The following is a 72,089-nucleotide window of genomic DNA, read 5'->3' as shown; positions in this document are numbered from 1 at the left end:
GGGGGAGGTGAGGGGGAGGGTTTAGACCCCCCCCCCCCCCCCCCCCAGGAACAAGCGTTGGCACGCCACTGTCGTCGAAGGCGCCATACTAAATCTTTTTCTTTTTTTAGATGCGGAGCATCTCTTGCTCGGGTCAATGTCCCGCGGCGTCGTAGCCCGCACTCACACTACACATGCGCAACTCTCCTCCTTCACTCTGTCCAACAGCTGCGCGTTACTCTCTCCGCTCTCTTTCTCTACCAGCTGCGTGCACTTCGCGTGCGTTCGCTTCTACTCACACCGCGCGCGCATGCAGAACTCTCCTCCTCTAGCCTCCTCTCCTTCAAGTGTGAATATAAGCAGCGGTAGCGTGCTGCGCGCGTTCAAGGGGAGGAAGTGGCCGAGTGGGCTAACGAGTCTCAGCTCGGAGCGTGGAGCGAAAGCTTGCGCTGGGAACCTCCTGGGTTTGATCCCCGCCGCCCCCGCCCGTTTCGATCTGGATGAGTTTCGTACCGGCACGCGTTCGTGTGATCACTACTGCATGATGCACGTTAAAAACCGCAGGTTAGCGGTTGTACCGCACTGGCCAAATTTCTCATCTACAGCTAAGAGACCGATTACCCGTTGAGGCGCATCTCCATCAAGCCTGTATAAACATAAAGAGCAAACCAATTTCTGCGCGCCTTCAGTTCACCGCTGTTGACTCCACTTCACTCCGTTCTTCCGATGAAGTGTGATGGAAGCAACAGTAACGATCCGCGATGCTCCGCATCACCCCATGGTTCCCCCTCGGGAAGATGCATGTAATTTTCATCCACTCATCCCTGCGTGCCACTTCTGGAGAAAAATACAATGACCGCATCTCCACGTGGTGAATGATGTTGATTGGGGAGAAGCTCTGGTGGTGCTGATGATACTGATTTTATAGTTCATAGGTAGGGATGCGGTCACTATGGTGCTGATTTTTTTCTATTTCTCATAGGTAGTGCTGAGTTCCGGGTCGCGTTGCGAGTTCATTATTACTGCTTTATGGTCGGTGAAATGAAGAGACAGTGGTTCTTCTAGCAGATCAGCTTGGATCCGCTAGAAGCCGTGGGAACGCATCTCCACTGCTTAAGTCAACGGTCCATGTCAGAAAGGGAATGTGTGGAATGAAACGTGGTCATATACGCATTTGAGCATTTGACCGCAGCTCCCTCTTGTCTTAAAACATTGAGCCAACGCATGCAAAGTTTAACGCGATTATATACGCATTTGACCGCAACGCCCTCTCCTGTATAGACGTTGAGCGGCTACATGCAACGTTTCATTCATGACAAAAACCCCAGCTCTTGAGTTACTACCACATCTCAGAGCCTCCTACTCGTCCCGCAGTCGTGGCCGAGTGGTTAAGGCGATGGACTAAAACTCCATTAGGGTCTCCCCGCACAGGTTCGAATCCTCTCGACTGCGGAAACAAGTCTTCTTTTTATGTGAGCACGGACTCCGGCCGGACGGACGGACGGACAAGGCTAGACCCTAAGGAGGTTCGGCCCTAAAAGCTTGAGGCAATAGAAAACTATCTGTTCATTGTATGTTACGCCAGTGAGTGGCAGCGCGTCCCTCCTTATTAGAGGCATCGCAAAGACAACTGACGGCGGCGGAGGAGTGGCCGCCATCTGACGATCTGCTGCGCTTGTTGCACTGGTTGCAGGAGTGTGTACGCCCGACGAAGAGCGGTCGTTTCATGCTCCGGAGACAACGCCTGCAGATCAACAAAAGGCCACAAACAGCTGTGCTCTGGAACGCTCTTTTTCGGGGCAAGTGCTCGGGCCAAAAGGAGATTCGAAAGCAATGCATTTTACGAGATGGTAAACATTGTTTCACAAGCGTTCCGTGTACGATGATGACGAGTTTAGAGTTTGCTGTAATTCCTGTCCACCCGCACTATACTCGTTTTCCCCTAAAGAAAAAATGAAGTCTTGAGCATTATTGATATGCCGCGCGAAGAAGTTCTTAGAAGATTTGGTTCTCGGTGCAAGAAGCGATGCTCTTTGCGATCGAAACGTGTACGACTCGATAAGGTAACAAATATCGAATCTGAAATGCTCCTGCATATAACTTTATTCTCTACATAAAGGTGGAAATCGGTAACGCTCCTCGAAGAGACGGACCTCTTTTTAAAGCGATAGTTTTATGGGCGACACTCTGCAGAAATTTCGTTCTCGTACCCCGTCGTCGCGGCGCGCTTCAAGAATGGAAAAACCAGAAAAAACCTTCCTTCTCTTCCCTCTTGCCGCGAGAAGAGGGGAGTTCAGGACTTCTCGTCCACCGTGCCGGGCGAGCGAGCTAAGAGGGCAGCCCTGACGTCCCGCGAAGAATTACGCAACGAAGAGAGAATCATCGTGTCGTCTGCTTGAAACACTTGTTTTCAAACATTACTCACGTTATGCGAAATACCGCTTTGTCAGTATCCAGTTGCTACGCGTAATGCTGGATGGTTTTAGAAACTTTCACCGCGCTTGCCCACTTATTTCACGGGACTGATGGCAGTCCAGTCACCACTCCCGTGAAGCTGATAGAGCCTGTTTGCTCTACTGACGTCTAACCTCTGGTGAGCTCAGTTGGTAGAGTGTTCCACTGAAAATGGAGAGGTCCCCGCTTCGACACCCGGACCAGGCGGATTTTTTTCGGTCGCGCACCAGTCACCTAGCTGTGTTTGAAGATTTGTGTTTGTCCTTTGCCCCTCTTGTTCCCCTTCTCCTGAGATTATTTTCGTCATTCTTGTCCAGCTCGCTTGCACATTTGCATTCAATTGCTTTAACATAAAAAAATGCGAATATTTCATTATGGTTTCTGAGGTGAAAACGAGCATAGTTGAGAAAAAATGCGTGATTTTAAACTTTCTCTAAACTTCTTGCACATCGACTCTGAGAAATTGCCCTTTACCACATTTGTGGACAATATATGAGGCACCAGGTGGGCGGACGATGACTCGGGATATTACGGGAGCAGTAAACAATCAATAAAGTTCGCAAGGCAACGGCAAATTTTAGTAAAATGTGATTACCTATTGCCACTATACGCAAAAGTGCACGCCGATGAGGTGCCACTTGACCTTCCTTCAGGCCAGGCTGAACAGCAGGTCGACGGATGGCCCCTCATGCTGTTCATTACAATCGCCATGTTGTCGAGCAACAATCTCCCGCCCATCTGGCGAGCCGCTTTTGCTGCAAAACGTAGAAAATGCCCATGAGACAACACATTTTGTATAGAGATGCAACGTGCTGGTGGCAAATAACTGAAGATCAATGTTACTTACACTCGTTTTCTCCTCGAAAACCGTAGTAAAAAAAGTAGTGCTCCTCAGGGAGTGTTATAAACTTCCCTTTTACGTGGTGAATTAAAATGATTGCGCGTGTATTTAACGTCAATTGGCTCTCCTTTTATCAGAACGTGCAAGATTCAAACTCAAAACCATCGTTTTAGAGGCCTTCTCTTTAGTTGACGTGAGTAGGTTTCTGAGATTGCCTAAATATGGCGATAACTCTTCTCTGCAAGCTCTAATCATACTAGAAATGCACTATCAAAACGATGCGCGTTCGATTTCGTTATCAAAAAGCAATCAAACATCGGACACACAGAAGCCATCTCCGGCAGCCAGGACGACATGCGACCAATGGAAACGCGATAGTTCGTTGAGATTGCAAACGCAGTTCTTACAAAATGTGTATGGTTTTGTAGATGATAAAAGCAAATAAAACTATAAAAAACATTTAAAGTTTTCGCAGAGAGGGACCATAATACTGCAATAATCGTCTAAAAAAAAACGCGCTATTTTTGTTTTTTGTTTAGTTTTTTTCCCGCGTGAATGATATGTCCGGTCGTCAGCTCTCGAGCGCCGTGCTCGCTGGGTTAAATCGTAGTCAGGGCTGTATGGGCAACGAGCTGAGCGCATTCGAAGTATCACTCCACGGTTCCACCGTTCGGAGGTATAAGGAGGCGCCCTTGTTTGGTTACCTTTCGTGACGTCATTACCTTGTGAACAACAAGCTTGATGGTGTTTGTAATAAGCATTGTGGAAGCCTGAAATCATAGCGGTCTCAAAGCAACACTGCCAACACCGTCAAAATTGAAGTTCTTACATTCCTCTTACTTCCGCAGATGAGATATCCTTTGCTGACGTCATAGTCAGCATTCGGCCAATTGTGGTGGGCCGACCGCAGAAACGCTTTCGATCGCTTACGTTGCCAGTAGGTTGAGTGTGGTCCTGGTTTCGGAACATGCTTCTCCGGTCGCCTGAGGTGACCTTGGTGTGTTGCGACCTTTGCTTGTTTAATAGCGAAATAGGCGGCGTACCGTCATGATTTGAGGATTTCTAGTATGTATAGGGCCACCAGAGCGAGTTATCGCCATATTTAGGCGATCTCATAAAAAAAAAAAACTCCGCAGGGCAAAGCGCAGAGTATGCACACAGCAAAATTCATACGCGGAACAAAATTCGCCGGCAAAATTTGTCAATTTTTCGCAGCATATTCGTTCCTGAATATAGCGGCGTCGCCGTCGGTGTGGGCGTGTCCGCGCCCGTTGCGTTAGGGGACGTTAAAGACCTATACGCCAATTCAATTATCCGCTAAATTTAGTGGAGAAACTGAATTAACGCTTAGGTCTGTGACGCCCCATAATGCTATAGCAGTATGGGCTAGCCCAACACCACCTAGACAGAAGGCCTCCACACGCGTTATCATAGTCAGATCGATCGAGGCGAGAGATTGGGCACGAGTGCTGCGTCAGTGTTCGGCTGCGGCTCGTGGCCAATCAGCGCGTCGAAGGTCGGGCTCGGGTACAATAGCCGACCGAGCGCGATCCGACTGTGATGGCGTTTCATAGAGGAAGAGGAAACCATGCGGAGGCCTTCTGTCTAGGTGGTGTTGGCTAGCCCATAAGGCAGCGCGCGCAGTGTATACACTGCGCGCGCTGCGTTATGGGGCTAGCCCACCACACCCTCCTCGAACTCTCTGTCCTACCTTAAAGGGAAATCAATATAAATTTTTTTCTTTAAATTCCTTACCACGGTGTTTTGCAAAATCAAAATACCTCAAGACAGGGACGTAGCCAAAAAAAAGGGGGGGGGGGGAGGATGGGGCCGCCCCCCCCCCTTGCGATATTTTTCATTTTGTTGAGGCCTCCTCTCCCCCCTCCCTCTCATACGGCACTTTGTGATGGGTAGACACCCCCCCCCCCTCCCCCCCTCGCCGAACCAAAATCCTGGTGACGTGCCTGCCTCAAGAGCTTCTCTCTAATTTTACATTACAAAGATGCGTAAATGTCTGTAATTTTATCTCTCTTACGAATAAATCCGGTTGCAGTTAAAGTTGAAATAACGAAAACGTCCCATAACAGTCTGGACTCTTTTCTACACCAAGGTGAACAAGTAAGGTTGCTACGAGTATTGGAGGCTCTTGACGAACGGAAACATAAAAAAAAGAAGAATGTTATAACCACTCTCTTTTTTTTTCATTTGCATTAACGTGGTAATATTTTAAAATATACAATATTTTCTGGCCGTTGGTCCTCCAGGAGCCTCGCGACGCGCCTGTTGTTCTAACATATCTGACCACTTTAGTGCGGCCATTCAGGCATGGGACACTCTGGTGTTATTTCCGTCTCTCACGCGGCGTTCTAAGCGAAACATGACGACAAAAGCAAACCAAGCTATTCTTGAAAGCGAGCTGCCATCTTCATTCGATAAAAAAAATGGAAAAAGTTGAAGCTTGTTTTAATAGAATAAAGAAAAGTTTGAGACAATATGAAACTTTCGACGTGTGATCTGCCACTTCCGGCAAACGTAACATCGAAAGATGTTTCGGAATTTAAGTTCTTGTTATTTCCATTCGTTGACGTGATTCCGGTTTCATTGCGCAAGGAAACAATACCATTTTCTAGTTTTTTATTGGTCAATATGCATTGTTTCGTACAATTCAATGCTTACTTTTTCAATTCACTCTGATCGAACAATCCATTTATTTCTTTATTTATTTATTGAAATAACCTAAAGGTCCTTCTGGGAAGGACATTACATAAGGATGGGGGGGGGGATAAATACGTCATGTATGAAACATAAAAATAATAAAATAAAAACGTGCACACATTGCAAACATATAAAATATCGTAAATCAAGCAACAAAAAATGAAAGCTTCCACAGTATTGCCAGCATACAAGAAATCGTGTCATACAATACCTAAATGGCTGCTGAAAAGAGAACGAAAGCTATCAGGGTTAATCTCAGTGAAGATGCGCTCTGTTAGATCATTCCACCACACTGCTGTTTTAGGACAGAAGGAGTACAAAAAAAATGGAAGTGCGGCAGGTGAAACGGTCAATCTTACATGAGTGATTAAGACGAGGTGTAACGAAATGCGACTGTGTTAGGGTGCCTTGGCTGAGAGACGGTGCATAGTAAATGTGATGAAAAAGGCATAAGCAAGAAAGCTGGCGTCTTAAGGCCAGTTCTGGAAGATCGGCTTTCTGTTTTAATAAGGTGACGCTGGAGTGTCGAGAATAATCAGAAAAAATAAAGCGCGCGACGCGGTCTCTAAAGGCTTTTATTTCAGTGATCAAATATGCTTGGTGAGGATCCCAGATGCCCGATGCTTACTCAAGTTCCGGCCGAATCAATGAAAGGTATGCAGTTTTCTTTAAGTGAGGAGGAGCACAACGCAGTGTATGTTTTAGGTAGCCCAAAGAACGATTGCACGATGATAACAGTGACCGAATATGTACCTTCCAGGAGAGATGCGAGTCGACGTGACCACCTAAGTATATACAAGAGGAAACAGACTCAACAACGTTAGAATCAATAAAATAGTTACGAGAAAAGAAAGGTTTGTTTCCTAACAAAAGAGATGAGTTTGCATTTAGAAGGGTTAAGCTTCATGAGCCAAGTCGAGCACCACAATGATACGTTAGTGAGGTCATGTTGTAGCTTCATGCTATCTCCTTCGTTAGAAATTTGCCTGTATACAACGCAGTCGTCTGCAAAAATACGGGTGCGGGAGGAAATACATGAAGGTAAGTCGGTAATATATATTAAGAAAAGCAAGGGTCCAAGGGGGGTGCCTTGAAGAACACCCGAAGACACAGGATTGGAAGTTGAACTATGAGAGTTCACGACCGTGTTCTGACTTCGGTCAGAAAGCCAGTGTTTGATTCACAGGATGATGTTACTATCTAATTTTAGATGGGTAAGTTTTTGCAACAGACACTTATGTGGGACCCGGTCGAACGCTTTGGCGAAATCAAGAAAAATAACTTCAATTTGGGAACCGAAGTCAATAGAAAGATGGATATCATGAATGAATCCTGCGAGTTGACTCTCGCAGGAATGACCCTTCCGGAACCCATGCTGGTAATTAAAAGTTAATTGATTTTCCTCTAAAAAGCGAATGGTATTCGAATGTAATATATGTTCAAACATTTTTGAGGCTAAGCTTCTAATGCATATGGGCCGATAGTTTAAGGGTTTGAACTGATTTAAATAACGGGATAATTTTACCGACCTTCCAGTCAATAGGAACTAAATGAAAAAACAAAGATTGTGAAAAAATTGCGGACAATATGACGCTGGAAATTGTTTTAGTATTCATTAAAACCTTCGCATTAATTTCGTCTTCACCACTCAAAGAAGAAACCTGCAAGTTATTAATTAGTTTTACAACACCAGATGAATTAATCGTGATACTTTCCATTTTATCATGTCCAAATAATGTATCCAAAATAGGCAGGGCTGCATTCTCACATGAAACTACTACAGAAAAAGCAGAATTCAAAACACGAGAACTTTCAAGGTCAGGTAGTGAATTTCTTTATATATCAATAATATTTAATGCATCAGCCGATTTAAGATTTATTACTGTCCAAACTTTGTTGGGGTTTGTACGCAAGATATTGAGGAGAGTGATTTGGTAGTAAGAATTTCTAGTTAGAGCAACTTTTTGTTTATATTCTGTTTCGCACTCATGGTATGCATGCCAGTCGGAGGGACTGTCACGGCACCTGGCACGCCGGAATAGACGTTTTTTTCTTATTCCCTAGGCGCCTCGATCAGGCTTCGTACCACGATGAAACATTTGACGTCTTAGTGAAAATAACAGAAATATGCTTATGAATAAGATATTTCACTTTATTTTTATATAGCTCCCAGTTTTGCACAACTGTGCGGCTTTCAAAGTTATGCAAGAAAACCTGCCAGTAAAAAAGTGCTAATGCGCTGTTTATTGCATCGTAGTTAGCCCGGCCATAACTTCTAATGGGTTTCCGAATGGTTTCCTTTCTTGTGACTGGCAGAATGATTTGCGCAAACAGGGCGTTGTGAACAGATAACCCTGGAAGGGTAGTAATTGGATGAAAGAAGTCGGGCTGCGTAGTCAAGATGAAATCAAGAATATTTGAGGTCGAAGGAGTGGAGCGTGTAGGTATTGTTACAAGCTGCGAAAGGTTGAAGTCAAGGCAAGCCTCGATGAAACTTTCGCACTCAGCAATGTCACTCTGACAAGAAGGTTGACTTTGAGACCAACCTATAGAAGGATAAATAAAATCACCGAAAATTATAAGGCAGCAGCCAGAAAACCGTAATGACAAATCACAAAATGTATCATGAAAAGCTGAAACAAAGCCCAATTTATAATCAGGAGGCTTGTAACAGACCCCAAACACAACAGTAGCATATTTTGTTTTCAAAGAAAACCATGCACTTTCTTAACACGTGTCAAAGCAAATGCCCACACCCCCATCGCGCATCCACGGCGGCGGTGGCGTCCGCGAGGGGGCCCCGGTTTGTTTGTAAACATGAGTTGGTGTATACACCTTTCCAAGAAGCACTCGATCCCGGGGTTAGCAAACCGTTTTAGAGCCCAGTCACTGGGTTTGAGGCTAGACTCTCACCGGCGTCCCCTCTTACCCTAACCGAGTGGACTGTGATTTCGATAGGCGCAGCCTGCGTAGGCGCAGTTTCAAACACTGCTGGCGGCTAAATTCTCGTCTTTTCCCTCTGTATTTTGTGTTTCATGGTGCATGTATTTTCTTGAGGACACTGAGAAAGCATTGTACCATATTTGAAAAAAAAAGCAATAAAAAACCTATAAACTATTTTGTGGGGTACGCGCTCGCCTAAACGAATGTATACTTCTTGTTTTTTGCCATTGTTTTTACGATAAGTTTTGACGGCGCTGCGCGATTCGCCGCATGTGAAACGACAAAGCGCTTAGCTTTCAAAAGAAAGTTACAACAGAAGAGAGACGAAAGGCATACAAATTTCACGCTCACAAATAACGTGTTTACCGATGGAGAGGACACGGACATACAATTTAGAAAGTGTTAACATTCGAACAATATGTTGTACGTACCACACCATGCAACATTATCCGAAACAAATTTATTTGAGAAAAATCTCAAATAACACAGTCACAATCGACGAGAGTCACATCTTGACGATCGGACGGAAACCAAGATGACTTCGTTTTGGGGCATGCTTGGGAGAGCTTCCTTTTTTCACAACAGCACCAAGCCAAAGGAACGAACGCGACTGGGAGAACATAATAGCGCTTCACGACAGGTACCAAGAGTAGGACGGAGATAACACAATGCGCTAACTTCAACTGGTTTAATCGTCAGAAAATCAAGGGTATAAATACTCTGCATCATCGCACCATTCAACCAATCCCAAGCCACGCCACTGATCGCAAGAACTGTGTCTCTTTGTCGGCCAAATCGATCGACGCCACGCTGACACATCGATCCCCGTAGTTTTGTTATCAGGTCTGCCTCTATAATTGCCGTTACCGTCTTATCTCTATGTTTTCTAATGACAGTGCACAAATTAAGTTCAGGTTTGCACCCACAGTCATGGCAGTGCATCGACAAATGACCGTCACGCTGTCCGCTCACTTTTTGGTTGTGCTCGCGCAATCTGTCATTTATACCCCTGTCAGACGGGCTAGTTTAGTGTCACTGCATGCGAGTTCACTTCGCCCTTAGTGTCATTTCTGTAGTGTGCCGCACGGCTCCTTCCTGAGGAACACACTTTTCTTGGAGTGGGTTTGACGAACTCACTTCGCTCGATCGAGCGCGTGGAATCAGTAGGAGCGTTTCAACAGTAAAACATAACAACACAGAAACCAAAAGCGTTGCGTAAGTTTTATTTTATAAAGAAAAAAGAAATTCGTGAAAGAGACGACATGTAGAAGAGTGGCATTGCAAAAAAAAAGTAGTGGGGTGGACATAGAGTTTAGGCTTACCTGAATCAAGATTAGCGCAGCGGTGAATTGATAAAAGACGACGACAAAGTCAGTCATTCATGGTTATCTTGAGAGAGAGAGAATATCTTTATTGAAACAGAGAGTTTAGTCTGAGCTTTGCGCTCTAACAGGCTTCTCTGTGATGGGGAAGGGGAGGGGGGACAGAAAGACGATCGACAAAGGGTCAATGATGATGAGATGAAACGTTAAAATATATACACGCTATAGTGTCTAGTTTCAGGATGGGATATGAGAGAAAGATTAGAAAAATAATTAAAGCACTGTCAGCAAGTCAATGTCTTCGAGAAATTTAAAGAGAGCTTTTAGGGCTGCTCGTTGTGTCTTAGCAGGCCAAGGTCCGAGGAGCTTTGGTAGATCAAAAAGTCTACAGTCCAGAGCATTCGTAGAATTTTTGTAAACTTTGCGTTCATTTTCATATGCTTGACATGTGAGTAGAATGTGTCTGATGGTTTCCGGCGCACCGCATTTCTCACAGTCCGGGGTCACGCGTTGTTTTATATTAAAGCGATAGTTCTTCGTGTACGCACAGTTGAGGCGAAGTCTATGTATAAGAGTTTCTAAATTTCGTGGTAGATCGCTTGGTAGTTGTGTTGTTAATAAAGGGTCTATGTCATAGAGAAATTTGTAGTTAGCATCTGGTGAGAACCAAAGCATCTCACGTGCACTTTTTGCTATTTGTCTTGTCAGAGATGTGCAATCGCCTTTCGTAAAAGGAACCATTCGTGTTGAGATGTGCTGGTGGGCCCTCTTGGCTGATTTGTCAGCGCATTCGTTACCCCGTATACCGGAATGTCCTGGTATCCATTGAAAGGTTATTTGGTGACCGTTTTCGAATGCTAGGGGGTGGTACTCAGCTATTTCTAGGCAATAAATCGAATACATTGATTTCTTTCCAATAGGACTGAGCGACTGTAAAGCGCATTTCGAATCTGTAAATAAGGTCCATTTTTGTGGTGGTTGTTGGCATATATACTTGATTGCTTCCTTAATTCCGTGAAGCTCAGCGGCTGTTGATGATGTATGATGGTTTAGACGACAAGATCTTGCAAGAAATCTCGATGGAACGAAGAATGCTGACGATGAAGTCGTCGCCGTTGTTGAGCCATCGGTATATATGTGCGTTGTTCTAGTGTAAGTTTCATATATGTAACTCATTACAAGTTGTAGCATAACTAAGCTACTCTGTTGGTGCTTTGCGAGGATTCCGGGGATGTTTAGTTCAATATCCATTTTTCGAAGCGTCCATGGAGGTATTTTGGAGTAGTCAGTAAAAATTGCCTGCTTTGGAATATTGTCAATATTTCGACCTAAAGTATCCCCATAGCTGGAGTTTGAACGTTTTATGTGTATTTTAGAAAGATAGTGATTCTTATGCTGAGTTTTATGGCGTAAATGAATTCGTACTATTTCTTGTTTTTGTAATACTTACAAAGGAAGGCATTTGGCTTCTGCTACCGTGCCAGGTCCAGATGAACCTTTTGGTAGACCAAGGCAGATTCGAATGCATCTGTTAAGCGTTCCTTGAAGCTGCCGTTTACTCGTTAGGCTTATATTTGTTAGGTGTGGAATAGAGTGCCTTATTATTCCTTCAACCAGAGATTTGTAGAGTAGAATCATTGATCTGCAGTTACATCCCCAAGCTGTTCCTGCAAGGCAGCGTAGAACATTGGTTGCTCCCGTGATTCGCTTTTTTAGAGAATTAACTTCTTTCGTCCATGAGAGATTTCGATCAATGTTGAGCCCTAGAAATTTATGTACTGTGACATAAGGAACTGTATGTCCGCCTAAAAAGATCGGATACTTTTTCATAGATTTCTTCGTAAATGCCATGGCAACTGTTTTCTTGGGAGAAATCTGGAGGCCTTTGGAACCTAGAAAATTTGCCAATATATGGAGAGATTTTTGCAACCGCAGCTTTACAGTTAGCCTAGAGCGGGAAGTAAACCATACGCAGATGTCATCAGCGTATATGCTAATATTAACTCTTCGGGGAAGATGCTTTTTTAATGCTATCAGTGTGATGTTGAATAGAGTGGAACTTAGTATTGCACCCTGAGGTACTCCTTTGACAACATCAAAATAGTTGGAACTTCCTTCTGAAGTATCAATGTAAATTTTTCTGCATTTGAGGTAATCTTATATCCATTTATAAATGCGTCCTCCAAGTCCTAGATCTGCGAGAGCCATTAATATTGCCTCATGCTGAACAGAATCAAATGCTGCTGTAATATCTAAAAACAGTGCAGTGGTTGTGTGACCTTTGGCTCTACCTTCTTCGACACTCGTTGTAAGATCAATGATGCAGTCTGTAGATGGCCGTCCACGGCGGAAGCCATTCATTTGTTCTGAATAACATTTGTTTTGTTCTAAAAACCATGAAATTCTACCGAGTACCATTTTTTCCATTAGCTTTCCTATACAACTCAAGAGTGCAATGGGTCGGAAAGATTCGAGACTAGTGGGCGGCTTACCAGGCTTCAAAATCGGCACAATCTTTGCAATTTTCCACTCTTGTGGTAAGGCTCCTTTGATCCAGGAATTGTTGTAGTATTCAAGAAGTCTGAGTTTGGAATGTTGGGAAAGGTGTGCCACGGCGTTATACGTGATGCCATCTTTACCTGGCGCTGAACTATTTGCACCTTGAATTGCTGCATTTAGCTCATCAATAGTGAAGAGCAAATTTAGACTTTCGTTTGTTGCAGCAGGTGTGGTAGGTCCCGGAGTCGAGATAGTACTACTGTGTATGCCACCACTTGTTAGGAAAGCGCAGTAATTGTTCGCAGTATCGACTTCACTTTGATTTTCACATAGTGAGAGTGCTTTAAATGGATATCGCTGCTGGGGGCTTCTCCTTAGACCTCTGATAATTTTCCATATGTATGTAAATGACTTACGAACATCGAGATTTCTACATATCTCCCTCCACCTCTCTTTTGCTAATTTTTCGAGATGTCTCCGAATGTGTAATTGTGCCCGTCGTGAAGCTCGCATATCTACCGGGTCTTTTGTACGAAGAGCTTTCCGCTCTGTTTTCCGTCTTAAAGCACGTAGTCTTAAGTATTCTTGATCGCATGCATTTTCAACCTGACGCACAAAGGTAAAAAATGTTGCCTCAGTAAGGGAATATGATAAAGTTGGAATTAATTCATCATCACTTGTCGCAGCTGTTATGCCTTGGTTTGCCATTTCTCTATATTTGTCCCAGTTGATGGATTGTAGTTGCTTCTTCCTTGAGGGTATTCCTTCTAATGCCATGAGTATTGGATAATGGTCACTTCCTCGCGTTTCAAGGTCCGTGTGCCAGGACATTTTGTTGAAGAGGTCACTGGATGCGAAACAAACATCGAGACAGCTTCCTGATTTCGCATTTTTTAGAAATGTTACACTTCCGTCATTAAGACAGAGAAGCCCATATTTTTCCATGAGGTCGGCAAGAGCTGTTCCTCGTGACGTTGTTTTTCTGCTGCCCCAAAGTTGATTGTGGGCATTGAAATCTCCACAGACGACGTGAGGGGTTGGAGTAGTTTGCAAAATTTGATCAAGTCTTCCTGAATCGAAAGGGACATTCGGTTGGATATAGGCTGTGATTATAGTCAGTTTGGTTTTCCCAAGTCCTACTGTGGCACAGACATATTCATTTGTTGGATGGGGAGCAATAATGTGCTCGACTACTGTAACGTCAGTTCGACATCCGAGAAATAACCTACTTTCCTCCCCGCCTCTTTCGGAATGATATATTTGATAGCCATTTAGGCGAAATGAGTCAGCAACTCTTGACTCGGAAATAGTAATAAGAGGAAATTGATGTTCCCTAATTAGCTGACGGAAATCAGACAGCTTTGAACAAAGTCCACGTGCGTTCCACTGAAATAGTGTGCAAGACTTAAAATTTTGTAAGGATGACATAATGATAATAAAAAAAAATAAAAATGATTCGAAGGCCAAGTGTTTTAACCACACCATGTCTCAATAATGGGTAGGAAAGAGTCCATGATCTTAAGGGCAATTAACGCGTAAGGGGATGTAAAGTGCTGAAGAATTTTGCGGATTACTTCAGAGATGGATTTAAGGAGAGCTCCAATGCCCTCGGATTTTTCGGCTGGTGCAGATACCTTGGAGGCTTGCGTGGGCTTGTCGCCGAAAGGCTGACTCTCATGCAGGTTTGCTTGCTTGGGGGGTTCTACACCTGTGTTGTTTGGCACGGGATTTGGATGTTGAGTAGGTTTTACCTTGCTTTGTCTTGGTTCCCCTTGTAGCGCTGCTGTGTACTTTTTCTGAGGAGTGGAGCTACAGGCAGCTGTTGGGACTTGTAGAACTGTTGTTGACGGTGTCTGAGGAGTGCCGCACGGTGGAGTTGTTGCAAGTTGGTTTGAACCACGTGTAGAGCCAGGTATCGACGGGGATTTCTTAGTTTGTTGGACATTACGGTTACCGGGCTCGTTTTTCTTGGGGGGGTATTCCACTGCAGGTTTCGAGTATATTCCAGAGCAAACTACTGTACGTGCTGTGATGTAGTCTACTTTCTTCTCCATCTGATATTGTTTTATTGCGCACTCCCGCTTCCAGTTCGGACATTCTGTGGATGTGAAAGGATGTGCTTCTCCGCAGTTTGCGCATTTAGGGTCGTCTTTGCATTGTTCCGTGGTGTGGCTTTCACTTGCACATTTGCTGCACCTTGCAGAACGACGACACACCGCTGGGCGATGGCCAAAGCTTCCGCATTTAGAGCACTGGATAGGGCGATCCTTGAAAGGCGTCACAGGGTATCTTACATGTGCTAGCGTTACGTGCGTCGGTAAGCATGGGAACAAAAATACTATTCGTACAGCTTCAGTGCTCCCCAGGCGTCGAGCATTCGATATGGGACAGCAGGCTAGTAACGATGTATTGAGATGAGCGTCTGTTACGTCAGAAGAGACGTTCTTGATGACACCGACAACAGAGGAGCTATTCCGCGGTTCATAAGGCGTGACCGGAATTCCGCAGATGCTGCTAAGACGGAGAAGTGCGTTGGTTGATTGACCATTTCGAGTATCGACAGCGATGAGATTTAGGCGTAGGTTATATCGTATGACGCCTTCGGGAATGATTTCATCGAGGGCTTTGGAAAGTTTTATGCTACTCAGTTTTGTTAGCACAGTTTCTGGAGTTTTAGGCGCCAACATAACGGTCAGACCAGTCTGGCGTTGTGGTTGAGATAGGATGGTGTCATCGGTTGAGTTGGAGCTGTTGCCGTTCTGGCGTCCTTTTTTTCGTTTAAAGCTCTTTCTGCTGCTCACCGTTTTGATATCTGCATCCAGAGATTCAGCATCGTTGGGAGCGTTGTCTTCTTCGATTAGTTCATCCTAGCTGTAGCTGAGTCGTCATGACTGGTCTCTGCGTCGAATTGATTGGTTTCCATTTGAATGCCAGGTTGGTCGGCCATGTTAGTTGAGTCGATGTGGAACCCCAGGCCTGGGTCGGCTTGACGGGGTGGCCCACCTTATGTGCTGATGAAGGGATATTCTCGTTGCTGATTATGTTAAGGATCTGAAAAAGGTTTTCGTCTTGTCCTGCCGGTGGTAAAGAAAAATTAGGCCAGATTCCTTGGAGCGAGGTACGCAGATATCCTTTGGCTGTACTTCTTCGACGTCCATCTGGTTATCTTGGTTAGCAGTACAGTGTTCTAGAGGGTGTAGTGGCAAGAGCGGCGCCCGCTTACAATGAAGCGCGTGAAGACGGTCGACGTAGATACCGCGAGTGGCGCTGGAGTTCCGTGCCCTAGGAGAATTAATGGCACGTGTGCGATGAACGAAGAAGACGACGAGGGTGGCGCGGTACGCTTCTCCAAAATGTAGCACCGTAGAACTTCTTTCGCAGCTATTAAGCCTGCAGCCCAAGTGATAGCGTTACTGAACGATGTGTCAGTACTGGGGGGGGGGGGGGGGGGGGAGTCGATATTAAGTAAATTATCTCCCTCAAAACACGCGACTATTTCAAGTAGAGGATAACACACTTTAGAGGCAGTAGTTCAAAGGCAGAACTACAATTTACTATACTTCGTTTCACGTTATGTTGTACCGCAGCGAAGGCTAGAAGCGCGAGCTCATAGTGTTAACAGCTGCTCTTAATTCACGAGAGCTTGTGCCGCCGAGATGTGCCCCAGAGCAAGGAGCTCGCGCTTGTAGCCTTTCCTGCGGTACATCATAAGGTGAAACAGAGTTTACAGAACAACATTAGCAGTTGTTTCGCACCGCGAAAAGCTCCAGTCAAACCACAGTAGTAAGCGCCATACAGCACTGATGATGGGGCTGACGGGGGCGCACTCCTAGGGCACAGAACAGCAGCGCCATGGTGTCGTCTACGCGCAAAATCTTCACAAAGCGGCCGCCGCTCTTGCCACTACAACCCCCTCTAGAACACTGTAGTTAGCAGAGAATGATAGAGTATACTTTTGTTTCAGCATGTAATTATTCGAGACAACACGATAATTATGATCTGATTAGGCAGTGTCAGGGCCTCCTCGTAGGCTTCCGTGGAACGAAGAGGAACGCCAAAGTTGGATATGCTTCGTTCTTTATATTGGCTTGCGATGATCGATCAGAATTACCCAAATGGCGTAAAAATCGTTCATTAATGCAACGCTGTTTCACAGCACAGTTCCTAGGCACCCCTTTCTGATTTAAGCGGCGTCGGCGTAACCGCGCGTTGCGTTAAAGGCTGTTTCCCAAAATGACGTCACACGTGACGTCACGTGTGCCGTCAAGGGACGTCACGTGGGTAAACTTTTCGTTGTGTGTCGTCACGTGACGTCACGAGGGTAAACTTTTCCCGCTAAATTTTGCGGTAAAAGTTTTGCTCAGTTTGGCGGAAAATTTTTCCGCTAAATTTAGAAGAAAACTTTTACCCGTTTGACGTCACTTTTAAGATTTTAGATGACGTGTCATGTGACGTCACACGTCAATTCAGCGGGAAAATTTCCCGGCTAGATTTAGCGGGAAATTTAGCTAATTTTTTGCGCTAAGTGGGATGGGAATAGGAGAGGAGGATGGGAGAGTACGGATGGGGAGCAGCTGGCACACCCTCCCCTTCGTACCCTTCCTCCCTCCTCTCAAGAGCTGCGCTCCAATTCGGCATTACAAAGAATTGTAAACGTCTAATTTTTTTAACGTGTCTTTATTAAGGGGTATCGGTGGCCGAGTGGGCTAGCGCCCACCAGGGGGGCTAAGCTCGCCTCCGGCAGGAATCTCTCCGATGCCACGTCACGAGGGAGGGGAGGAGCTTCTTTTGACTCCGCCCCGGTGAGTTTCCCGCTCCCCCTCTTACATTTCCGACCCCCCCGGCGGCGGCGAGTTCCCCAGCGTAGCTCCGATTTTTCCCTACGCTCCGCAGTGAAGGGTTTTTATTTTATTCAAATCGGGGGACCTGTGGCCGGCTGGGCTAGCGCACACCAACTCGGAGCACGTCGAGCGAAAAGTCCGTTGCAGAACCCAGGATGCTGGGTTCAATCCCCACCCCTGCCCGTTTCGATGTTGATGAGCATCGTACAGGCGTGCAATCGCGTAACACTACTGCGGGATGAACTTTAAAGACCCCAGGCTAGCGGTTGTACGGCACTGCATGGCTAAATTTCTCATCTACAGCTGGGAGAATCTTCCCCGTTGAAGTAGACCAAGTTTTAGGCAGTATCAACATACATACAGCCCAATATTTTTATTTAAATCGTAAATGACAAATAAGAATAGGTAACAGCAGGGATGCTAATTATACAAACATTGCTTGGATATGGGCTAGTTGACTAGACATTGTGATAGTTTGCTGCGCCACGTAGATGCAAGAAAAACGCTCTTAATAAAGATATAAACTAAAGCAGAGTATAGACGAAAAACAACATACAGGAATGGCGCAGACTAACAACTGTGTAATTTATTTCTCATCTTTCTCCCCCCACACAGCCACAATATTTTTTTTTCAGAATAGGGTGCACGTGGAGCGAAAGCTCGCGCTGTAGAACCCAGGATCATGGATTCATCCCCAACCCCGCCCTTTTCGATGTTGATGAGCATCGTACCGGCATGCGGTCGTGTATCACTACTACGTGGTGCACGTTAAAGACCCTAGGCTAGCAGTCATACTGCACTGGCTAAATTGCTTATCAACAGTATAGGTGACAATGTCGCAATGTTCTGGCATGTTCTCCTGCTGTATAAACAACTAACGGCCAATTTGTTTGTCAAAATACGGTGTGGAAGAAGAAAGATGAAAAAGAAATTACACAGTTGTTAGTCTGCGCCATTCATGTATATTGCTTTTCTTCTATCATCTGTTTTAGTTTGAATTTTATCAAGTGCGTTTATCTTGCATCTACGCAGCACAGCAACCCATCAAAATAATTGTAAAAGCCTGTAGGTAATGGTAAATTGCGTTCCTGGTTGCAGATTGCCGTAAAAACACATTTGTTTCTAGGATTCACTTTGTAGAATTTGGATGTAGGATTCAAGACGGGGGCGGCGGTTCATTCACGGCTCCATCGCCTCAAGCCCGGTTCGCCACGCAGTTCATCGCGCAGCCACCTTACCACGTCTTTCGAGAGGCGATAGTGTTGTTGAAAATGAACGTCGTCCATGTCCAACACATTGGCGTGGTTTAAATACCTATGCCGACGGCAAAACACGAACGAAAACGCTGCCATTTTGGACGCTTCTCCCTGATCTCGCGCCCAACTCGCCCAAACTCGCCTAGGTCGGAGCCGGCAAGCTTTTCCCATCCGCGGCGGCTTCTGCCACGTCACAATGACGTCACCGCATCTCGCCGCGAGTTCCGAATATGCAACTCTCCGACTGCCTCAAACCCTCCGTTTAACGTCACGATCTAGGGAGTGTCGGCGCGTGTCGTCATGCACGGCGCCGACGAATCGCGGCGGTCGGCGAGTTTGGCGGAGAACTCGCCTCGATCTCGCCACGCCGAGCTTAGCCCCCCAGATCGGAGTACGTGGAGAGAAAGCTCGCGCTGGAGAACCCAGTGATCCTGAGCTCAATCCCCAGCCCTGCCGGAAGAACACACTTCCATTGAAGTGAGTTCGGGGAGCCACTACGCTTGCTCCTGTAGACCAAGTGTGTAATCTTGATAGCAGTGTTCAAGGAGTAAAAACAATAGAAGAAATTAACGCTGCGTAAAATTAGTATTATTTTGATAGGAGTAATATTAGATGCGCACTTGTTTTCTGTTGGCAGGAAAGTAGTGCATTGTAGAAAAACAAGCGGCTAATCAAGTTTCCAGCCTTGGCCCCTGCGCGACGGCCAGCGACGACCAGGAGGCACCTGCGAGACTCCATTTGGAATCTGAAGGTAGCAGGAGAGGCTCGAAAGGCTTGCTTGAAATAGAACTCGCCCGAATGGGGCAAGGTGTCTTCGAACCACCGTTTGCTCCTCTGGAAAGTCCACCGTTCTCGACTGATCACGGGTAGGTTGTCGGTCATGAGAGCGGCTATGGTGAAGGCATTGGCCTTCAGCTTTTGATCGATGTCACTTGAAATTCTTGCCTGTGCGTCGGCATCCTGGTCCAGCTGCTTCATATCTGAAAGGCGTTGGGCTTTCAAGGAGAAAGGTGCCCCGACCACGCGCTTCCACTGTCCAACATTGCGGATATCGCCCTCCAGCTCGTCCTCCACGCACTCCATGATGTTTCATTGTGGCCACGGTGGAAGATCCACCGTGATTGTGGCGAGTGGCGAGTGGCCGAGTGGGCTCGCGCACACCAGCTTGGAGCACGCGGGGCGAAAGCTCGCGCTGCAGAACCCAGGTATGCTGGGCTCAATCCCTATCTTCTGCTCGTTTCGCTCCGTTTCACCTTATGTTGTACCGCAAACAAGGCTAGAAGCGCGAGCTCATAGCGTTGGGAGCTACTCTTAACGCACGAGAGCTTCTGCCGCCGAGATGTGCCCTGAGCAAGGCGCTCGCGCTTGTAGCCTTTCCTGCGGTACATTATAAGGTGAAACAGAGTATAGATTAGCATTGTACCGGCGTGCGGACGTGTATCACTAGCATGTAATGGCTGATCTAATGATCAAGTTGGGTCTAAATTTGGATAAAAGCTCGTGACTTAGCGCAACAATGTGTGGTAACGTGTTTCTAATAAGACGACGAAGTTATTTATGAAAAAAATGCGTATGCACTGTAATATTTTGCGTGCCCATTACTTACCCATCGTCATTGCCATCATTTTGGAGTGACACTAAGTTTTTCCGTGTAGCACCAACACACTTGGAGTGTGGTTCGGCGGGTTGAAGTGCACTCGCTTGTAGTGACACTAAACTAGCCAGTCTGACAGGGGTATTAGACATCTTCCCGTCTGTTCAACGTACGTTTTGCCCCACGTCAGCGGGATTTCATAAACGACGCCTTCTGCGCAATCTACGAACGGGCTGCGATGCTTCTTCACGCAGCCAACCGGTGGTTTGCGGCAAGGGTCCGTCATTTTGCGCAACTTGGCAAGTTTTTCCGGTGCAGAAAAAACCACCCGAGCATTTACGCGGTTTGCTATCCTTTTGAGATTATGTGCGGATTTGTGCATGTAAGGCACAACCGCCACTCTTTGTTTCTTTTGGGCCACATCCTGGTCTGGACTCGCTACTACTCGTAGCTTCTTTAAAACCTTTTCTGCAACCGACACCAGGAGCGTCCCCGGAAAACCGGCAGCCACCAAGCGTTCTGACTGCTCCTTCAGACCTGAATGCATCGCATGATGGCACGACCTTCTGATGGCGTTGACAAAGCACATATTTACAATTCCTTTCTTAACAAGTTTCGAATGGGATGAATTGAATGGCAACAGGGGCTTATTTGCTCTTGGTTGGTATTTCCAACACACATGTTCGTCCGAAAGTGTGTGTGAGCTTGATATCTAAAAACTGTATGACGTTGTCCACAGGTACCTCGTGCGTAAGCTTGAGAGGATCTAGGACGGTACTAAAAACTGTTAAAAGGCTGTTCACCACCGAGGGAAAGTGAGAAACATCATGCTGAAGAAAAACTAAATAATCGTCGACGAATCTAGAACTCTTACTACCATTAAAGCCATTCAGGCGTTTCGAGAGAACTCTGTCATGATGGGCAAAAATATATCGCTTAAAACTGGAGCTAAACACGAGCCAATACACACCCCTCGCTTCTGAATATACACTCCGCTGTTCCACTCAACAAAGGTCGAGTTTAGATAAAATGTAAGCAATTCGAGAAAGTCATCTACACTCATTCCTGCTGCGTTCTGAAAGGCCACCACCCCGTGTTTATCGGTGCTTCCCTCGACGCAGGTCAGTAGTTTGTCGTGCGGTAGGGAATAGAATAAATCTTTTATGTCTAGTGAGCAGGCTAGAAAGCCTTTGTCCGCGTTTGTCTTTAAAAAATCTACGCCTTCATCCGAGCTTTTGACCAAAAACGGGTCGTCAATACAAATGGCTCCCAGTTTATCTTGCAGAAAGAGTGCTATCGATTTCCGCCATGTGCCTCTCTCCGAAGCTATCACTCTTAACGGACAATCAACTTTGTGCGTCTTAGCGCTGAACATCATCTGTAGGCACTCCCCTTTGGTTTTGTCAATACTATGTGACAACCTGTCTAATTTTAACTTCTTGCACAATTTTTTCCCCTCCACCTTTAGCTTAGTTAAAGACACCTTCCGACGCTGATTGAACACTGACGAAATAGCCTCAAGGGCCTTACTCCCGAATTCGGCTTCTGTTAACACCACAAACCCTCCTTCCTTGTCGACGGGAATGATAGACAATCGACGCTCTTTCAATAGCGACACCACACGCTTAACCGGAATTTGGGGCTTCGCGGGTTTGTTGTTGTTCCCAGACAGCACGTCCACTCCCTCCGAGATACGACGTTCAACTTCGCCGTCTGGAGCGCACCTGGCGACTTGGCGGACAAGGCCCAAGAGTTCCGGAGCGTTCATGTTCGGCTCAACCGCAAACTTTGGTCCTAGAGCAAGAACTCGTCGTACATTTTCTGGAAGCTGCACGTCACTCACTGATTTGATGTCACACTTGGCCACTGGACGTTGCTTGGGTAGGGTGGCACGTAGACGATGCAATGATTTCTGCCAGAGGAACTCTGTGGTCCTATCCACGATGACAAAGATGCATCGTGCCATTCAAGCTTTTCTGCTCTACATTCAGGCGAATGACCTGTTCCCCACCCCGACCCGGACAACTATTTTTGGAGAGGACTGAGGATTCTGCGCGGAGTATCTGTAAGAGGGGGGAGAACAATGTTCGCAAAATCACGTTGAGGGTCGTTCGACGTCCCTCACCTCCGTCGTTTCCCGTGAATGTCGAGCAGAAAAGCTTGAATGGCAGGCACTTACCAGCCTTATTTCTCACAATGGAAGATAGCTCAAAAAGGGTACGCAGCACGCATAAAAAAATTAAGTGGAAACTTTCAAGAGGGGCGAGAAAACGTCGAATGCAAAACCGCAAAAACCTAGGTAGAGGACAGCGCTGAGCGGGTCTTCACAGGCCAAGAGAGTGGCAGAAAATTTCTAGCTGATAGAGGGCGCAAGAGTCGCACCGCCGCATCAGCATCAGCAAAATGGCGGCTGCCGAGGAGCGTTTTTTTGGAAAGGTGTATAAGGGGAGGGTGGGGGTGCCAAGCAAAAAATCGATAGCATGCCACTTGTTCATGACGCCGGTGGCACCGGTACCCTGCGACTGGTGCCATCGGGCGGCCCACAATGGCAAAAAGCGTAGACGCTCTCGTGCCCCGTGACGGTTCACGCCACGTCCCTTCCAGCAGAAATGCATCGGTATCCTGGCCACAGCGCCCCTTTTTCGCCATTAAGCGACGGCACGTGGAACTAACCAGAAACGCGGAGTGCTCGGTACACCTACCCCTTAGATGCTTTGCAGCAGCAATGCATAGACGCCGCCTTAACCGATCTTCAGTCTTCGTTTCTTTTTATTCAGTTTAGTTCAATTCGCCATAACCCCAGCAGGACATGTCATTGCCGTCTTAGATTCTACCGCGTCCTTCTCCCTAGCATTGTCCCAAATAAGGAGGCTCGTCAACATCCGCTTCAGTGGCTCGGCATCTCGGTAAGACAAAAGAAGGTCAGCAATGGCGGCTGTTACCTGGAGCGTGTGCGAAGCGTCTATAGCCACCGTAACGCAGCAGCCGAATTGATACGACTTGACATCATCATCATTCAATTTCATTTTTTTGCAGTATTTAGACGCACAGCTACGCTCTAAAAAAGTGTTTTTATATCTTTGAATGGCGTCGGAGAATACCAACTCATCATCCTGAAAAGGTTGATTTCCAAAAGTGATCGATTTCAAACCAGAACCAAGCCTTTAGCTATCATCATCACCACCACAGGGGTGTCACGTGAAAATATCGCGTCCCTGATTCGCTGCTGCCGCTTCAAAGGTCTCCGAGTTGTTTGAGTTGGTCGTCCGTTTCGAGGCCGGACCCGATCTCGGCAATTCGTGTTGATCTAGGGAAAGCTAGGGAACAACCCGTTAGCAACCTCAAAATTGCTGGAAAAGTTGCCCCGTCTGAAGCGGGCCTTAGGGCGTTCTAGCCGATTTAGAAGCTCTGTTTCTTGATGTTTGACTAAACGCTGGTCGCTGATTGTTACACATAATTAATTGGGTTAATATTTTTAATACCCTCGGCTCAGCGCACCGTGGCGATTTGTAAGCGGAATAGGAACAGCCTCTTTCAAATGAGTTTGGGAAACAAATTTTTTATCCAGGATTAATCCGGTACCGATAAAAAAAAAAAAACTATAATTCACGTTCTGAAATAAAATAAGAAACCAACCCAGATTCCAAATGTTAAGAAAAGAGCTATACGAAATCAAAGCCATTAATCTAGTACACTCATGAAAACCTGAGAAATAGTCCCAATGTGAAGTGCGCACGCTTATTGTTCCTGTGCTTCTGAGAGTTTTCGTCTGCTTTCCCACAACGAATTACCCACAAACATTAGCCGGGGGAGCTCCCCGACCGCAACTCCCCTTCTTTTCTTTTCCCCAACAAATTTTCCGGGTGCCGTACCCCAGTTTGCTCCTCACCCTTCCCTTTTCTTCTTCCCTACTCTCCCTCCTTCTTTCCTTCTCCTCCTGGAGCGTATTAGGAAGCTGCAGTTGAATCTGTACCGATTCACAATATCAAAGTTTAATCTTCGCCTTGATTCCAAACCGAAGATTTTCGCCTCAAATAACTCCTTCACGAAGTTGTGACACGTTACTTCGTCGTCACCGATAACTTCCGAAAACGACGATCTTCCGACGAGAAAGTTCAGAGTATTCACAGCCTGCCTAAGGACAATGCAGACGGCATAGACTCTATTGCGGCGAAGGAATGCAGAAACATGCGGGCGCGACGTCATCAGCGCAGCTGTTCAATCGGCTTGCCCACGGTGTTGCTCGCGCGCGCTCCGATAAAGGTCGCTAGGACTTTGCGTTTCACAATCTCGCTGGAATTCGAGCACTGAGAAAGTTTAGGTGACTCCATCGCAGACTTGTACCGTACGCATTACAAGTAATCAAATTACTTGTAATCGATTACTTTTTAAAGTAATTTTGTAATCAGTTGATTACTTTTATTTCGCAGTAATCACAAGAGTAATCTGATTACTTTTTGAAGTAATAAAATTACTTGTATCCATTACAATTTGTCCACGCCCCCCCCCCCCCCCCCCCCCGGCACAAGCCTTTTTTTTATGAAATGGCAGAAATACAATTTGCTTTTTTTTTTTTTTTCGAGCGGAAAAAAGAAAGGTTTTTGTGGAGCTGTAGGAAACGAGGTCACTCTCTTTCTATGTACAGTTTCTGTGGAATGTTCGTTTTTTTTTTTGTTTTTTTTTTTTTCGAGCTGGGACTGGGGGGTAGGAAGCCCCAGGGAAGCCACAGTTTGTGACAAAGGCCATTCAGGGCGAAGTTTGAGGAAGCAGAATGTAGCTTTGTTAGTCCTTCGTTCAAACTAGCCCCCTCACGCACACACACACAGAAATAAAAAAAATAAAAAATCCTGCTTAGGGTACCTACTCGCAGCCCGTAGGAGAACCAGAACCGAAGATTGCCTAAAGCGGATGCGAAGTATAACAAAGGCAGTTGAAATATTTCCCCATTTCCACTACGTGGTCTTCGCGACAAGCAATGTTTCAAGTTGAGAAGTGGTCGGGGCGATCTCTTCCGCTAATGGATACTACACATGATCCGTTTCAAATTCTGGAGCTGCTGCTCTTTTGTATAACATGCGAGCTCATCCACATGTGAATAATAAAATGAGTGACGCAAACTTTGAGCGACAACCCTTGCTCATGCTTAACAAAATCTAGAACCCCCTCCACTCCCCGCCCCCCCCCCCCCCCCAAACACAAACACACTGGCGAACGCCCAAATCCTTAAACGTCTTCAAACGAATTCTATGCTTGTATCCGCATTGTGAAAGTGAAACGACGGCGAAGAGGGAGCCAATTTTTCTTCTTCAATACTTGTGCAAATGTAAAATATTGTTATGAGCGCTAAAGATGTGTCTTCACACAATAAAGTAATCGGAAAAGTAACGATTACTTCTTTAAGTAATGTCCAATTACTTTTGCCGTCAAGTAATCATGTAATCTAATTGAATACTTTTAGCCAAGAGTAATAGTAATTGTAATCGATTACTTTTTTTTAGTAACGTGTACAAGACTGCTCCATCGTCGGGTCACTCCGCGAACTTCGCTCCCAACTTTGTGTTTGACGAGTTAGGCGACCCTGATTGAAACGGGCAGATGTGGGGGTTGAACCCAGTATCCTTGGGGTTTGCAGCGCTAGCTTTCGCTCCGCGTGCTTCCAAGCTGGTGAAGCTTAGAGCCACTAAATAAGCTACGCTTGAGAGTAACGGCACTTAGACATATCGTGTCTTAAAATCATGGTTGCCAGTTATCTGAAGCTTTATCTGAAATCACAGGAAAGGCCTTTCCGCCCTCCACAACATGTTTAAAGAGTTCGTGACAGAGCAAAGCAATATAGCGTGACCTTCCTAAAACTCGAATCTAATGCTGAGGAAGTCGCACTTTTGAATCATGACGATCGTCAGTTGCGTCTGCTCTGCATACGAGCCAAAATGGCGGCGGGAACGGAGTGCCGATACTCTAAGCGCAGCTCATTTAGTGGCTCTAGTGAAGCTGAGTTTGGAAGCTCCGCCTTCTGCTCGAGCTGGCTGGCTTCCGCAGTGCTCTGGTTGCGCGTGCCTGCGTGTTCACACTTGTGTTAGCAAGGGCAGAGAGCTCGCGCTGAAGGCACAGCTTCTTGAGGGTGAACGGAGTATAGCCCACCCGGCCATCAATCCCCCTAAAAGAAAAGAAATAAATAAAAGAGAGGAAAAATGGCATGCATGATGGCGTTGTAAATGGCGTCGCACCTTGGGAATAGCATATTTGCTCAATCATTTAATATTAATTTGCTTCATGGCTTTATTTCTCGACGTTTTGCAGAACAATACTTCTTTTGATTCATTCGAACGCCAACGAACGAGAGCAGATGTGGGTGTTAAGATCCTTTTTCATCGCGCGATAATCTGACGTAATATTTGACGTAGATATTGACGTCACGCATCATGTAATGTCTTTAAAGGTGGCAAAGTTAAGGCGCAGCACAGCTCAAGCATTTACTTCATTTCATCGTCAAAGGACAGTACAGTAAGTGTGCTTATGGCGAATTCCAGGAGAAAGAACATTATGGGTCCGCTGGTTATGCCTAACTTTTAAACATATTAATAGGGTAGGTTCTGTTTTAGTATGTGTGAACCAAAGATAACGCTTGATTAGCACAAAAAAATATTACACGTCCCACATGCGCGTATAGAACTGGTATGTGAAAACTAAGTTTTTTAGCCAATTCTTGTTTTTCGGTAAAATACTTTTCTGAAAAGAACGGTTTTATAATGTAGCACGTGTGATATATTTATTTGATATACCGGGGGCTGCAATGAAGATTTAAAATAACATCGAAGTAGAAATAGGCTGGTTGAGAAAGAAAGCAACTTTTCCGGTAACAAATTGCCAGACATGTCGTATGTCCAAGATTAAAAAAATAAAATAAACAGCTAAGTAATGAACTAAAATTTGCTAGTTCACTATTTAATCAATGAAAAAAACAAAACAAAAAAAAAAAAACACGGTTTCAACTGGAAACTTTTTGAGCGGCGTCGAAACCCACTAAATCGACTCATTTTGAAGGAGATACAACAGTTTATTTATTTATTGATTTCAAATACCACCAAGGTAAATCCATTGAAGAGGGGAGTGTTTTATTGTTGAATATCAGCGCAAATACGACAGGAAGGAGAGATAAGGGAGACAGGATAGAGCGCTCTATCCTGTCTCCCTTATCTCTCCTTCCTGTCGTATTTGCGCTGTTAATTCAACAATATGATCAACCAACTAGTCCACCAGATGATCGTGAAGAGGGGAGCGAGTTGTAAAAATATTTACATTGTGCAAATCTTAGTAAGAACATTCTTAAACAGGACAATATCATTGATGTTGGCGGTCGAGGCGGGAAGGTGATTTCAGTCCAACGATGTTTGAAGTATGAAAGAATATTTAAATAACGATTTCTTGAAGTTTGGAATGCCGATCTAATGACTATCATCAATGCGAGTGGAGATGTAAGAGATTGGGTTAACTAGGTTTTTGACAAAGGACAGCATTTCGGCGGAATATTTTATGAAAAAGACGCAAACGAAATATTTTACAGCGCTGAATAAGTGATGGCAAACCTAACGTGTTTTTCATGGGAGTAACGTTGGCGGTGCGGTGATAGTTTCATAGAATGAAACGGGCTGAGTGGTGGGGAATGGATTCAAGTATGGTAAATAGTGACGAGTGAGCAGGATCCCATACGGCTCCAGCATATTCCAATTTTGGAAAAATTAAAGTTTTGTACGGTGGTTAGTATCAATGAAGACGGAGCAAGAAAGAAATTTCTTTTTAAGTACCCTAACATGCGGTTCTCACTGTTAACTACGTATTCAAAATGAATCTTCCAAAAAAGGTATCACGCTATGTAAACTCCAAGATATTTATAAGCTGACACTGCAGCGAGAGGTTTACTGGTAAGATGGAAGGTGGCAGGCACATATTGAGAGCGTGATACTTTCATTGATTTGCATTTGTCAGCGTTTAGTTCCATTAGCCACTGGTTACACCATAGCGTTATCAGGTTAAGGTCAAAATGTAAAAGTAAAGTGTCGGATATGTCAGTAATTTTTCGATAAATTACGCAATCGTCAGTAAACAGGTAGATGGAACAGGAGATGTTTAGTACTAAGTCATTAATGTAGATAAGAAAGAGTGGCGGGCCAAGTACGGAGCCCTGTGGGGCACCAGAGTTAGATAGATAGATAGATATGTAGCTATATAGATAAATCGGGTTTATTTACGTGCCTGCAAACAGCCAAGTGGCCTGAGCAGCAGTGCGCTATCCTGTACACAGATACATAAGAGTATGAGATAAAAACATAATCAGGCGAAAATGTCTGGTTCACCAAAAAAGGCATCGTGAGTGTCTTGCAGATCTGTCATTGGGCAAGTGGCCCGCACATCAGGATAAAACGTGTCTCTGCATTTTGATGTCCTCCCTGACGGTACCCGGAACCTTAGCGACATCAGCAGCTGGGCACAATCAAGAGAACCATGTACAATTTGACGCGGGAAATGCATGTCGCTTGCAATTCGTCTATCGTGCAGAGGCACTAGACCGAAGTCAGTGAGCAGGGAGTAATAATTGCAGAAACGGCGGCGGCCAATATATTGGTCGAATAAGATTCTTATAAACGTACGCTGAACGTTTTCAATAAGATTACTATTAACATCGTTACAGAGTTCCAATCCACAGACGCGAACTCGAGGCGTGATCTAACCAATGCACAATACAGACATAAAAGACACTCAGAGGGACGAAATTTTTGTGTCAGCCGCGAAATTACACCCAGTTGGCGAAGTCCTTGACCAACAATGCGAGAGACGTGGAGGCGAAAACCCAATCTCGAGTTCACAAAGACGCGAAGATCCCGTACATATACAACCCGCAGCACTTGCTCTTCAAATATAGTCTAGTCGAAGACTATGCTCCCCTTCTTTGTGGTAAGGGACATTACTGCAGTATTCTTTGGATTCAGTTGAAGCCTATAGTCACGGCTTGTGGTTTGGGCGCCGTGGGACCCGGGGAAGGCAGGGAGTCAGCCTTTTGGGGGGAAAGCGTTTTATTCCGGTTCGAAGTCGTGCTTGCACCAGCTCCAGCCCACCGCGTTCCTTTTTTCTCCTCGCGCACCGTCTCCAGCCTCGGTCCTTCCGTTGTCACTTCGTCTTTTTCTCGTCGCACCAGTCAGCGCACACCACGAGTAACAAAAATATAACAATCACAAAGCCCGATAACCCGTCGGCGACAGCGCGCGCTGAATCCGCTGCCTCATGCATGCCACATGCGTGACACCTATTTTTTAAGCACAAACGTTAAACTGGAACAGAGCTAGAATTGGTATTATTACTTAGTTCGACGTGAGCGCGTTGGTAAAGTTAAATAAAAACAAAAAACAAAAATAAACATAGGGAACAAACATAGGGATGTTTATTCTTTCTGTTTTTACTTACATTGGTATTGTTAGCAGCAGCAAATTGCAGACGGTTAGTTAAAAATGCATGTATCCCATTTAGTGTTCACGAATCGATGTTATGTGATTGTAATTTACGGATTAGAACTTTGTGGGGAAACTTTGTCAAAGTCTTTGGAGAAACCTAAAAAAAAAACACAATCAACTTTGTAATGACCATCAAGATAAGGAGCGAGATCGTATATCGATGATGTTAGTGGCGTCTCACATGAGAAATGTTTCCTGGAGCCATGCTGCAAGTTTGTGAAAAGTCATTAGATCGAAGAAAGTTCATCAACTGCGAGTAGATAATGTGTTCGAGAATTTTACAAGACACGCTTGTTACAGAAATTTGTCGATAATTAAATGGGTTGTGCTTTTCACCAGATTTATGTATATAAACCACCTTCTCAAATACCCAATCGCTTGGGACAGTACTTTGGTTAAGAAATTGCATATCAATATTTGAGAAAATTATGGAAAATACATGTTATAATTTTTTTTAAAGCTTGGTGTTAATTTTGTCGATTCCGGTACCAGATGAAAATTGTATAATATTAAGAACACCGGCCACACCAACTGCGTCTGTGGTTACAGGGTCCATTGGCTAAAAGGTATGGACGGGCAACGTTCGCAATTGATTAACATTGGAGGCCGTGAAGGACATACAAAAAGCATCGTTTAATACAGTAGCACTTTCGAAAATCGGTATATCTACGCCATCAATAAAATTCCGAACAATGCTAGAATGAATATTAGGATTAACGATATTCCATAATTGTTCAGGATTATTTGCTAACATGGTGGGCAGTGTATAATTTAAAAAAAAAAAAATGAAAGCCGCTTACAACTCCCTGTAACGCCGAATTGGAGCGCAGCTCTTGAGGAGGAGGAGGGAAGGGCACTGGGGGGGGGGGGTTAAACTAACCAGGGGGGGGGGTCACGTGACCTTGGGGGTCACGTGACCCCCAATGCCGATGATGTCATCACTGACGTCACTGATGACGTCATCAGTGACGATGACGATGCGGGTACCGATGACGTCATTCGTGACGTCACTGATGACTTCACCAGTGATGATGACGATGACGATGCGATTGTCGGTGACGTCATCAGTGACATCGCTGATGACGTCATCAGTGATGATGACGATGACGATGCGGATGCCGGTGACGACATCAGTGACGTCACTGATGACGTCATCAGTGATGATGACGATGACGATGACGATGCGGATGTCGGTAACGTCATCAGTGATGATGACGATGACGATGCGGATGCCGGTGACGTCATCAGTGATGATGACGATGACGATGTGGATGCCGGTGACATCAGTGATGATGACGATGACGATGTGGATGCCGGTGACGTCATCAGTGATGATGACGATGACGATGTGGATGCCGGTGACGTCATCAGTGATGATGACGATGACGATGTGGATGCCGGTGACGTCATCAGTAATGATGACGATGACAATATGGATGCCGGTGACGTCATCAGTGATGATGACGATGATGATGTGGATGTCGGTGACGTCATCAGTGATGATGACGATGACGATGTGGATGCCGGTGACGTCATCAGTGATGATGACGGTGGATGCCGGTGACGTCATCAGTGATGATGACGATGACGATGCGGATGCCGGTGACGTCATCAGTGATGATGACGATGACGATGTGGATGCCGGTGACGTCATCAGTGATGACGATGACGATGTGGATGCCGATGACGTCATCAGTGATGATGACGATGACGATGTGGATGCCGGTGACGTCATCAGTGACGATGACGTCATCGGGGGGTCACGCGACATCGGCGGGGGTCACGTGACCTCGAGGAGGGGGTCACGTGACCTCAGGGGAGTCACGTGACTTCGGGGGGTCACGTGACCCCCCACGAGGTCACGTGACCCCGGTGGGGGGCTCGCGCGGTGCATTATGGGACATTTCCCATGATGCACCGCGCGGTTACGCCGACGGCGACGGCGACGGCGACGGCGACGCCGCTCAAGCCGGAAACGGGCCCCTAAGAGCTGCGCTCTAAAAAGACTTAGTTTCGCTAATAGTTGCTGTTCACTCATTATTTGCATTATTGTATGTTGCCCATCGTGCCCCAGAGGGGAGTCACTTGGCAGCGCGAAAGAGTCTTTGCTTTCTGTTTCGCAGCCGCCTGAGGTTAGCATTAAACCAAGATGCGTTAGTGTTGCATAAAATTTTCCTAGATGGTATATATGTTTCAATCAAGATTGTAACACAGTTTTTGAAAAAAAAACAATTGGACTCGACGGAGCGCTCTAAAAAACCGGGAAGATGATCGTCAAAGAACTTGGACAGGGCCAAGTTAATTGAAGAAAAGTAAGCTCTGCTGTAATCACAGATATGTTTCACGCCAACTTTCGGAGCTAGCAGTGGAATATGTAGTGAAATGTGGATAACTGAATGGTCGCTTAGACGTGGTAGGCGAGTTATGGGTGATATGACGGGTGCGTAGTTATATAGCCCCTTCTCTATCCTCACAAGCCTGGCAGTTCGACGACGGAGCCATATAGAGTGCCCGGTCGCAGATTTGGAGCGCGAGGATGTGGTAGCACAGAGTATCAAAGAGTCATTTCTCGGGGAACCTGGACGTCAGCGCCTAGCTTTTGCAGTGGCGAGGACCTGGAACACACTTGTTCGCTCGGGAGAAGTGTGTTTCGGCGTCTCGCCGCAGCGGGGCGCCAGTCACGTGGCTCTCCTCTCATCCGTTGTCTGCCGCTCCACCTTTTCCATTTCTGCGGCCGCTCACCAGATCGAGTATATTTGGTGATAGAGTTTTGAGCTGGTCAAGTTGGGAAAGGTGGAAGTTAAAAAAACAGGTCGATAAATTTGTTAGTTTCGGATGAGAAAGGGCTAAACACCGGATCAGCGGTAGACCAAGCAATGTTGGGGTAGATGAAGTCACCCATCAATAAAATCGGCACTCCTGGATGCTGTACAACAATTTGGTTAATACAATCATGAAACAGACTCACATAAAAAAATAGCCAGTTGGAGGTCGATAGCATACACCTATAACAGTCTGTTTGTGCTTAAAACTAATGCAGACCCAAATAATCTCAAGTTCACAGGCTACCATTACAGAACGAGGAACTATTGAATCAGCAACCGCCAATAAAACACCACCGCCACTCCTGACTTGTCAATTCCAGCGGAACGTGTTAAACCGTTTCTGACAATGAAATAACTCGCTATCAGTCACTTTGCAAGATAGCCACGACTTAGTGAGAGCAATGACGTCTTCATCGTATGAATCGGCAACTGAGCACAGTTCGCCATATTTACGGATTAGACTACGTATGTTAGTAAACAAAACGGAAACATTTTTGAAAGTCATACGCGTTTCACTGCAACTCACTGGCTGTTAAGAAGACACGGGAAATAGGGCGCAGTTTGATTATGGGAGGGGGCTATTGCAGCAGGAACTTGGTGACGGGGCGTGGCTAGTTCATAAAGAGTCTTCGATTACATTTTACGCATAGAACGTTATATTCGTAAACAGTTTATTATACTTTAGCATAAACTGGCTCTCCTGTCCTTTACCGTATTCCACTATATTACGCCGAGTCAAACCTGTAGAAAAGCTAAAGTCTTAAGAGACAGAAACAGAGCCGGCTTTTAAGCTAGGTTTGATCTGCAGAACACTTTTTTTAGTTTTAAAAGACTGAAACTTAACTCATATGGTACGGTGTTTTCCTGTTATAAATGAATTTAAACGGTAGGCGCTCACAGTCTGTTCTCGTGATATACTAAGCGAAGCGTATTCTGAAAGTTACCCTATTACCTTCCCTTCCGCCTGGGCCTACGTTTCGCTAGCGCAATCATCTCCACCAGGTGCGGCCAGGCTGACCCGGCCTAATGGCGCGTTCACACTGGAAGCGGATCCGCGTTCGCGAAGCGGATCCGCGCGTCCTCAACCGCAAAGCGGCTAGGATCGAGCGGTTGGAGCGCGTTTTTGCCAACCGTTTCGGGACCGATTTCTCCCAACCGCTTTCACGAACCGCAAAGCGGCAACCAATCACAACGCGACGCTGACGTGACGTCAGTGACTTTCGAAACAAGATGGCACCTGTCGCTGGCGAAGCGTCCAAGGCGCGGTAGTCCTAGCGTTGTAGTCTTAGCTTTCGACAAATCAACGGAGAAACTTGATGTTCACGTCCGTCACTTGAATCCGCCGCGAAAAGAATTGAATCGTAAATTTAACGGGCTTCGCACCGGTGATTCGGTTCGGGTAAGAGTTTGTTTATTATTCCGGGTGCCACAGCCCAAGCTCGCTGTCTTGTTAATCTCTGTCTATAGAACGTCGGAACCCGCCCCTGATCGACCGAAATGTTAGCTTTTCTACCCACTAGGATAGTCGCGTGAACTATTGAAAGCTTTCGACACCGTGCATGACCACCACGAAGGCCGATAGAGACGTCACGAGCTTGATTGCGTAGCCAACGCTCTACCGCACTACCGCGGAGGGGGCAGGGTACCTGCACTAGCTCGACCTGTAACGTTTACTACTGATAAAATAAATAAAGGGAACCTACTCAAGGAATAAAGTGTACGTACCAGACAATGCAGAGGTAATCCATACGGCGTTTATTTGAGCTTAATGTCAAACAAAACAGTAGACTCGATCGACGAGCGAGTGACGAGAGGAGAGTCCGCCACCAACGAAGCCATGACCGGCTAGCACCGAACACATTCCCCCCGCACCACGGTTTACCCCACCGCTCACAACTTCGAAAATGATAAGAGCGAACAACAGCGAGGGGGAAAAACGGGCCCTCTATCCCGAAAACAAAGTCAGCTATTCATGCGGGAAGAGTCCACTTCGAAGAAAAGGTCGGGGGCTTCCTGTTCTGAGTCAGCAAGGCGCGCCTAGCTGGACTTTGCTTGTGGGCGAAGTCGGAGGAATCACAGGCGAGTTTGGCGAATCCATGCTTCTTTTTTCGCTGCCTGAACTCGTGATGCGCGCGAACATCCCGGAGAAAAATATTCCGACTGCCAAAATAGCAAAACTTTGGCTTTGGATCTTGGCTTAAAGTGCATTTTGGATTGTAAAACAGGGTTGCCAAACGCAAGTCTCAAAAGATCACGCGTGATCGCCGAGAAACCGCCAACCGCCTCTCATGTGTCTGAACGGGGTCGCTCGCGAACCGCATCCGCGACCGCTCCGCGAACGCGGATCCGCTTCCAGTGTGAATGCGCCATAAGAGCCGCAAACCAAACCACGAAACTTCCAAGAGCCGCGGGGGGGGGGGGGGGGGGGGGGGGGGAGGGGGGGGGGGGGGAGGGGGGGGCAATTTTTTGTACAGAGCAGTAAACGAAACTCGAAATACTTTCTATCTATTCGAGTGAAAAGCAGTCCAACTCTACGTAGGGTAGCAGTAGCACAGGACTATCAAACCGCAACCTGTCTTTCGATTTAAGACGCGTTCCATTTTTCTTTTGAATGGGGTGCGCCGCGAGCCGCGCTTTAACACGTGAAGAGCCGCAGCTTGGCCACCCATGATCTACATCATGAAATAATGGTTATCTTTGCGTGACTGGTCTTTTATTTTGTCTAATCTGAGGTGCAAAAGGTTATTTTCTTTTTCAACGCTCTCAACAGCTGCGTGGGCTCTAGCCAACTCATGGTGAAATTCGACGATTGAAGCTGCCTTCAATTCGATAGTAGAAACCTTCGCACCAATATTTTGCAACCGTGGCTTTTCGTTGCTCATGACTTGACTTTAGTTCGTTAATCGAGGTGTATATGTTGTTTTGCCCTTGTTAAACCTTTAGAGTACGCACATTTGTATCTTGCGATAACTGCGTTATTTCATCTAGTTCCTTAGCCATTTTGGCATTAGTTGGACCGGAGTTAGTCTCGACATCATCACCGAGCAACAGCAACAGCACTCTAAACGAACTCAGCAAAGCTTCTGGGCATGGAAGCACTACAATGCAGACATCGTTTGACTTAAAACAATAACAACCTTCCTGATTACCAACTTGTAGGGTTAGAAGAACGAAGTTTAAAATGTGCATCTTTGGCGTGCATCTGTGCCCGCTGACGATCCACGGTGAGGGGACCAGGGGCCCTATGTTCCGCTTTTTGGACTCCCACGGCGACTACGGAGAAGGAAGTGACGTCAACAACGCAGCAAACGCAGATTGGATGTTGATTTTGTTTTCTTCTGTCAACATCCAATCTGCGTTTGCTGTGTCGTTGACGTCACTTCCCTTATAGTTGCCGTGGGAGTCCAAAAAGCGCAACATAGGGCCCCAGCTATCTAGGCCATTGTGATGGTGCAGGTGTCGATGTGGCTGTTCAGAAAGGACAGAGACAAAACTGGTTGATAAGAGTCACGAAGAATGCCTCGATTGCCTGGCCCCATTTCTGCTTGGTTATACTCGAAACTCCGGTAAAGAGGACGCCTTTCATGTTGAGCAAATCCCTCGGGGCAGACAGATTGGCGCCCGAAGAGCCAGGTTGGAGACCAAAGGCCGTCTCGCTCGAGAACTGTATGGTTAGAAGAACAATGTTTAAGATGTGCATCTTTGGCGTGCATTCATGCCCACCCATTACGGGTTTAAAATGAGACGCTCAATTTAGACGCCGTTTTAGGTTTCGGTTTCCTATCAAAGCCCATCTTTGCGTAAGTGGCTGTCATGTGGCCGTGGCGCGGAGCTACGGGCTCGGCTTCCTCGCAGCATGGAAGAATACCGCTGGCGCGTGGAGCGTCTCGGTCATCGACGGACAGGATCGGTAGGGCAAGGGTGCGCTACGATAGCGAACCGAGACCTAAAAACTCGTCCAAATCGAGCATTTTTTTTAAACGCCTAAAATGCTGCTTCTGCCTCGTATCTGTCTAAAATCAGTTGATTAGTGGTTCTCGACGATGCTTAGGAGAGTTATAAGTGGAGCCACATGCTTATCTTCACTCTTTAAGAAAAAAACAGATTAATACATTTTAGTTACTAAAACTGACTAGTTTTTTTTTTTTGTTCTTTTTTTCTTTTTTTGCAATTCCTGACGTTTACCGTGGCTGACAGGTTGCTCCCGGAAAGTCTTTATTTTTTTTATTTCTATACCACCCTATTTTTAGGAATATTTGAAAGTATTCGGTAAAGCACCCGGAAGTTCATTCGAACACAATTTTTCTTCCTTGACGACCTACTACGATGTATTTGTAGGCAATTCGGTAAATATAAATGTTTGTTATTTTAGAACATTCTTATCCGAAATGTTTGATATTTTGTTTGGAACATAGAAGCACGAATGAAAGTGCCCTTCTTCCCAATAACCCTATTTAGAAATATTTGTTTAATGTTGAGCGATTCTGCTTTTATAAGTAGGATGAAAAATTGATATGATGCTCATTGGCTAGATATTAGGTTATTCGAAAGTCAAATCCTCATATGTACTTTTAAATGTTTGCTCTTTGTTACAGAATGATCACCTTTTTCCTTTTAGCTTTAGCCGGGGTGTCAGCGGGAGAGAATGCCGAAAAAAAGAAACCACCTCACATCGTTTTTATTCTCGCAGATGACTTGGTATGAAACAACTCAAATACTCACGCACGCGTTTTAGCAGGCAGTTCCCCTAAAATTCAAATGAGCTCCAAGTTTTGAATTCTAGGAACTGATTCTTAAAAAAAAGGAGAAAAAAGACGTGCGTAAGAAATTTTATTTGTCCAGAAACTAAGAAGGAAACGCTTTTCTTAAATCCCATTGTCAAGGTTTTTTATACGTGGGTTGCACATGACGTCATTTCCGATGCCCTCCAGGGAAAAGGGGAAGAAGGAGCTGCCCTCTTATCAGGATCCTCCTTTGTGCCTCCCGGATTTGCACAGGGGTCGCTATTCTCCCTCCAGAAGGTTATTCGCGACTCCAGCGACCTATAGGGGGCGCCACCACCAAACAAACATGGCGGCTGAGTCCAGGTCCCGTCGGCTCGGCCGGGCCGCCTGAACAGGTGGCGCGTTCAATTTAACAGACTTTTCTTTTGTTTAATGCCCAATTTTATAGGTATTTGAACTGAGACAGTTAAGTGTAGCCGGTGCCGATAAACTTGCAAAGCATAGTTTTGTTTTGCCGGTGTTTTTCGTTCTTTTCATGTCAAACTTTCGTTTCGGAGATTTCGCTCAAAACCGAAACTATGAGCTCGGGAGAGACGTCAATATACTAATCAGTTTTGATCATCTAAGGAAAGCGGCGATGGCTACAGAATTGTTCCACAGAGAGTAACTTTTCAGCTAACTCGCTTGCCTCGACCATGCGACTTATCTGTCCGCGAAATCGAGCTTTTGCGCTTATCCGCGTTTAAGAAACAGCTCCAGTCGTCTGCTCGGTCAACAACACAGGCTGCACGAAAATTACGAAAATTAAGCAAGCGCTTCTTGAGCCAAGGACCATGTTAACCCGCCGGCGTCCCACTAAGCAGCTGATACTCGTATTTTAATTCAAGTTTTAGTAGCAATCGAGAAGTCATTTTGACGAGCGTGTTATGTATTATATTACGTACTATGTCCCACTAAATCGATATTAGTATATTCTTCGGGTTGAAATATGAGCTTAGTTGACTAGCTATTAGGTGAGCTGCTGAATAAAAGTATATTTGACAGGCAGAGAGATACTACTTAAACTTAGCCAAATGGTTCTATAGCCGGCAGCACGGAGACAAACTGAAGCGTCTTCATCGAAGATTCACGCAGAACCTTTCTGCATTGAACTTTGCTTCGAATCCTGAACGGAGAAAATGAGTATTTTTTTTTTTGGCAGGTCAACCTGGCCAATGTAGACTTATATTGTTGCTGGCTTCGACGTCCTCGTAATATAAATGGAGGCGCGATAGGTCAAAATGCCGTGACAGCATCTAGACTCGTCCCCCACCTTTTGAAAACAGATAATTTCCCTCGTTCATTATTTGCAGCGAGCAGGTTTTCCTGAATCAAGTAATTGCGAAATCAGCCCAACTCCTTCAGTGTGGTCCAGAGGCTTTTTCGGCGAAAAGCAGCCAAGATGAATAGCCAACGCACCGACCGGCGTGGGTGGCTCAAACTTGAAGCTAACCGAACACAACCAAACTCAAGAAAAGCAGCTGTCGAACCTTCCCACTCACTTTACTGCAACATTCGTGTTCCCTCCAGTGAAATGCCTCGTCTGTCGTCCTCAGTCCACTGTCCTACATCCTTATAAAGAAACCACTCATCAGTTACCAAGTAGTCGTAACTTTGAATGTGATTCGAGACAGACAAGAAATCAAAACGTTTTTCCGCGATTCCTCCCCATCCAAGAAATCGAAAGCACGCGACCGTGTGTTGTCGAGTAAACGGGCTTTCAAGCACGTAATAGAAGAAAACAATCTACTGAGGCTTCACCACACTAATTATCACTCATGCGAACTTAAGAAATATTCGGACTTTCGTCAAATTACATTGCTCGCCACCGCGCCGACAACACGTCTCCGCGAAAGCCACCAGAGACGCGGAGGGGCGCGGAGCGACCTGAACCGGCTGGTTCCCGGTTTCCCCGCTTGGTGGCGTCCGTTTTGCTGGAGTCGCGAATAGAAGATTAACCTGTCACTCAAAATTCTTACAAAAGCAGCTTCCCTTTCCTCCTTTACATGGTGTTCAAAAGTATGCGATGTCACGTCAGTGCAAGGAGCCTATAGGTACAGCCAGTGGGTGCCGGCGCTTGCCGCTCCCTCCCGTTTGCGAAGAGCCGCGACATCGAAACGTAAAGGCGTGCACACGGCAAAAGGCCGTCCTTGACCAAGACACTCCCGCAGTTGTGATGTCCTAAGCTCTCCATCTGATTTTGCACCGACGCTATTTGCTAACGAGGAGTTCGTTAATACGCTGTTTGTTAAGATGCAATTTCTCCATGCGGAATTAGTTGAGATGCGATTAGTTGAGGCGGAATTTCTTAACCCTCACCATGGCATCACTTGAAAAACCTTCAGCCTTTCCACTCTGGTGAAGAAGGAAGACCAGCGGAGCTCTACAATGGAAAGTAATGGCCGGCCGCAAGTCGGCAAGCCAGAGTGGAAAGGCTGCCGCCATCTATGAGTGATGGCGGCAACCAGATACGTGGCTTGCCGCGTCGCTCATCGATGGCGGTAGGTGTCCAGAGTTCGGTGTCTTCATTTCTTTGCGGGGGGCACGATCCTGGGGAAACTAGTCCTTAACAGCTGCACTGTTAAAGGGGGCGTGCGAGTGGCATGCGTGAGTGATGATGCGCATGGCGTGAGCGCTGACAACGCCCCCTGTGGGTAAAAAAAAGTAGCAGTGCAAAATTGTCGGCGTCACCTAGAGAGTGTCAATGCAGATTGAACACGAGTGTTGCCTCAGTGTTCGGCTGACACTCACGTCTTCATCGATTGTGCACGAGTCTTCTTCGGGTGACGGCGAAACTCTAGCCTTTTGTGTTTCTTCACTTTGACTCGGAGGTGTTGGCGATGACGTGCTTTTACGTGACTGAGAGATGGTGGTGTGGGAGCGTTGATACAAAAAGGGCGGTGTCGACGGCCCGGAACTGCGGCAACGCCTGCACACATCCCAACGTAACTCCTTTAAAGCGTGTTAGGGATTTAAAGAAATAGAAGAAAAACTTTCACCCTTTCCACTCTGGTGAAGAAGGAAGAGCAGCAGAGCTGTAGCTTCTGTCCTCAGCGGTGGCTTTCCAGACGAACAAATTTTTCCGCTAAATTTATCGAAGAATTTTTCCGCTAAATTTAGCAGGGAAATTTTCCAGCTAAACTTAGCGGGGAATTTTTTCGTTCAAATTTAGCGGGAAAATTTTCCCGGGAAATTTAGCGCGATAATTTTTTCGCTAAATTTAGCGTAGAAATTTACCGCCAAATTTAGCGGGATTATTTTCCCACTAAATCTAGTGGGTAAAGATTTTCGCTAAATTTAGCGGTGAACCTTTTCGCTAAATTTAGCGGGGAAGTTTTGCACTAAATTTAGCGATAAAATTGTCTCCGCTAAATTTAGCTTGATACCTTTTTCTCTATATTTAGCAGGGAAATTTGTCTGCTAAATTTAGTGGAGATATTTTCACGGTAAATTTAGCGGGGAAATATTTTCCTTAAAATTGAGCCGGGATTTTTTTCTTAAAATTTAGCAGGGAAATTTTTCAGCTAAATTTAGCGGGATAGCTTTTCCGCTAAATTTCGGTTGACGAGTGGTCTAGCGCACACCAGCTCGGAGCACGACGAGCGGAAGCTCGCGCTGCAGAACCCAGGGATCCTGGGTTCAATCCCCACCCCTGCCCTTTTCGATCTGGATGAGCATCGTACCGGTGCGCGGTTGTATATCACTACTGCGCAGTGCACATTGAAGACTCTATACTACAGGTTGTACTGCACTGGCTAAATTTCTTACTACACATCAGAGACTGGACGCCCACTGAGCCAGACTAACTTTACAAAATTAGACAAAAAGTCTAATTAGTCGTTAGTTGTTTCTACAGCAGGAGATTAGTCTGCCAGAAGATGGGCGGCATTGTTACCCACTGTAGGTAAGTAAATTTAACCAGTGCAGTACGACCGCTAGGCTGGGGTCTTTAACGTGCGCCACGCAGTAGTGATACGCGACCGCACGCCGGTACGATGCTCATCCAGGGCGAAACGGGGAGGGGTGAGGATTGAACGACTAACTTTAGAGGCTGTATAAACATACACACACCAATTTTTTTTCTTTTTTTTAAGCTGACAAACTTGCGTTTATGAAAGGTCTCCTGCCCTGAATCTCTGAACACACTGTGGCGCCCTCATATTGGGTTCTACAAGCTCACTTAACTGGGCCTCGCACTACTTATGGCACCTTCACTAAGCTTTTATTCGTTGTGTAGATCTGAAGAACGGAAAGCAGATTTCGACGTTCAGAATCGGCTAGATTTAACGCCACAGGGCAAACGAAAGTGCCAGATTCATGAAACCACCTCTAGGGTACGCGTCTCTTATCTCTGCTTGGTGACGTTAGAACATCTGGCGTCCCGACGCGTTGTTTTCTCTTTTTTTTTCTTCTTTTTACTTTGGAACGCGTGAAACGGTGTCTCTTGGCTCCTGCTCTTAGCGTCTTAGCTTTGACCTTTGCTTCGACGGCGTTCGAATACTTGTTGTTTCCTCGTATTTTCTTTGGATCTCGCGCTCTGCACCAGAGCAAGCAAGCTTCTAAATGTCCGGCAGTCTGAGACGCTTAAGATTGTAGTGCCGAAAATAAGACCTAACGAGTTCCTTTTCGCACATAAAAATCCCAAGAGGGATTTGTATGTCACGTGACAAGCTCTATGGGGACATGGAAGTACCTAACGTCTCTGCCTAATGGTAGAGAAATCCGTGTCGCTTCGAATACTAAACTTTAATTTGGCTCGCAGGAATTGACCGCAGTGGCTTTTAGTTTGAGTCCAAATAACCGCCCCTTTATACTTTAGGAGCCGCAGGCACAGTTAGGGCCAGGATCGGTAAATATGAAAAAAAGGAAAAGAAAAATCACGCGATATAAAAGCAACTTGAATCAAGCTGTGTGCTGCAGTCCTGATAAATGCTCCCACCAGAAAATCAGAGGTGCAGAGAGCCACTAAGAAGCTATCGGGCAATAAATCGCCGGGACCTGACGTGATCGGCTTTAAATTCTACAAAAAATACGCAGATCTACTTTGCCCAATACTGGTGAGGGTGTTTCCGGACATTTTTCGACGCGGGCTCCTCCCACCTTCAATAAGGGAAAGTCTGAGAGTGCTCATCCCCAAAAAAAGAGAGCGGACAGCCGTCATTCCAAACGGTGTTTATGCTAGATGCGGCGACCTCAATTATGAATTCCGGATGCGTCACTTGGTGCACACCGATTGCTGATGAACAGTACAAACAAGGCGAGTAAAAATAATGATTGAAGTGAACGATACGGGAACGAAGGAAGAAAATCTCCTCTTCCCCACTACAACGATCGTCCTCCCCCCACTCCCGAATAATTCCAACGTTTCTGGTGGCGTGCCCGGGGTTATGTTCAAATTTAGTCTGGTCGCTATGGCCGAGGAGATTGAACATTATGGGGCGCTTTGCCCAGCTTGTTTTCTACAGAGCTTGTGTTCCCATCACAAGGCCTGTGACTTAATTTTTTAGATAATTTTATTGATCAAGCGTGGGGAAGATTGAACACCAGTGTTGCATCAGGGTTTAGCTTTGACTCGTGTTCAATCGATGCTTTAATGTGAGCCCGAGCATCGGCCGAACACTGAAGTAGTGTTCACCTATGGCAGACGAGCGCTGCATCAGAAACACAAACAAATATTTTATTTTGTTGTTGTCCCAATGGATTTGTTTAGTTTTCAACTAAGCTTCAAGAGGAGTATAGTTGTCTTTTCTCCCCAATAGCTGCCATAGCTTTTTTTAGTATTTATTTAGCTGTTCACGCTATACGTTCTGGGAAATAATATTTTTAGCTTATTCTATAAATTCTGTAGCCGACACGCTCTAGCCTTCAAAGCTTCCACTTGTTTATTATGTTCTGCTAAATAATGTATGGCTTGACCAATGCTTTTTTTAACCCGCGTGCTATACATGCCTATAGGTTTTCCACTGGTTTCCTTCGCCTTCTTCTGCTCGTAGTTTGGTAATGTAGAACATTTTTGTGGATAATTTTATTACATTAGCAGGGGCGTGTCATATATGCCTATAAAATATGTGATAATTTCTGAGAAATTTAAAGGTTCTTATATGGTCTTGCAACGAATTTCATATGCGTTTTCTAGCTGCCATGCTATAGCTGCCTAGAAGTTGTATCTTCGCTTTTCACCGGCACATGATTTTATATGACAAAGTAGAACTTTTTTATGAATGTTCCAATAAGATACCTTTTCTCCCTAGGGTTGGGATGACACAAGCATTCATGGCTCGTCTCAGATTCCCACTCCGAACATGGATGCGATGGCGGCAGACGGCATTATTCTGAACCAGCACTACGTTCAGCCCCTGTGCACGCCTTCAAGGGCCGCGCTCATGACAGGCCGTTATCCCTTTCACATAGGTGAAGTACACTGCCTGACATCTCGGGCTTGTTCATTTAGAGAGCTCATAGGTCTTCCGGTGTATTGGAGGGGAATCTATACTTCTTTTCACCTTAAGTCCGAGCGCAGTGTACGCTACGAAACGACAGAGACAATCAAATAGCGGCAAAGGTGTGGCGTTACGGAGTGCATCACCGGGGGACCGAATCAGGTGCCACAAGTACGCTTCTGTCACTGCTTGGTTGGCCCTATTGTTTCGTAGCGTCCGCTGCACTCGGACCTAAAGTGAAACGGAGTATAGCATTGCACGAAAGTTTGTTTGTTTCAACTAATATTTTATAGGCTGCGTTTAATGCGCACTCAGCTTATGGAGCTTAAAATAAAACTAAATGTAATATGGTACAAGTTTGATTGACATGCGTAGTAATACATATCCTTCTCCCAATTAATTCTCATTTTCTTAAAGATCCGTGGGCACATCGGCAGTTTAGCCCCATGATCAAGTACAAGAAACTAGGTCCGAATGGCGGATAAAAAAATGAAAGACTCCCTGTAACGCCGAATTAGACCGCAGCTCTCGTAGAGGAGGAGGGGAAGGTACGGAGAGGGGGTATGCCCCTCCTCCTCTACCGTACCCTAACCTCCTCCTCTCTTCCTCCCCTCCCATTTAGCGGAAAATTTGCACTAAATTTCCCGCTAAATCTAGCGGGCAAATTTTACGGCTAAATTTAGCGGGGAACTTTTTTGCTAAATTTAGCGGGGAATTTTTCAGCTAAATTTAGCGGGAAAATTTCTCCTCAATTTAGCAGTTGTAACGTGTGAAAAACCACACGTTACATCCCAAGGAGAATACGACGGCCTACTTCCGCGCCAAGGTTCGTCTGTGTCGATAAGTGCATCTCAATGTCTCTATGTTGTCCCAATGTTGTCCCAACACACGGGAACAGTTCATCACTGGACTGCTCTCGAGACAACTGAGCACAATGCTACTGGGAAGAAACTATGACGATGATGACAACCTCCTGCATGACATCAAGGAATTTGAGAGGATTGAACGTAAAAGGGAAGAATCTTCTAATGTTTCATGCAATGCGCGTACGACCACTGACTACGTGAACCGAAGATACAAGTGCGACGTCCGCAAGAAAGACTGGCGACGGACAAGAGACAACCAACCACCGCTTTGAAACAAGAAAAGGAGAACCTAAGTGCTACAACTAAAATCTCTATGGTCACATGGTACGAGACTGCCGAAAAACAAAACGACCCTTAACGTGCCTCCGTTGCAACGGAATGGGTCATACCCAACGTCAGAGCAAGGTGACTCAGCGTGATGAAGCAAATGCTGTGAGCGCTATAGCGGAGGAAACCAAAAACGTTGGTGCCTTGCTGATGGAAGTGTCACTGAACGTGAGTTACACTCGTAGGGCTTGTTGACACTGGAAGCTCCGGCTGTCTTCTACGTGCCTCTGCAGCAGCACGTTGTGACGTTGAGCTTGTTCTGGAGGAAACGCTCCTCTAAAGTTGTGGGGAAAAGAAAGCAGTGTGCCTGCAGGCAAGAACAGTGCGGACATTGCGATTGATGGAGTGGTGGCCAAGGACACCCCGCCTTTGTTGTTCCAGATAAAGCCCAGTTTGTGGACTTCCTGGCTGGGCGTACGTTTACCGAGCGGCCTTACATTACATATGCAAGAGAGAAGGCCAGCGATAGTGTGGACTTCCTGGGTTTCCATCTGACTAACGGCTAGATGCAGCCAGGAGAGGCCAAGGCAAATGCAATCCCCCAATTTCCGACCCATAAGAATGTGCATTACGTAAAGGCTGGACTCCATGGGGCGAATATGCTGCAAAAAGTCGACGAATTTCGCCTGGCGGCTTTCGCTCTGCGCGTGGCATCAGCACAGTGACTATACTGCGTCGCGTGGAAAGCAAAACGTACCGCGGGGCGAAGTTCGTCAGTTATTAGTCGCATATTCGCTCCATCGAGTAACGCCTTAAGACAATTTTTGAGACTGAGTGGTTTCTTTTAAAACGTTATCCACAAGTACCCTCTGATTGCTGAACAACTACAAGAGGTGTCTCAACGCGGTGAAGCAACCAATAAGGATCCAAGCGAGCTGCTAGCACAAGTACGACTCTGTTGAAAGGACAGAAAAGGAGTAAGCAGGCATATGGCAATCACCACAATGCAGCAAAGCTGTACGGTGTGGGACAAGTGGTGTTCTTGAAGAGAGCACCTCAGCACACTAGGAATCCTACTAAGACACTACCCAAGTATCGAAGATCCCTGGCTGTCACGGAAATGCTGCCTCCACATACCTGAAGGGTAGCGGAGCATGACCAGAATTCAAGTAACCGGTTTGCAACAACGGCCCATGTCTCCCATCCCAAGGGATGATCAACGACTTCTAAGGAATCTTATTTTGAGGACGATGTATTTTCTGAGGATTTTGAAGACCAAGAGAATAATTTCGAACTTGGACTGCCGAGTCGGACCCGTGTTCTTGCCAGACTTCACGTCTGTATGGTATGAAATTAATATCATCGTATCTTTTTCTTGTTAAGCTTCTTGTTTCCTAAACGAGGACGTTAAGTGGGCCGGACGGCCGAATGTAAGGATTTGTCTCTTAGACATTTTACTGGCGCCCAAAACCGCGCGAATGGGAGAAGAAACTGAGAGTGAGAACCCTGGCAGTAGTCAATCGATGGGTGAGCGCGCAGGAAGAATTGTGTGTGTGTGCGACCATGTGCGTAAAAAAATAATAGAGCAGCGTTTTTCCACGATTCAACTTGAATGCATGAATGTAAGCGAACGACTGTAAATAGTAGAATAATTAATGTAGCTTTTCTAAAATATTCAGTTGCATGTGACTAAGTTTTCACTAAAATGGTAACTCGGTCAAATGCCGTGCCGTGTGCCGTCCATTTATAACAGGTAAAACTCGAATAAGTCACCTTTCATATTGCTTCGTTAAATGTGCTACATTCAGCTATTTTATATAACTTTAAGTAGTAGCCATCGAATGTACGAAATTAAACTAAGTTATTGACATAATAGAGTCATCTAAGGATAGCAGTAATAACTTATTTACAAAAGCGCAAAGGACAAAGACAGGACAAAGAATGAACAGGACAAGCGCTTACTAACAACTGATTGTTCAATGCTGAATAAGAGAAAGACGAAAATGAGAGGAGATTTAAAAAATTAAAATTCCAATTGTTTTCCCACGTAAAATGATTAAAATTATTTGAGAAAAATTAGGACTGATAGAAAAATAAAATTAAAGAAAAGCGTCCAGATTAAGAAAAACGTTGAGGTACACTATCTCTTTCTCAGACAGTGAAATTGATGGTGTGCTAATGCACGTGTCTCCTTTTTCGATTATAGTTTTTGCCTCGAAAATCTCTCTGGCTCTCTTGCTCCGAAAGCGTTAGAGTATTTGCGTTTGATTGAAAAGGGGAGTGAATTTATGGTCTCTGGCATGTATGGCCAAGTGTCCAGACGGTGAGGCTTGTAGGGAAAGCTCATGCTCTCGTAGTCGCACATTTACGCAGCGCCCAGATTGACCGACGTACACTTTCCCACATGTGCACGGAATTTCGTAAACGATGTTGACGTTGCAGTTGATATATTTATGTGCGTGTTGGACTGAGCAGTGCTCTCGTCTTTCGTTCTGGGAGTTGATTTTTGGACACAGTTTCTTAAGTTTGTCAGGAGCTGATGTTACAACCTGTGTGTCATATTTTGACGCTATTCGTTTCAAGTTGTGTGATACTTTGTGTTGGTAGGTTATCGCTGCCGGGCGCCGTGTCTTATCTCTTCTTCTTCTTTGATTGTGAATGGTCAGGCTCTCTGCTACATCGAACATTAAAAAACTTGTATACCCAGATTCCTGTAGTTTTTGAACTTGCGCCTCAAAACTCTGCTTGGCTGTGTGCACGCATGATTTTTGCAAGGCTGCTATGAAGCAGCTTTTTACAATTCCTCTCTTGATTATTTTAGAAAGGGCCGAATCAAATGGTAGAAGTGATTTTTTGTACCGTGGTTTGTATGTCCAGCAAGTATGGTTGTCTTCAAAGGACAACTGAAGATCTAGGAATTGAAGCTTGCTTTCGTCTGGTAGCTCGTGGGTAAAGCTTAGTCCCTGAGATTGAGTAAGGAACGTGGTGCAGATATTGTTTACAGTTGAGTCATTTTGTTTATGTCGTTCATGCAGTAAGACAAGATAATCATCAACATATCTGAACACCCATGATACCAGATTTGCTGGGAGCTTCTGGGCTATGGTCTTGTCACATTGGGCTAAGAAGATGTTACACAGAACTGGTGCCACGCATGAGCCAATGCATATTCCTTTTTTCTGGATATATGTGTTGTTGTTGAACGTCACTACAGTGGAGGTGAGGTAGAACTTCAGAAGCTCCATGAATGACTCCACGGAGATACCGCACTGATTTTGGAAGGGCACAGTTCCATGGTTCTCGATGCACGCACTGGTTGCCGCAAACATTTCCTTGTGTGGGACTGAGTAAAATAAGTCTTCCACGTCAAGCGAAAACCCATACCTCGCTGTCGTGCCATCTTGTTTAAGGTGTTCTATCAATGTCTGCGAGTTGGGAATCAAAAATGGATCGTTGATTTCAAGATTTTTAAGGTGGTCTAGAAGGTATCTAGACATAGCTCCCTGCCGTTATTCTTTTTCTGTTACCACTACTCGAAATGGGCAACTTTCCTTGTGAGTTTTTGCCGTAAAAAACATTTCCAATTGGACACCGTTTGCCGCGGTAATCTGTTTTCTGAGTTGAGTTAAGTCCAATCTATTCCAAAGTTGGAGAGCCTTTACTTTTATCACTTTGGATTTAAGCCCTTCCAAGTAGTTAAAATTCTTGTCAATCGCCAACCGAGCTTTATTAAGGTAGACTTCTCTAGGTGCCACAACGAAGCCACATAAACGTCCACGCAGTCTGCTACGCATCTCGTTCTGTCATTTTCTTGGGCTTTTGAAGCGATGTCGTGGTTGTTAGACACCATATACACTCCTTGCTGTTTCGGCTCTGTGCAAAATTTAGGGCCTTTTTCAAGCACCTTGCGAATATTTTCTGGAAGAGGTTCTCCGCCCAACAGGGTGACAGACTCACCTTTGGGCTGCGTCTTAGGTGAACGTAGGCTTTTCAGATGAGGGACGTAAGATCCCCACAGGAATTCAGTCATCTGTCTGGCCGTGTTCGAGAAGGTCCTGTATCTGGATCCTCCACCTTTGTCATTCGGGTTTCCACACCCAGCAAGAACGCTGAGGCAATACCTGTAAAACCGCACTTGTCGCCACATTTCAGACCTGAGGATATTGCACATCCTCTTGTTATGTTGCATGGATGGTCTTGCATATCCGAAAAGGGCACTTACTTCTTGCGGCAACACATTATGTCTGATGGCAAAAGAGTAGAGCCTCGCTTTGCATGTAGAGATGGCGATGAAATTTACATAAAAGGAAACACAGTCTACTGAAGAAACACACGAAAAGGGCCCAATGTAGAAGAAAGATACCGAATTAAAATTAACTGTTGGGCTAGTTGGTTAAACATCTTATTTACAAAAGCGCAAGATGTTTAACCAACTAGCCCAACAGTTAATTTTAATTCAGTATCTTTCTTCTACATTGGGCCCTTTTCCGTGTGTTTCTTCAGTAGACTGTGTTTCCTTTTATGTAAATTTCATCGCCATGTCTACATGCAAAGCGAGGTTCTACTCTTTTGCCATCAGACATAATGTGCTGCCGCAAGAAGTAAGTGCCCTTTTCGGATATGGAAGACCATCCGGCCATGAAACATAACAAGAGGATGTGCAAGACCCTAAGGTCTGAAATGTGGCGACAAGTGCGGTTTTACAGGTATTGCCTCAGCGTTCTTGCTGGGTGTGGAAACCCCAATGACAAAGGTGGTGGATCCAGATACAGGACCTTCTTGAACACGGCCAGACAGATGACTGAATTCCTGTGGGGATCTTACGACCCTCATCTGAAAAGCCTACGTTCACTTAAGACGCAGCCCAAGGGTGAGTCTGTCACCCTGTTGGGCGGAGAACCTCTTCCAGAAAATATACGCAAGGTGCTTGAAAAAGGCCCTAAATTTTGCACAGAGCCGAAACAGCAGGGAGTGTATATGGTGTCTAACATCCACGACATCGGTTCAAAAGCCCAAGAAAATGATAGAACGAGATGCGTAGCAGACTGCGTGGACGTAGTACTGAGAGCAGGCCCACCATGTGAAAGAAAATTGAACGTATCTAGGGTTGTTGACCATTTCCGAGAAAATAACTTAAACCTGCTGGTCTCCGACAAGGAAGGAGGCTTCGTTGTGGCACCTAGAGAAGTCTACCTTAATAAAGCTCGGTTGGCGATTGACAAGAATTTTAACTACTTGGAAGGGCTTAAACCCAAAGTGATAAAAGCAAAGGCTCTCCAACTTTGCAATAGATTGGACTTAACTCAACTCAGAAAACAGATTACCGCGGCAAAAGGTGTCCAATTGGAAATGTTTTTTACGGCAAAAACTCACAAGGAAAGTTGCCCATTTCGAGTAGTGGTAACAGAAAAAGGATCATGGCAGGGAGCTATGTCTAGATACCTTCTAGACCACCTTAAAAATCTTGAAATCAACGATCCATTTTTGATTCCCAACTCGCAGACATTGATAGAACACCTTAAACAAGATGGCACAACAGTGAGGTATGGGTTTTCGCTTGACGTGGAAGACTTATTTTACTCAGTCCCACACAAGGAAATGTTTGCGGCAACCAGTGCGTGCATCGAGAACCATGGAACTGTGTCCTTCCAAAATCAGTGCGGTATCTCCGTGGAGTCATTCATGGAGCTTCTGAAGTTCTACCTCACCTCCACTGTAGTGACGTTCAACAACAACACATATATCCAGAAAAAAGGAATATGCATTGGCTCATGCGTGGCACCAGTTCTGTGTAACATCTTCTTAGCCCAATGTGACAAGAACATAGCCCAGAAGCTCCCAGCGAATCTGGTATCACGGGTGTTCAGATATGTTGATGATTATCTTGTCTTACTGCATGAACGACCTAAACAAAATGACTTGACTGTAAACAATATCTGCACCAGGTTCCTTACTCAATCTCAGGGACTAAGCTTTATCCACGAGCTACCAGATGAAAGCAAGCTTCAATTCCTAGATCTTCAGCTGTCCTTTGAAGACAACCATACTTGCTGGACATACAAACCACGGTCCAAAAAATCACTTCTACCATTTGATTCGGCCCATTCTAAAATAATCAAGAGAGGAATTGTAAAAAGCTGCTTCATAGCAGCCTTGCAAAAATCATGCGTGCACACAGCCAAGCAGAGTTTTGAGGCACAAGTTCAAAAACTACAAAAATCTGGGTATACCAGTTTTTTAATGTTCGATGTAGCAGAGAGCCTGACCACTCACAATGAAAGAAGAAGAAGAGATAAGACACGGCGCCCGGCAGTGATACCCTACCAATACAAAGTATCACACAACTTGAAACGAATAGTGTCAAAATATGACATACAGGTTGTAACATCAGCTCCTGACAAACTTAAGAAACTGTGTCCAAAAATCAACTCCCAGAACGAAAGACAAGAACACTGCTCAGTCCAACACGCACATAAATATATCAACTGCAACGTCAACATCGTTTACGAAATTTCGAGCACATGTGGGGAAGTGTACGTCGGTCAATCTGGGTGCTGCGTAAATGTGCGACTACGAGAGCATGAGCTTTCCCTACAAGCCTCACCGTCTGGACACTTGGCCATACATGCCAGAGACCATAAATGCACTCCCCTTTTCAATCAAACGCAAATACTCAAACGCGTTCGGAGCAAGAGAGCCAGAGAGATTTTCGAGGCAAAAACTATAATCGAAAAAGGAGACACGTGCATTAGCACACCATAAATTTCACTGTCTGAGAAAGAGATAGTGTACCTCAACCTTTTTTCTTAATCTGGATGCTTTTCTTTAATTTTATTTTTCTATCAGTCCTAATTTTTCTCAAATAATTTTAATCATTTTACGTGGGAAAACAATTGGAATTTTAATTTATTAAATCTCCTCTCATTTTCGTCTTTCTCTTATTAAGCATTAAACAATCAGTTGTTACTAAGCGCTTGTCCTGTTCATTCTTTGTCCTGTCCTTGTCCTTTGCGCTTTTGTAAATAAGATGTTTAACCAACTAGCCCAAAAGTTAATTTTAATTTAGCAGTAATAAGTCCAGATATTTTACGAATGTGAAAACAAATTATATGTTTAGAATGAATGAATAATGTTATGGGGCCCTTAAGAATATGCTTTCTGCAACCCGTGGACTTGCTGGAAGTGTATATCATTATATGTGGCGACATTAATCTTATTTGGGACGGTTTTTCCGTGTCAGAGTGGGCCAACACAAAATATATATTTTATTTCTAGGCATGCAACATGCAGTAATCATTCCAGCGGAACCAATGGCTTTGCCACTTGAATATACTCTTATGCCAGAACACTTCAGACGTCTCGGATACAAGACACACATGGTTGGAAAGGTGGGCAAATTCTTCTGTAAGTTTTAAAATAATTTTTTTTTCAGGCACCACAATCACGGTGTGCGTTCGGAACGGGTCTCCGATTGGTGCGTTTGGTGTCTTATTCCGACCATGCATCAAAGTGGTCCCAAAATGGCAACACATGACGCCACAAAAGCCGGAGTGTCATTCTAGCGGATGTCGCGATTCTGGCAATTGGGCTTAGAAGTACCGAAAAAAAAAACTCGAGGGAAGGCGAGTGTCATTGTCGTCGTGGCGTCCGCAACCCCTTGCTGCCGAAGCTCCCGTGAACTGTCAAGCTGGATAGGAACTTGCTGCAGAAGAGGCGTCTGCCGGATCCACCACCACTGTTGTGACACCGCTAGGATCGCTGCCGGCGACAGAATGACACTTTTATGACGTCATCAGGCGGAAATCGAGGGGGACGCGTTAGTCCATAACCTCGTCTATACTGGCAGAGCCTGGCAGATCGCCACAAGTCGCGGCCGCCGAAAGGTAAAAGGTAGAGCGGTAGACAACGGATGAGAGGAGAGCCATGTAACGGGCGCCTCGCTGCGGCGAGACGCCGAAACACACTTGTCCTTAGCGATGGAAAGACCGCTAGTACTCCTCACGTTTCTGCGCTACCGCTTATTTTCTCGCCGGGTTTGAAAACCATGTCTCGGGTCCTCGCCGCTGCAAAAGCTGTGCGCTGACTACAGGCTGCCCGAGAAATGCTCTGTGCTACCAGATCCTCGCGCTCCAAATCTGCGACAGGGCAATCTACGGCTCCGTCGCCGAACTGCCAGGCTTTGGAAGTATAGAGTACTCTAGAGAACTGAATTTGAGGAGCAATGCTTGTGAGCTGCACAATAAAATAACAGTGACACCAAAAATCTTGTTGCAGTGGCACCTCGGATACTATGATAAAAAGTATGTACCGTTGAGGCGTGGATTCGACACATTTTTTGGATTTTACAACCCCTCGCTGGACTACTTCAACCAGAACTTCACGGCAAGGTGTCCACCTATCGCAAAACCATGCAAAGTAAATTGAATTTTTTCATTACTTTATTAGTCTATTGCTTACACTCTATTCTAGTGTTTCAATTAAAATACTATTTTCCATTCTTTAAGGCTACTCACACTGGGCATGACTTTAGATCTGGCGAGGAGATTTACAGGGAAAAGAATCCACAATACTCGACTTATTATTGCACGAATAAAACCATTGAACTGATTCGTCGCCATAAAAAATCAACGGTAAGAGAAAAAAATCATGCTTGGGATACTCATGCAAAGGTCGTTCCCAACTACGCCTAAATGAGAAACAGTGTGTTATCAGCATGTCTTTTGGGGTGACACAATGATTACGTTAAACGTTTTATATTAATATTATTGTTGCTAAAAAGTTCTCAGTATTGTGAGCTTATAATTTCTTTTTATATAATTGCAGCCATTGTTCTTGTTCTTAAGTCACCAAGCACCTCACGTAAGTGGTGGATCCACGCCTTTCCAAGTTCCGAGTGATGGCGTCAGAAATTTTACTTATATTAAAGAAGAAAACAGAACTTTATTTGCGGGTTTGTATTAAGTATAACTTTTCACGTGTTGGTTTAGTATTGTTTACTTGGATGTGTGCGTCCGAAAAAGTAGGATATAAATAGTATCATTGTTCTATTCAGGACTGCCAATATCAAAATGTAATTATTGTTTTATGGCTTCACCAACTCATAGAGAGTGATTTCCAGGCTTGGAAATCAAAGTACTGTTTCTCAAACTGAATTTTCAAAAAGAGAATTCAGGTGCATGGGCAGAACACGTATTTTAAGGATTGCACTTCGACTGAAAACAAAATTGGCGCAATATTTACATCGCGAGACTCGTTTGAGAAATTGTGGAACGCTATTAATAAAACATGTTTCCGAAGCGCTCCTCATTGAAAAAGTGTCTTGCAACGTACATTATTTCAGGAAACGTCTTTCCTTCAAGTAAAGTGGTTTTTTTTTTTTTTTTATCACATACGTTTACATTAGAGGCGCCTGATTAGGGCAACACCCGACAGATGGCGGCACGTAAGATCGCAGATGGCCACGACGGCCGTTTTTCTCGACCTCAGCAATAGCAGACGTTTCTGTGCCAGAAGCGATGCGCGCTTTCTCTGCAAGAATAGTCAACGCAGGCTTATTTTTTACTACCGATACGAGTTTTGCCCATGCTGTTTTCAGATGCAAGTCATCTTGCGAAACAATACGAGTACATGAAGCGATAAAACATCGAGGACGGAGGTGGAAACAGCACTTCTTTCATTTAGCAACAACAAAAAAGTTATATCCTGTCCTGCATTCGTATATCTTGACCAACACGCTCGTTTCCAATTATTAAGTCATCTTCATGGCGCGCTTAGCTCAAACGAGCGAGTGAAGGTTGCTCACTGCTACTGGAGTGTAAGAGGACGAAAAAGGTCCACCGACGTTTTCGGGAGGAGTTTTGGCGAAAAACTCCGGGCTCCTGTACAATTCACGAAGCTGACGCTAAAAAATACGCAATTCGGTGCCTTCATGGCCAACTTCCAACTCCCCCACCCCTCCCACGCCGGCGCGCAGAGCACTCCTGACATTTGTCGACCATTGGGCCAATGAGACAACTTTGGTTAGCACATTGCCCCCGTAGGTAGATATTTCAGAGTTTTCATTTCTAACCTTTTACTCCTATGTTTGTTCAGCGAAAATTTTATACCTTAATGCAAGTTCCGGCCACTTCTGTGCAAAAGTTCAGGTTGATACGTTTAGAAACCGATTTACGCAGCTCTTTCAAACAGCCATCGATTTCGTTGACACACCCTGTGCAACATGTGAATAACAGAATTTTCGTAAAACACATTTGCATTTATTTAAAACATTAAAGAATTATACATCTGTGTTTTGTTTCTTAAGGTATGGTGGACGCACTGGATCAATCAGTTGGTAGAGTTGTTGCTGCCTTGCAAGAGGAAAACCTGTTAAACGACACTATCCTCGTGTTTTCTTCTGACAATGGTGCATTGCCCTGGGGATTCCAGTCAAATCGAGGCTACAATTGGCCCCTGAGGGGTGGAAAGTCTACCCTATATGAGGGTGGCGTAAGGGGCACCGCTTTCCTATGGAGTCGTCGTCTGAAGAACACGAAGCGTGTCTCCAACCAGCTGATGCACATCTCAGATTGGCTTCCGACGCTCTACTCTGCAGCGGGTGAGTATAACGAGTACAGGGTAGGGTGTCTTCTAGTCCGCACTTACCCTAAATAAAAAAGCTGTAAAAACTGTACTCATGCGGATTCAGCAGATGTGTTATACGGCCAGGGGGACCAAATACAGCAGGCTATCATCACGATGAGTAAAGTAAATACTATAAACGACTTAATTTTTGCGAGGACCTAATGTTCCCGAATTCTGCGAATCGTCTACAGTTCTCAAAAAATAGGTTTCGCGAAACATTGCGGTAAGATATAAACACATTGGAAACTATTTCAAGAGCCCACCGCGTCACGAAAATTAGAACCCGCAAATTATTCCAAAACTTCAGCTTTGACCTAAATCGCAAAATATCGAGCTCGCGAAAAAAAAAAAAAAAAAAAGTCGTTTACACTAACTATTTTTTTTAATTTTACTTTTTAATTAGTGCAGACAAACCTGAAGTTTTAATTAGAAACTCTCTGAGCAACATTGAGAACAACTAAATCAGTCAATTTTGGAAAGACTTGAAGCGCGTGGGAAGAAAGGTGGTGTGCTCAAATTACCACTCGTGAAACCGCCGCAAGGCTGCAGGTGCAAAAACGACCCCCCGAGCGGTATTTTCGTCTCTTATCATCCGCGCTATCACACCGTCAGCTTTATGCCTGTTGCACGAGTGATAAATGCAGGTGATCCCGAAGAATCAGTTTTCTGGTTCCAGTGTCCATAATATATACATATATATATATATATATATATATATATATATATATATATATATATAAGAGAGAGAGAAAACTATTCTGTATGCTGATCTTGCCTACCTAGCGAATATCTCAACGAGAAACTATTGGAAGCGTGCGGCAAGACAATGACGTCACGGTTTTGTCTTGTAGACACGCCATCGTTCCATCGACACGAGGATAGTGTCGTTGAGAGCCATAGTTATTTTGTTTTTAATACAAGACTGGTAAGTTGAGAACACAGATCCTCTCCTTGCATTGGCACAGACAGCCACGACCATCTCAATCCCTGAGAAGGTCAATGGGATAAAATGAGGAAGGTAAATACTTCCGCGGATTTGATCAGTTACTGGCACCCGTAAATATGAATGTCGTTCCGTAGCGCTCTTCCGAACCGTCGAAGATACACACCCTTCGTAGAGGCGTGTTCCAGCGCAGATACGCGAAAACATGGAGGTGTTTATACAGTATTTGCCGCTTACAATCGCGGGTGACAAAAGTGAACCCGAGCTCCGAGCAAGCCCTGCAGGGCCGAACGTCGCGAGATGACACACAGAGAAACGCGGGACGGCGGTAGGTTTTCGATTGTCAAGGAGCGAAACACTAGAGAGTTTTAGGGAACCGTTTTGGCACATCCGATACGGTACGGTGGGCCCTCCGGTACGAACTGCGCATGCGCTTGTCTTCTGCGATCTTACCGTAATGCGCTGGTCGAACCGTAAGGCACGACCGGCACGACCAATGGCCGACATGGACAGTCTCGCTTGGTGAGCGAAACGGCGATTTCGCTGGCGGAGAGAGCGTGCCGTGGCTTCAAACATGAAGAAAATAAATCGTGGCAGTGCCTGGCAGGAGCGCCACGTGTGACAGCAAGTCTATAATGTTTGAGTGAGCAAATGAGACAAAGATTAAGGAACAAAACGCAATAGGACTTTTTGAATAGAAATAAATTGGTATTTAGCGTAACCATAAACGTCTGCTCGGTAGCTCATTCCAATTTCGAACACCAGCGCGTGCGGACGTGGAATCATGAGCTCCAGCGGAGCGGTTTTTGCGGCCCGGCCGGGCCGCGGTGCCAGGGAAGACGCAGCGCCTACTGAATACCCGACTATTCTGCCACCCCTGCCGACTGGTTCTGCGGCGTTAAACACCGTATTTTTGCATGCTGATGTTCGTGGCCGCCCGTACCGAGTCGAGGACTTCCGGGACACCCTGCAGCGTGTGGAAATGCTCCCCGAAGTCGCCGCTTTGGGAGCATACCAGATGAACCACGTCTGGGCTGTGACTTTCAAGTCACCCGAGGGAAAGCGGAAGGCCCTTGCCGTCGGCGACCTCGTCGTCAAGGGGCGGTGATGCCTCGTCATCGACCCGGGAAACCGAGCGATTCGCCTCAAGCTTCACTGGATGCTGTACCATGTTCCTGATGACGAGGTGAAGGCGGCGTTGGCACCGTACGGCACTATAATCGAGGTGGGCACCGAGAAGTGGCGAGTGCAAGGCATTCTGGGCTGCGCGTCGATGACGCGAACGGCTGTCATTCGGCTCAAGCCTGGGCTTACACTGGACGACCTGCCGCATCAGTTGCGCATCGCTGGAGGGCTGGCGCTCGTTGTGGCGCCGGGCAGGGCGCCACTCTGCCTGCGCTGCCAGCGGACCGGCCACATTCGCCGTGACTGCCGCGTGCCCAAGTGTGAGTCGTGCCACCGTTTCGGCCATGACGCTGACCAATGTGTGAGGACTTATGCTGCGGCCGCAGGTGCCCGAAGCGGCGAGACAAACGCCGAGCACGTCATGGACGAGACAGACGCGGAGGAAGTCGCCGCGAGTGCCATTACAGCTGCCAAAGACAATGAGGAGAGAGCTAAGGATAGCACCGACCCACTAGCGTCTGCAGAGTTGCCGAAGATGACGGAGGCCACGCCAGTTGCCGTGGCCGAGACGAGCCTGGACCAGACAACACCATGCAACGCTGCGCCGGGGAAGGAGGAGGAAGAGGTGAGAGCCGTCGAGCCAACGACGTCTTCTGAGGCGCAGCTAAGCGTCGACGTGGATATGGCCGACACTGGGGCCTTGGCCACGAAACGACCACGGGAACTCGATTCGGATTCAGACTCGGACGCGGTTAAGGTTGGCTATGACTCGAACTCGGAGGAGCTGCCTGCGAAGACGGTGACCACGAGGCGGAGAAAGCCTCGACCCGCACCGATTTGTGTTTCCGAACCCAGAAAACCGGACAAGCCGACCGGCTGATGCGGTTATGAGCTGGTACTTGGTGCGGTTCTCTAGACGAGGTGAGCCCCTGACATGCGAGAGCGTCTATTTATGTCGTAAACCTGAAATTGTCGACACTTAACGTTTGAGGCTTTTCCTCGCGTCGCAAGCAATATCAGGTAAAGAGGCTCCTAATCGACAAAGGTATAGATGTCCTCGCAATTCAGGAAACCAAAGTTGGAAGTGACGAAGAGACCGCATGCTTACTGGCTTCTTTCTTGCACTCTTTCGAGGTGTGCCTGTCGCGGGCAAATGGTATGTCCGGGGGTTGTATGTTGTTTTTACGAAAATCTTTGAACGCAGAAGTCCAATCAGTAATAGTCGACAATGTTGGTCGACTCGTCATTTGCGACTGTAGTATTTCCAATGTTGAATATCGTATCATAAATGTATACGCCCCAAACGACATTAACGAAAGGAAAATGTTTTTTCAGAGCATTGACCAATATTTAGATTCTCAACGTAAAGTTGTTTTGTTAGGTGATTTTAACTGCGTTTGTGGCACACGGGACCGATCCAAAATTACAAAACAAAGCGATAGTAGTGCAATTATTTTAAACGAGATGATTAAGGAATACAGTTTGCAGGATGTCGCGACGTACCAAAGAACCAACGATTGTTTATGGTACACACATTATCAGTCCTCGAGTCATGCCCGTCTTGATAGAGCTTACGTGTCAATTGAACTTTTAACCGGATGCGAAGACTATAATGTACTGCCGGTATTTTTCTCTGATCATGCGCTCGTTTCTTTTATTGTTGGTGGTTTCAAAGAAAAAACCCAGTTTTGTTGGGACCAGTGGAAAATGAATAATAACCTTCTTAAGGATGAAGTTTTTACTGAGACAGTAGATAAATTATGAAGTAAAATGCACCACATAGGGACGAGCGCCTGTGAAAAGAGGGAATGGTTTAAGCGCAAAGTTAAATTTAGTGCAATAGAACGGTCTAGCACGCTTGCTTACTGGAAAAAGACCGAAGAAACGTTGCTGCTTGATGACCTTCACCGACTATGCAGACTCGAAAATGAAAACCCAGGTATGCTTTCAGAACAGATTAAGACAGTAAAAAGTAAAATTGCGGACTTAGAGGTGGAAAAGTATAAAGGAGCCATCGTGCGGGCCCGAGCCGCTAAATACATTCTAGGGGAGCAGCCCACCAAACGGGCATTAAAGGGATACTGAAGCGAAACTTGAAATACACCTATTATGGTCAGAAATAGGTTCAATATGGTCAATGATAATCATAAATCATAATCGCGCGTTTGTATTTTGAACGGATGGCTATATTTTTCACCCTGATGGGCCCGATTGGGCGCGCGCTCAAAAATCGGCCATCGGAGAGCGCGATGCGTCTTGGGATATTGGGCGCATTCGTGACGTCACTTGTGCCGGTCGGGAAAGGCTACGGCGTGAATGTTGTGGTTACGGGCGTTGCCACTTGGTGGCGCGTCGACGATTTACGACTGTGACAACGTGGCCGTTTGAGATGTGCAAGGGCTGCACGCACGCTGCACCACGGGACCACGGCAAGTCGGCAACCACGGCAGCACTCACAAAACCAGCTCTGAGGCCGGATTCTCAAAGCGAATTCACGACGAAAAACGTGCGTACGACAAATTTGAGAGAAAACCCGTGCTCTCGAAACGAAATTGTCGTAACCTTTGCGCAGGTTATGACAGAATCCTACGACAGCTCCGAAGCTGTCTTACGCACTTTTTACGATCAAATCAACAAGGCCGACAGCGTCGCTCAGTTACTTGGTATCGGCCACTAACGGACATTTATTTTTCTTCGTGCTCTTCTCGCGCGTCCCGACTTCAACCAGCAAGAAAAAAGGAAGGAGTACTTAAAACAGACCACGATCAAGAACGCAGGATCCACAAACACACGAGAAGAGCTACAACAGCCACGATTCTGCCGACCGAGCGAGCTCGGCAGAATATAGTAGGCCTAGCAGCAACATCGACTCGGCGCACCGTTGCTCCGGCGGTCCTTGGCCAAGACCGTCTGTCCATGACCGGCTGGCCTGCTGAATGTAATATGCCCGCGCGACCCTTGTGGACCCTTACCGGATGAGTAGTTTGATCCCTGAACTAAATTTCAGAGGTCAATATTTCCCCCTTGCCATCTCGATCTCCTTGTTTTCCGAGACAGCGGTGACGAACGCTGTCGTCGAAAAGGGACTCTCATTGATTATATCTCCTTGTTTTGTGTGATATAGAGCTCAAATAAACGCCATACGGATTACCTTGGCAACTCGGTATGTACACTCTGTTATTAGTATGCCATTTTTATTCTGACTCGACGCTACGTCAGTGTCGAGCTATAGCAGTTCGTGGGAGCTACGCGATGTCGGTCTAACCTTTCTTTGCCGAGTGTCATGTCAGTATCGAGTTGCAATCGTAAAAGATCGGTCCAGAAGCGCTTACCGAAACGCGGTCTAACAGAGCGAATCCACCACTTCGATCAAACGCGCGTGTCCGCTCCGAGTGTGAACAGGTATTTGGCATTTGCGTGGCTCTTGCTGACACCCTCGTAGTTCAAACATATCCTTTTTAACGTCGGCTTGCAGCTCGCGACTCGCAGCAACTAATAACGGCCGTGCCAGAAGCATGCTCGGGCCGTGTCGTGCAAAGAGCCGCAACGAGAACGAGCTCACTGTGGCCAACTACGCTTTGGCTTTCTCCGCCAAGGCTTTGCGAACGCGTTCAGGCCTAGGCGAATTCTGCCGGCACGCCGTATTGCCGCAGAACGGCGCTGCTATTTTGGCACAAGTGATGTCACGAGAACTTCCCCCCATCCACCAGATGAGAATTTGAAATCGTTTAATTATGTTTAAAATTAGTTCTCCTGTGTTTTACAGCGCAATATTTATATTTCCGAGGTGGTGCCTGTCCCTAGCCCATATTTATGCAACAAGATCGGCGCTAAAATTTCGTTTCACTACCCCTCTAAGCGCCGAAGCTAAGCATGTAAAGGAAAAAAAACATAGCCGAAATAGAATACGAAGGCTTACCAAGTAGTAAACCGGAGATTATCGAAAAAGCATTTATTGAATACTATAGTAATCTCTTCCAGCGACAGGAGCACGGCAGCGACGCGCAATTTGAAAAATACCTAGTAGTAATGCCCCGTCTCGAAGAAGAGATAACAGAAAAATTAGAAGAACCGATAAGCGTCACAGAGATCGAGAAGGGGATTGAAGAACTGGCAACAAAAAAAGCTCCAGGTCCTGACGGATTAACTGCGGCATTTTACAAAAAATTTAAACACGATATTGCTGCGCGTCTGCACGACGTAGTAACCGAGTCGAATGAGACAGAAAAGTTACCGCCTTCCTTTCTAAATACCCATACTGTCCTTATTCCTAAAGTAGATGATGCACACAAATTAAGAAATGTTAAGAACTACAGACCCATTGCGTTAAGTAACGTCGACTATAAAGTATTAATGAAAGTTCTCGCCCGACGACTACAGAATGTTATTTGCGGCATAGTAGGGGATCACCAGACCTGTAGTATCCGAGGTAGATCTATTTCAACGAACGTGCACATTGCGAGAAGCGTATTAGAGTTGTGCGATGCTCAACTTGACCAGGTTGCCATTCTCCAAATTGATCTGGAGAAAGCGTTTGACCGAGTGCAACATACCGTCCTATATAAAGTTTTAGATCATGTTCGAGTGGGCAAAGTCATAAGAAAATTTGTACAAATGGCATATACGGGATGTACAACACAGATTATAATTAACGGGGAAGCAACATCGAGAATTTCTGTGGATTCGTCAGTTAAACAGGGTTGCCCGCTATCATCTTTGTTGTTTAGTATTTATTTAGAACCCTTTTGTCGAACTATAATAAATAATACCAGTATTAATGGGTTTTCGTTACAAAATATAGAGGTCAAGCTCCAGTCCTATGCCGATGATGTCGCTATTTTTGTAAAGATAAGGATAGCATCACGGCAGCAGTCTGTGAAGTGAAAGCATACTGCGAGCTTACAGGTTCAGCTGTCAATTGGCAAAAGTGCAGCGGCTTATGGCATGGAACATGGGCCACAAAACCCAACGTTTTTGAAAACATAAACTTCACGTCGACACCTCCAAAGTACTTAGGCGTTCCTCTACAACATTATAAGAGATCGAACATGTACTGGTCATCAGTAGTGCAGAAAACGCGCGAGGCAGCTGGCAAATGGAGAGGATGGGATATGTCCATTTTTACGCGAGCTACCGTCTGTAATATTTTTCTAATCGCTAAATTTTGGTATGTGCTTCAAGTGCTGGCGTGTGCTCGAGTGAATATTCAGAAATTACATCGTGTTTTTGCCGTTTTCATCTGGAGATCGGGATGGGAGAGTGCGTCGCGACAATTTGTTTTGTCGTGTCAGTAAGGGAGGGCTATCATTATCTCACGTGTTCGTTAGGCAGACTGTATCCCGTTTTATGTTTCTTAGAGAACAAACCAACCCTTTTCTTCGGACAGTAATTCAAATGACACTTGCAGATGAAATTCCTTTCTTTGTTGTTTCTTCATGTAGACCCGAGCAGGGGGAACTCAGCAGTTTTCTTTGAGAAGTGGTCGAAGCGTGTCGTTTTTTGTCTGTGCGTTTTTCTCTTCAATACTTGTCGATTGTGACACCTTATTGAAAGAGTTTTTCCTGAACCGTTGTATCGTTCCACGTTTCATGCAGGCCCAGAGCGTAACGTGTTGTCTAGAGTTAAAAAGATGACCATTGCGCCTTCTATTAAAACATTTTTTTTCCAGTTACACACCATTACACTCCCTGTCAAAACTTGGCTCGAGGGGAAAAAAATTTACGCACCGTGGGGCGTTGATTGTTTTTTGTGCAAAAAACCTGAAACTATCGAACATGTTTTTCTCGACTGCTGGGACGCTTTTCTTTTCTGGGACGTCCTCCAGCGAGCTATCAAAAAAGACTTACCTTTAACCCCTTACGGCATTCGGTTTCTTCCTGTAATGAAACAAGTTGAAATCCCTCTCGATCTAGTCATGCTCCTGGGCCTGCATGCTATATGGAGAAGTGGAATGGCAGTGAGGCATGCCGACGTTGATGCCCGACCCGTACGCATGTATTTTATAGAATCCATCTGCAGACTAAAATCTGTATACGCCACTTTAGTTTGTGCGCCTGATTGGGTGTCAATCCTAGACGTACTGGAGACCTTGAAAGAATTTTAAATTTTACGACCGCGCATAAGTGATCTTCATGAAGTGAATGTAACAGTGTGATCCTTTTGTATTGTACATGTCCAAACCGGCAATAAAAAAAAAAAAAAAAGAAAAAAAAAAGCTCGGTAGTTTAGTGGATTGGAGCGAGGACTTTTTTCGAGCTCGTAAAGGAGCGGGAGTGGAGAGTTCGAATACCGCTTGCCCACACAGCTTTTTTTTTTTTTTTCATCTTTTTTGACATATTATAAGTTTTTTTTTTTTTAATACCAACCTTGAATGTGCATTTCGAGCACTTATCACCTGTTTTTTACAGCTGCTGTTATGACTGAGGATTATCTGTAGTGGCAACAGAGTGAGCAACAGCCTTCTGCATCACGGCTCTGGATACTTTTTAGCTTAAAAATATTGCATGAATTAAAAATTTCTGTACAAATGCTAATCACATATATCCTACAAAACGAGCCCTTTGAATATTGGGTGATAGTTTTAATAAGTGCACAGCAGTAAAGTTTCAGCTTTTCCTTTATATTTTCTTCGCGGTCGTACCGTACACGGCGCAACGATCGGTACGCGGGCGTTCGATCGTGATCGTCTGCTATCTGTACCGTAAGAGAGCAACATGAGCGCCGCATCTACCTCCGTCCCTCCGCCTCCTCCTCGCAAGCGGTTTACAGCAGAAGACAACATCTTTCTACTTCGGGAGGTGCTAGGCGCTACTCCTTTTTCACTCCAGCCCTTTGGAATGACGCATCGTTGAAAAAGAACTTCTCGTGGCGAGGAACGAAGGAACGGATTGACCTCCTCGTAAATAAAAATAGAGATTTGAGACGTGCTGAAAGATACGTCATTCCAAAAATACACACACTGTATGGAAAGAAAAACAGAAATCATTACACTCCTTCCTTATTTTAGGAACCCCCAGAGTTCCTTATGAATATAGAATCCATTAGGGGTACTAAAAAGGAAACTAAGGACTTGGTGTCAAGCATCTTAGCTGTAGATATCGTAGCCTAACCGTTGGAGATATTTCGTACTTTTATTTCATGGATGCGTGAGTAGACTTGGCTATAAACACCTATATTTCATGCTCTAAAGTGTTCCTTTTTGTATTTATTTGTGCTGCCAATGTTGTGTTCCTTTCAATTTTTTTTTGTGCTGCGGAGTGTTTTTTTTTTTTTTCTTTTGTAACAACATGTATTCTAGTTGGTCGCCTGGCCCCACATACAAGCTGAATGCTGCTTTTGTGGGCTAAATCTTTATTTTGTATGACTTGATCTGAAAATAAAAATTGAATTATATTGAAAATTGAATTGAATTAACTTTGTACTAGAAAAATGACCGCATCAACTTGAGAAAGTGTGTATATTTTGGTTATTTTTATATTTTATTCGACACTTAATATTTCTAGTTTTATTTGTCCATAGCTTTCTTAATACTCGATCCTACATTGGGCCTCGAGGGAAAGAGACAGGATCGCTAGCAGGCGACTTCGAATGTTGATGATAAGCGCGCGCGAGCGTGTTCTTGTGCCAAATCGAGTTTGCTTTCGGCAACGTTTCAGCATATCAGGACGTGGTTGGTGTAAACATCATATTTGGTTGATGTAAAACACCAAAGCTTGCCCGCTGAGAGCGCATGATTTATTAGAAAACAAGCTACCATGCATGTACAGTCGAGGCATTATTTTATTCCCCAAGTATATAAATCTGGTAAACTGAAAGAAAAAAAACCCAAAATACGCGGGCACATCATTCGTGGTATCAGCACATCATTCCTGGTATCACAACTTTTTTGTTTACTCATAAGCTACGCCAAGTTGAACGTCCTATGCCTTGCCGCCAACAAGCGCCTTTATCGGTGCTCGGTGGCACCCGAAAGAAATGCGACTGACTCCGTGCCACGGCAAACAAAAAATAATGTTTATTCCCTCGTGCCCCTGCACAAGTCACGGGCACCACGGCACGCGCGTGCGTGCCTCGCTTATAGAAAGCGGGAAGTTCAGAAGAGGCTCACGCTACACTTAGTGCGCAGACAGTCGTACAAAATCACTTTTTCTACATTGTTTTCGCTGAATACAGCCAACTCCAAATCATGGTCAAAAAGATCGAGCGCCATTGTTGTCGGAAAGCTCGTGAGCTTCTTTAGCAGACGAACATTTTAGAACTTCACTGTGCTAGGGGCGACACGCCGTGGTGCGCCAGGTTTTGAATTACGAAAGCGCATTCGTTCCAGTAAAAAAACGAGACGAACTATAAGTAGGTATACAATATTTGAGGTTCTCTATATATTTAGGGTTCAATCTTTATTTACTTGAGTTTCTGTGATTTGTACAAACACACGCAAATTCGTCTTTTCTCGATGAGACGGATGCAGGTTTCCGTTGCCAGGGGGCGCGACCTGTACCGATCGTCTGCTGTCGTCTGCATATACGGTTCCCCCAAAGCCGTTTCAGGGCACACGATCGGTCCACACGCCCGATCCAAGGTATCGATCGTTTTTGTTTATCGATCGTATTTTGTTCCGGTTCCCTAAAACTCTCTATTAACTCCGGAGAGAGATCGAGAAACGTCCGTTCAAAACGCTAGGGGCGTATCAGAAGGGGTCGTGGCGGACAGCGCTTCACTGTGCGGCGTAGCGCAGACGCTGCCATTGGAGGCGTTGCCAATCTTACATAGGGATAATGTATGATAGAGGTTCAACTGGTGCTAATGTGCTGTTCTAAAGTGAAGCAGACGGAAACCAGTCGAAAACTGACTTACGGTAATGCATTTCTGCGAAAAAAAAGTCAAAAGAATTTGTTACTGAAAGGTGTTTTGACGCCCCAAGAACTCTTTCAGCTCGTGAAGAACCGTTTCGGCTCAAGCGCTATCGCCTCCTGGCGCACTTAAAAGGCAACTCGGCGATGAACTCTTTCCCATAAAGGAAGAGCTTAAAAGAACCCCCTATAGGTTTTTCACGAAGAAACCTTTTAGGCTGTGACCGAAAGAACTTTCTTAGGTGAAAATATGAACAAGAAGAATCCAGAAAAGTTTTTTGCGACCAGATTTGTGTTAATGTGAAGAAAATGTTAATGTAAAGCCAGAAAGACATATGCCCGATAAGAGGTGTCCGTCATAGGAAATAATAAAAATAAACGCCTTTCCTAGCACACCTACTTTATTCTTCATGGTTTGAATGGTGTTTACCGCCCGTCAAGATTCACGCCGGGGGACATTTTTATATAGTGACCGGACTGGCAAATTAGCAATGTATAGGCGCCACCGGAATGCCCACGAACCATGGGCACACTCTACATTCTTTCGATAGCTATTTTGCTTAGAATCGTAGCGCGTTTTTACACATTTGCTATGGAACAGTGGTTTGCACGCGTAAACATAGCAAAGTTCAACATCGCTCGCTGGTGAAGACAATTACTGTAAATAAATCAATTTATGTTTAGCAATGTTAATAAAGTTACATACTATTCGGTACGACTCGAATAACAAAAGTGCGTCATGTTATTTTCCGCCGAAGAGACAAAATGCACGCGCGTTTTCTCATATTAATGCACAGGAGCACCGCAAAAGTAGACTGGTTGCTGTCTGGTTCAATTTGCCTCCCGGAAGCCGCGTAGACACTAGCGCCAGTTGAACCTCTAGCGTACATTAGAATAACTCATGCAATCTGCTGCGAAGGCGGAGCGGCGTTCCTGCAAATGGTGTCTTATCGCATGCTTTTAACGAGTATCGTCTCTTTCAGGAGGGAACGTCTCAGAGCTTGGCGATATAGATGGAGTCGACATGTGGGAATCATTGTCTACATCCAACAAATCCCAACGTGGCAGGGTCGTGCTCAACATAGATTCAGTGTTAAACTACTCCGCCATTCGAGTTGGTGACTACAAACTGATTGAAGGACGATTCAACAAAAGCTTGTATGACCAGAGATTTGAGACTGTGGGAGGCAAGCGTCCGTTGGATGACCTCGATGCTTTGATGAATGAGTCCGTGGCTGCCTCTGCTCTCAGAGACTTGTATAAACCCGAACCCCTACAATTTTCCCCCTATTGGAGGGCCGAGGCCAAGATAAACTGTAGTAACGAAACGTCCAATGTCGACATACATCAAGATGCATTTTACTTATTTAACATCAAAGAAGATCCTTGTGAAACAAATAACTTGGTACGCGAGGCGACGGAGGTAAGTCATCTGAATTATACTCTCAATATAAGCCATTAAAAAGGAATCGAAATGTCTCCGTACATATAAGACACAAAGAGAAAGAGAGAGAGAGAGAAATATGTTCGCATCAGGAAAAATGCTTCTACGTAAAAAAAAATCGAACGAGGCATGCATTCTATTGCCGGTTTTTAAGTATAGACTGCCACGAAAGAGGTTTACACATTGATATGATAGAGAAAAAAAACCTCGGTTATCGCAAAACAAAACAAACAACAAAAAAAAAGATAAAAGAGTATATTTTAGCGCAGAGTTAAGACCCGGACCTTTCGCATTGTAATCTTCCGCTCTACCCCTGCGACAACAAAGATTTCTTTTTTTTTTTTTCTTTTTTTTTTTTTTTGCTTATTCATCTGCGACAGCAAAGCGGCCTGGATGAGCGTCGTTACAGTTGCCAAGTACTTCAGTTGTCGCGAAACATTTGTCGTCCCAGTGCCTGATGTGACGTAATCAATCACTATGTGTTACACGATCATGTCATAACAATAGGCTAAGTGCTAACGTTTATCATAGGCGTCACGGAATATACTAGATTTACGTGATCAAGTGCCTAAACACTTCGAGAGTAACCAATAACCAAACAATATTAAAAGCTTAACGACATAGATTTCAACAAATCTTTAACGCTCTCTCCTTACGTTCGGGCGGAGGTAAATAACTCACCTTGATAAATTACGAAAGAACTGACGAACGCAGAATGCGACGTGGGTTTTTGCCGGTGCTAGAAAAATTACCTTAAAAGCCGCTCAGATAAAACAGGTAAACGGAGCGGAATAGATAGAAAATAGGTCGACCCAAACATTCGACGGATTCTGCGTCTGTAGGCTTTCTGCGAAGTATCGAATTAAGTTAAACATGCTACGCTTTTATTTTTTTTTAGGTGTTGGAAAGGGGGGGGGGGGGGGTAGGGTGTAAATTGTGTAAAACGTGTGCGAAATACTGTACGAAACACAAAAATCGAAGCTTAGAAATGTTTTTCAAGTAATTTTCTTTTTAATAGCTACGTGAGGTATCTGAGGTAGTAGAAGTAGTAGTAAAAAATATTTATTGGCCCAAGCATGGGTTAATGACAGAACGGGAGACACCTAGGGTCGACCCGCGAGCCACCCCTCAGACGGCGGCCTGAACCCTCTGGGTTTTGGCGGCGTCTTCGGCCAGCTGGACCAGTTGGTTCTGCACCGAGGGGTCGGAGCAGAGGAGTAGGGCTTCCCAGCTTTCCTGGTTGTCGATCTTCTCCAGTAGGGGGTGGGACTTGCGGTCGATCCTGCTGCACTCCCACACCATGTGTCGGAGGTTGGCGTGGCCGCCGCAGAGCTTGCAGTTTGGCTCGTACTTGTCGGGGTACCATTTATTGAGCAGGGAGCGGCTCGGGAAGGAGCCCGTCTGGAGGCGGCGCCATGCCACCGACGTCTTCTTTTCCAGCGAGGGGTGCGCGGGTGGATAGCGTAACCTCTCGGCAGTGTAGTGATCGAGAATGTCCCTGAATGTGACCGGACTGTCACTCCCCCCCCCCCCAAAAACAAGGCCAGAGAAGGGTCCAGCGGTTCCCCGGCCCGGTGAGCGAGTTCTCGGGCCGCGCCGTGTGCCTTCTCGTTGCCGGGGAGCGACGAGTGCGCCGGTGTCCAGATGAGTTGTACTCTCATCGACGTCTTCTCGGGGTCACCCAGGACCTTGAGCGCAGCTGTAGAGATTCTTCTTTACAGCCACGCTCAAGGTCCATAGGTAGGAAAATCGCGAATATTCTAATAACCGGGTCATGTTTGCGATTCCCGTGGAATAAATAGGCTACATATTCCTGAAAATACCGCGAAACGATTTTTGACAGGTTTAGTTTTCTGTAAGATATTCCGAAGTTTCCTGCTTCGCAGGCCTGTTATGGAACACAAACGTCTGCCACATCAAATTTTATATCTCTCGTAACAACATTTGATAAAAGCTGAACAATGCTAGTTAACACAACAGGACTGGTTGTGCGGATAGAAGCGTTTGCTTATTTATGCATTACTTGTGAGTTTCCAACACGTGCACGCTTTGTCTTTTTTTTTTATGAATCGCTTAACGCTGTTGTATGCTTTTATTGGTTTATATAACTTGTGACCTTTCTAGGCAGCTGTCTGATAAGACGTTTACTGAAGTCATAAATATTCTCTCCAGATAGCTACTGCCAGGGAATTAATATCGTTTTGTTGATCATCACAAACTCAAGTGACAATTATTTTCTTTTTTTCAGGCTGGTAAGCTAAATGAGCTAAAGGAAATACTCGCTCGCTTTAAGGAAGAAGAGGCGAACCCTCTTAACAAACGAATGGATCCTGCAGCCTTCCCCGAATGCCACAACGGCGTATGGGATCACTGGGTTCCCACTGTAAAATAAAAAAAAGAACATCACAATGACAACCTTAAATACTTTAGTATGCGAGTTCTGAGTCTGACTACTCTTTGGTATTGTGTATATGACTGAGTGAGAGTCAAAGATGCACATATTACTTCATTTACCCGAGCTTGTTGAACATTGTTATTTTGCGACAGGTTATGGTATAAATAGGGGCAGGTGAATATTCGAAATTTCGAATACAAATCGAATATTATACATTTAATATTTGTATTGGATTCGTAAACTAAGTTTTTGGTATTTTTCGATTTTTCGTCGTAACACGAATATTCGAAATTAATTGAATAGTCGAGAACGTATTCGGAAGCGTAAGTTTTGTTTTCGGTTTCAGTTTCGGTAAGCAAGGCCCATTGACAGCAACATAGCTGCATGGCGGCTTCAACCTAAACTGGTGGCGCCGGTGTCGGCAGCGGTAATCTGCGAGTTTCCGTTCCCTTGTAACTCCTGACTTTTTAAACTGTGCTCACTTTCCCGTTTGTCCACCAGTGTTATGGCGGATGGAGGTGAGTGCGGTGAACCTTCTGCGAAGCGGAGGAACAAACGGGAAACGGCACCAAAACGAAGAAAGAGGAGTGCTATTTGGAAATACTTTGCGAGGGTGACGGCATCCATGGCGGAATGTACGGCATGCGAGTCAACGCTTAAAACGCCCACAGGTTCGACAACGCCCTTGTCAATCATCGCAAAGTACATCCTGCGTCGTTAAAAGAGTATCGTGGGATTACCACTGCTACGCCAGGGAAAGATCAAATGACGCTGACGGACTTCGTGCGCCGCACGGGGCCCCAGCCAGAAAAGAGGGTGCGAGCGCTGAATAACAAGGTGCCCGCCATGGTGGAGCTTGATTTACAGCCTTACAGCCTTGTGGAAGACTGCGGCTTCAAAGAACTTCTGACAGAAGCCGTTTCCAACTATCGCCTACCATCCCGCTCCACACTCTCGCGTCTGCATGCTTGTTAAACGGATGTATGACGACACCCGAAAGAAGGTGAAAGCAGAGCTCAACAGTGCCTTTGAAGGGGGCACTGCCGCTGTTGCCTTCACAAGTGACGTGTGGACATCGCGCGCTAACGAAAGTTACGTGAGCTTCACCTGCCATCTTCTCACTCCAAAATTCATGATGGAGCGGTCCAGTCACACTGCTGTGGACATTGCAACTATTCTGGACGAAATGTGTCGTAACTGGGAGATATCCGATGAATGTGCGAAGTTCATCGTAACGGATAACGGGTGCAACATCTGTCTTGCTTTAAGGAGACTTCCGTGGACTGAAAAAGCGTGCTTCGCGCACACGCTTCAGCTGGCGATTAATGACGCGAGACCCCGTTCGCCGGCCATTGATCGCCTGTGCCAGGGGGCTAAGCTCGCCTTCGGCGGAATCTCTCCGACGCGACGTAGCGGGTGAGGGGAGGAGCTTCTTTCGACTCCGCCCCGGGTGGTTTCCCACTCCTCTTACATTTCTGACCCCCCCGGCGGTGGCGAGTTCCCCAGCGTAGCTCCGATTTGTCCCTACGCTCCTGTCTTGTCTGTTTGTCTTAAATGTCCCTCTTTCCTTGTCGTGAATTCAATCCTCACCCCTGCCCG

The 72,089-nt window shown here is 45.5% G+C and overlaps 2 protein-coding genes and 1 non-coding gene across 3 annotated transcripts in view; 2 read left to right on the top strand and 1 right to left on the bottom strand.

Annotated features, from left to right (window-relative positions):
• The window catches only part of LOC120849563 (putative nuclease HARBI1), a 21,798-nt gene extending 7,100 nt beyond the window's left edge, over positions 1-14,698 (bottom strand). The window contains exon 1 of the mRNA XM_042288519.1: positions 14,505-14,698. Within this exon, the coding sequence (XP_042144453.1) occupies positions 14,505-14,698 (194 nt within the window). The remainder of the gene's footprint in view (positions 1-14,504) is intronic.
• On the top strand, positions 1,350-1,431 carry Trnaf-aaa. Its single transcript has one exon. It is a non-coding gene; the product is annotated as a tRNA-Phe (tRNA).
• Positions 14,699-15,640: 942 nt separating the features above from the next.
• LOC121832973 (arylsulfatase B-like) lies at positions 15,641-70,487 on the top strand. The gene is made up of 10 exons (XM_042288518.1): positions 15,641-15,687; positions 37,371-37,473; positions 43,790-43,949; positions 52,387-52,499; positions 53,386-53,494; positions 53,614-53,741; positions 53,935-54,061; positions 55,415-55,708; positions 67,635-68,074; positions 70,344-70,487. Exons 1-10 carry the CDS (start codon positions 15,641-15,643, stop codon positions 70,485-70,487), a joined length of 1,665 nt encoding a protein of 554 aa, XP_042144452.1.
• The last annotated feature ends 1,602 nt before the right edge of the window (positions 70,488-72,089 follow it).

Source organism: Ixodes scapularis, unplaced genomic scaffold (genome assembly GCF_016920785.2).
Source record: "Ixodes scapularis isolate PalLabHiFi unplaced genomic scaffold, ASM1692078v2 PGA_scaffold10__122_contigs__length_95168666, whole genome shotgun sequence".
Taxonomy (NCBI): Eukaryota; Metazoa; Arthropoda; class Arachnida; order Ixodida; family Ixodidae; genus Ixodes; species Ixodes scapularis.
The sequence above is the reverse complement of the archived record's forward strand: the minus strand, read 5'-3'. Positions and strand labels throughout refer to the sequence as shown.

Coding starts and splice junctions, on each gene's coding strand:
- LOC121832973 (XM_042288518.1), top strand. CDS start 15,641: ATGACTGGTCTCTGCGTCGAATTGATTGGTTTCCATTTGAATGCCAG. Junction 54,062..55,414: donor AAACAGAACTTTATTTGCGG/GTTTGTATTAAG, acceptor TTGTTTCTTAAG/GTATGGTGGACGCACTGGAT. Junction 55,709..67,634: donor GACGCTCTACTCTGCAGCGG/GTGAGTATAACG, acceptor CGTCTCTTTCAG/GAGGGAACGTCTCAGAGCTT.